General features: G+C 45.3%; 1 protein-coding gene across 1 annotated transcript; it reads left to right on the top strand.

Moving 5' to 3' along the window:
- Positions 1-2,169: 2,169 nt before the first annotated feature.
- On the top strand, positions 2,170-48,080 carry LOC308312269 (genetic suppressor element 1-like; the record flags this gene model as incomplete). Its single annotated transcript, XM_080794644.1, is given in 18 exon segments — positions 2,170-2,250; positions 2,252-2,282; positions 2,285-2,365; positions 16,461-16,678; positions 23,282-23,451; positions 24,593-24,793; positions 26,336-26,515; positions 27,599-27,969; positions 29,312-29,672; positions 32,900-33,455; positions 33,892-34,078; positions 34,559-34,671; positions 36,447-36,726; positions 37,930-38,043; positions 39,241-39,621; positions 41,746-42,066; positions 42,392-42,495; positions 43,361-48,080. Coding segments are annotated over 18 exon segments (3,894 nt in total). The 3' UTR covers positions 43,505-48,080.
- Between the last annotated feature and the right edge of the window lie 14,515 nt (positions 48,081-62,595).

Raw genomic sequence — 62,595 nt, 5'->3', positions numbered from 1 at the left:
GCTTACTCATGATAGACTAGAGCTTCCGTTGCTCCAGACTGTATGACGGAAGCATTTGAACATTGCGAGAGGCAACAGTCTGGCAACACGAATACGCACACGAGTATACACACACACACACACACACACACACACACACACACACACACACACACACACACACACACACACACACACACACACCACACAAAGCAAACAGATGCAACTCATGCACCAACAGGAATCAAACACACGCAACTAAGTAGCACCGACACAAATTAAATAAACATGTGCAAGACATGACGCAAGCACAATTGCACGCGGCAGGCAGCGACACGAATTAAATCAAAACACACACACACACACGCATGCTTACATACTGTCTATTTCTCTCTCGGTTCCATGAACTTCCACCGGTGGCCGTCAAAAGTTGTACCTCGTTGTCATTATCCATCATTTTGCCGTTTTTAAAGTGCTACCGTCTTAAATATGTGCAAAGGAAGACTGACCGTAGCTTCAGAGCCACGTTGTTTGTCCTTTTTTATTTTTTATTTTTTTATCCCAAGATTTTGCAGCCCATTTTTTCACCCAGTGTCAATTATCTAGTGTACACTTCCTCTGTCAACCTTGGGAGGGCAGCGGACTGACCTCATGCTTCCTTCTATGCATGAGGAGTCCAAGCTGCTTCTTTTCACCTGACAGTTGGGAGTTTCTCCGGCTGACGTAGCCCGTGGAAGGAACACGTTATTAACCGGCCAGTTCTTTCCCTCCATCAGGGTGGCCAGGGGGAGGTAGTTAGAGACCAGGATTACTGCATGTTTTTTGTGAGGGTACCTAACCTAGAGGACACGGGGAAAACATGTGATTGTACCTACCCTAGGGGACACGGGGAGAACATGTGATTGTACCTACCCTAGGGGACACGGGTGAGAACATGTGATTGTATACCTACCCTAGGGGACACGGGGAGAACATGCAAACTCCACACAGAAAGGCCCTTTCGCCAACCCCCGCCTCGGGTATGGGCACTGATGATGATGATGTTCTCTAAGGTCCTGGTCTACTGGCCAGACACAGCGGGTCTCTAACGTCCTGGTCTACTGGCCAGACACAGCGGGTCTCGCTGTGAACGGCTACAGGCATAGCCTACGCCCTACGACGTGGTCCAAAACGTGCAGTGCAGACTTAGTTTGGCACCTCCATGTCTTTGGGATAACCGTTGAATGTGCGCCGTCTTTTGCAAGCGAGATTCTCATTAAAAGCATAGTTTTTACAGTGGCCTGTATACAGCCGCCTAGAGCGTCCGTCCAACCGCTGGGAGACTCACTCGTCGCTGATCCACACATTGACCAATGGCCTTCCGTGTTGTTGCGACGTTACCTCTGCTTTCATTCTCGTGGATCAAAGTCCTCAGTCGCCACGACTGATTTTTGGATTTGGATTCCATGATGGAAGCCATCCGCGTGTCTTCTGTGAAATCATTGTTCCACACCGGGAACAGTGGATCTGCCGCTGCGACGTGTTGTGAGCTTGTAGATCGGCTATTTTCTGTCGTTATGTTAAGAGGAAAGAGTGTTTGAACTAAGTGATCAAAACTAGCAATAGAATCCACGTTATAGAAGAGTCTTCCAGAAACATGAATGGTCTCAGAAGTGTCATAAAGCAAAGAGGTTAATGCCTCAAATCTGTGATGCGTTTCAACCGGTCGGCTGTAACATAGGTTTAGATTAATGATCATAGCCTAAACATCATCAGTACATTTTCAGTCACGAGATTTTTATTTAGCTTTATTCCATCATGCATTCAAATGCGGTGTTGGATGGATGTCTTGACTCTTAAGCCTTTCTCTGTTCACAATGTGTTGTATATATATATGGAACATGGCCTCGAATTGCGCCTTTCTAAACAGTTTTTCTTGCTTTATATAATATGGAACATAAGCTTTACTTAACTTTGCTACTACAGTTTTTTGTACTCTTTTTTTTTTTTGCTCTTTCTTGCACTCTTTATTGTTTGGTGTGATTGATGTCTGATGAGATTTATTGATTGTCTGAAGGAAGCCAGAAAAAACAAGTATTAATCTTTTATACCTGTACACAAGATGTAACAATATAGTACTACAACCTTGAATGAGCCAAAGTCACCATGCATCTTCAACCCTTTCTTTCCTGGTCTTCTGTCTTCGCAGGCATGAGCCATGAGCCAAAGTCACCATCTTTAGGAATGATCTCCACAGCAACCCGCACCACGGCCACGGTCAGCCCCCTCACCCCCGTCTCCTCACAACGGCTCCATCGTGGCCAATGGGAGCCGGCCAACCAGTCCGCTCACTCCGGATTCGCCGCAGCCCTCCGCAAGCTGGCGAAACAGGCCGAGGAACCCAGAGGTGAAGGCACGCATGCACGCACGCATGCACGCACGCACTCACACACGCACACACACACACGCACAGTCGCACACGCACACACACACACACACACACACACACACACACACACACACACACACACACACACACACACACACACACACACACACACACACACACACACACACACGCGCAGTTCTTTCTGAGGCAAAGCCCTTTGACAGTGCAGCTAGCAGCCACAATGACCCTGACCCTGACACCTGACCCACAGATTCTGTGATTAGATTATGGCTCTGTAAAGGAAGGATGGACTGTGTGTGTGTGTGTGTGTGTGTGCGCGTGTGTGTGTGTGTGTGTGTGTGTGCACATGCACGCCTAGTGTGTGTGACTGTGTTGTGTTGTATGTGGGGGGGCCAGTGGAAGACTGCTAATAGCGCTAGAGTGATATTCACACAGCATTGAATTAGCCATCATCCCTGGAGATACGGCGACACAGAGGAGCCATGCTAGCCGACCCACTTAATCGTGTGTGTGTGTGTGTGTGTGTGCATGCGCACGCATGTGTCAGCGTGTTTGGTATTATATACAAGTGCTTTGTGTGTGCGCGTTTGTGTACGGCCGCTGCTGCTGCACGCACACACGTGTGCATGTTTAGAAATGTTGCCTCCCTCTTCGGCCATGTGTTAACAGCAACAAATGTCTCAGACGTCCCCCCCCCCCCCCCCTCTCTCTCTCTCTCTCTCTCTCTCTCTCTCTCTATGATGCATGCGTCATGTGGCACGGGTGAGGAGTTTAACACATTCTGGACGGGAACCCCTCTTGGTGTTTTAAGCATTACGTTATACTTTAGCTATTGAAAAATAGCAGATCTACCTGCTATTTTTATAAAATCATGAAAATGTGCCACAAATCTTTGAATTTCTGTCAGAGCGAATGTTCCCTGCATGGAACAACATACTTTCAGATGGACCAGCACCACTGGTATAGAAACATAGGGTTTTTCAGAATACTTTCAGGATTTTGAAGACTTTCTTTTTAAATCGGCCTCAGGCCAAAATGGCTTAATGAGGGCAGCATGTACGCACAGAGCCGCAACGCAAACGCAGCACCACACACACACACACACACACACACACACACACACACACACACACACACACAAATAACATCGGAGAATACACCGGGCAGCATCAGCGTCTGCCTGCCACCATGATGATTCGGATTTTCTTCTCTGTGTGCGTGAGCGTGAGACAGTGTGAGTGTGTGTTGTGAGTGGCCTGGTGTCCTCCCTGGCTCCAGGGGGGGGGGGGGCTGGAGCTACCCCCAGCTGTCCACCCCAGCTCCGGGCGCTCTTAATCAGCCTGTCTGTGTGCTCTGTCCTCCCAGTCCCTCCATCTCCTCTCCCAGCCAGCCTGTCTGTGTGCTCTGTCCTCCCAGTCCCTCCATCTCCTCTCCTCTCCCAGCCAGCCTGTCTGTGTGCTCTGTCCTCCCAGTCCCTCCATCTCCCTATCCTCTCCCAGCCAGCCTGTCTGTGTGCTCTGTCCTCCCAGTCCCTCCATCTCCTCTCCTCTCCCAGCCAGCCTGTCTGTGTGCTCTGTCCTCCCAGTCCCTCCATCTCCTATCCTCTCCCAGCCCAGCCTGTCTGTGTGCTCTGTCCTCCCAGTCCCTCCATCTCCTCTCCTCTCCCAGCCAGCCTGTCTGTGTGCTCTGTCCTCCCAGTCCCTCCATCTCCTCTCCTCTCCCAGCCAGCCTGTCTGTGTGCTCTGTCCTCCCAGTCCCTCCATCTCCTATCCTCTCCCAGCCAGCCTGTCTGTGTGCTCTGTCCTCCCAGTCCCTCCATCTCCTCTCCTCTCCCAGCCAGCCTGTCTGTGTGCTCTGTCCTCCCAGTCCCTCCATCTCCTCTCCCAGCCAGCCTGTCTGTGTGCTCTGTCCTCCCAGTCCCTCCATCTCCTCTCCTCTCCCAGCCAGCCTGTCTGTGTGCTCTGTCCTCCCAGTCCCTCCATCTCCTCTCCTCTCCCAGCCAGCCTGTCTGTGTGCTCTGTCCTCCCAGTCCCTCCATCTCCTCTCCCAGCCAGCCTGTCTGTGTGCTCTGTCCTCCCAGTCCCTCCATCTCCTCTCCCAGCCAGCCTGTCTGTGTGCTCTGTCCTCCCAGTCCCTCCATCTCCTATCCTCTCCCAGCCAGCCCACCGGAGCCTGCATGGACCAGCACAGCACCCGACCAATGATTTATTACCCAGATAGATAGAGAGAGCACACAGACAGCCACAATCTCTGTTTCTCCCCCCTATGCCTTTTCACTCACTCTGCCTTTCATGCCAGCTCTTTCTCTCTCTCTCTCTCTCTCTCTCTCTCTCTCGCTCTCTCTCTTTTTCTCTCTCTCTCCCTCTCTCTTTCTCTCTCTCTCTCTCTCTATCTCTCTCTCTCTCTCTCTCTCTCTCTCTCTCTCTCTCTTCTCTCTCTCTCTCTCTCTCTCTCATCTCTCCTCTCTCTCTCTCTCTCTCTCTCTCTCTCTCTCTCTCTCCATCTTGATCGAAAGAAAAATATCTATCACTCTTCTATCTTGAGCTTCATGGTACCCTGCCTTTCCTATGTCTCTCTCTCTCTCTGCTATCTTGAGCGTTATGTTACTGCCTTCCTATGTCTCCTCTCTCTCTCTCTCTCTCTCTCTCTCTCTATCTTGAGCGTTATGTTACTGCCTTTCCTACGTGTGTGTCGAACCCTTTCTTTCCCCTCCCGGGATAATTCAATCTCATCTTTCTCCACTTTCCTTTTCTCCTTTCTTCTACGCTACGGTCTGTCAGCCGAAGACGCCGCCGCCGCCCGTGTTCACTGTCAGCGCTGTTATGTCTTTCCTTTGTTGCTTTTGCGTGTGCGTGTATATGAGAACGTGTGTGTGTGTGTGCTGTGACCATGTGGTGGTGTTCATTCGATGTGTGATCACGGTAGCAGGAGGTCTGTCTGTCTGTCTGTCTGTCGTGCACACAACAGACCATATCCTGTCTGATTCACTTCTACCATTCTTTTATTAACAAATTGGGTGCCTGGGAATCTTTTCAGAATAAAGGCGTTCGAGTGCCAAGCAGATGAGGGAGATTTTACTGAGTGACGTGTGAGTCAGCTAGCTGTAGCCTGACCGGGCCAGATACGTACAGTGGTGGTTGGGGGGGGGGGATGACTCTGCTTATGTTGAGAACAGTGTTGTTTTAGTCATATTTTAGTCACCTGAAATGTTTTAGTCTTAGTCGCCTGACTAGCATGAGATTTTAGGCGGCTAAATCTACAGGTGATTTTGTCGACTAACGTGTGTTTGTCGGCCTTGATGCCGTCGTAACTGCTGATTTGACACATTCTTGTAGATCTGCTATTTTCAGGGTTCCCTGCAGGAACAACATGTTTTCAGATGGGGGTCGGCGCCGGCGGCCAATTACATATCATTGTTGGGTCCTTGACATGAAATAAATAGTTTTGAGAACCACGGACATACAGTAGGTTTTTGCCATGATTTTGTAAACCTCCTTGTAGAATCTGGTATCAGTCCTAAATGGTTAACTCATGAGTGTGTAGAAAATGATCCCAAATGGTCCTGGCCAGGAGGGTCCGTTTGGTTCCATTTTGTAAACACACCCAAACACGCACCACACCCAAACACCCTCACCACACACACCCAAACACCCCCACCACACACACACACACACACACACACACACACACACACACACACACACACACACACACAATTCAATTCAATGGGCTTTATTGGCATGAGAAAACATACGTTTACATTGCCAAAGCAGAAAGAACAATACAGCAACACACACACAGCGCTAGCAGCAGTTGTCTTCACAAACCTGTGTCGAGCCTTGTGATTCCTGGCATGCTGCGGTCGGCCCCTGCTGGCCTGCTGGCCTTTAATTAGCTGGTTCGACTCGCCTCACCCTTCAGAGTTCACCTCCACCGCTGTTGTCTCTCTCTGCCCCCCCCCCCCTCTCTCTCTCTCTCTCTCTCAGTCCAGGACGTGTCCTGACTGTACACTTAATGCACTGAGGTGAATGGTGCAGCTGTCAGACGCAACACTCTTGGTTAATGTTACTTTGTCAGTGAAATGGAGGAAATAGAACCCGTGACCCAGTGTAGTATAGTAGTTATTATTTAGCTTGGTAATATGTATGTATTATACAGTAAGAGAGAGAGAGAGAGAACTTTTTCACCTCGAGGCAAACCCTTCCGGCTCACACTGTCTCTGAATCACTCACAAACGATCTCTCTCAATTCCATTAATTAATTAACTCCATACAGCGCTCTCTCTCTCTCTCTCTCTCTCTCTCTCTCTCTCTCTCTCTCTCTCTCTCTCTCTCTCTCTCTCTCTCTCTCTCTCCTACACGTCACACAGATGTACCGTATCAGAGTATAATGTTCACCTATGCTTCATACAGTATAGCATCTTACTTCTCTCCGCCATTTTGTGTAGCATCTTCCTTCCCATTGCTGGCACAACACACACACACACACACACACACACACACACACAGTGAGTGAACGTCTCCTCCCGGTACCCATCCAGCCATGCAGATTACAGTCTTTTTGTGGTGTTGTCAGTGCCTGGCAAAGACTGTAGTGGCATGCGCGTGTGTGGGTATGTGTGTGTGTGTGTGTGTGTGTGTGTGTGTGTGTGTGTGTGTGTGTGTGTGTGTGTGTGTGTGTGTGTGTGTGTGTGTGTGTGTGTGTGTGTGTGTGTGTGTGTGTGTGTGCTGTGTGTGTGTGTGTGTGTGTGTGTGTGTGTGTGTGTGCAAGTGGGCATATTTGCGTGTAAGTGTATCAGTATTTTGTGTGTGTGTGTGTGTGTGTGTGTGTGTGTGTGTGTGTGTGTGTGTGCCGACGCTGGTGCTAGCACGTGTGGTGGCGGTGGCATATGGAGGGTTGGCTGGGCACTGCTATGCACACCAGGTGTGAAATGGACTGTTTAATTAAGTGCTGATGTTGTTCTAATGCATGGAGAGAGGAGAGGGAGAGGGGAGAGGGAGAGAGAGAGAGGTGCCTGACAGCAAGTGGTGGAAAGTAACATTAAGTTCATTTACTTAAGTACTGTACTTAAAGGCTCACTTCACCACTTTTCAACGTATGTTTTTTTTCCTACTCAGTCTGTGTCTCATATATAGGAGGGCTATGGGCAGTTCAGAAACCTGTCCACCAGTGACATCATCATTTAGATGATGTCACTGGATTACATCATCTGGATTACATCATCTGTTGATGATGATTACATCATCATCAGCATATTATTCTTAAACAAGATTATTTTCAAAACAATATTTAGATTTGTATTATCGTGAGAACGATGGCTTCCCTTTTCGTATTGCAACTTTTTCAGGAATAGAAAGTCTTCAGTTTCCATCGATGATGTCATTGGTGGTGGATGGGTTTCTGAACTGCCCACAGCCCTCCTATGAGACACAGACTGGTTTCTGAACTGCCCACAGCCCTCCTATGAGACACAGACTGGTTTCTGAACTGCCCACAGCCCTCCTATGAGATACAGACTGTTTTCTGAACTGCCCACAGCCCTCCTATGAGACACGGACTGGTTTCTGAACTGCCCACAGCCCTCCTATGAGACACGGACTGGTTTCTGAACTGCCCACAGCCCTCCTATGAGACACAAACTGGTTTCTGAACTGCCCACAGCCCTCCTATGAGACACAGACTGGTTTCTGAACTGCCCACACACAGCCCTCCCATGAGACACAGACTGGTTTCTGAATTGCCCACAGCCCTCCCATGAGACACAGACTGGTTTCTGAACTGCCCACAGTGCTCCTATGAGACACAGACTGGTTTCTGAACTGCCCACAGCCCTCCCATGAGACACAGACTGGTTTCTGAACTGCCCACAGCGCTCCCATGAGACACAGACTGGTTTCTGAACTGCCCACAGCGCTCCCATGAGACACAGACTGGTTTCTGAACTGCCCACAGCCCTCCTATGAGACACAGACTGGTTTCTGAACTGCCCACAGCCCTCCCATGAGACACAGACTGGTTTCTGAACTGCCCACAGCGCTCCCATGAGACACAGACTGGTTTCTGAACTGCCCACAGCGCTCCCATGAGACACAGACTGGTTTCTGAACTGCCCACAGCCCTCCCATGAGACACAGACTGGTTTCTGAACTGCCCACAGCCCTCCCATGAGACACAGACTGGTTTCTGAACTGCCCACAGCCCTCCCATGAGACACAGACTGGTTTCTGAACTGCCCACAGCCCTCCCATGAGACACAGACTGGTTTCTGAACTGCCCACAGCCCTCCTATGAGACACAGACTGGTTTCTGAACTGCCCACAGCCCTCCCATGAGACACAGACTGGTTTCTGAACTGCCCACAGCGCTCCTATGAGACACAGACTGGTTTCTGAACTGCCCACAGCCCTCCTATGAGACACAGACTGGTTTCTGAACTGCCCACAGCCCTCCTATGAGACACAGACTGGTTTCTGAACTGCCCACAGCCCTCCTATGAGACACAGACTGGTTTCTGAACTGCCCACAGCCCTCCTATGAGACACAGACTGGTTTCTGAACTGCCCACAGCCCTCCCATGAGACACAGACTGGTTTCTGAACTGCCCACAGCGCTCCTATGAGACACAGACTGGTTTCTGAACTGCCCACAGCCCTCCTATGAGACACAGACTGGTTTCTGAACTGCCCACAGCCCTCCTATGAGACACAGACTGGTTTCTGAACTGCCCACAGCCCTCCCATGAGACACAGACTGGTTTCTGAACTGCCCACAGCCCTCCTATGAGACACAGACTGGTTTCTGAACTGCCCACAGCTCTCCTATGAGACACGGACTTGTTTCTGAACTGCCCACAGCCCTCCCATGAGACACAGACTGGTTTCTGAACTGCCCACAGCCCTCCTATGAGACACAGACTGGTTTCTGAACTGCCCACAGCTCTCCTATGAGACACGGACTTGTTTCTGAACTGCCCACAGCCCTCCCATGAGACACAGACTGGTTTCTGAACTGCCCACAGCCCTCCCATGAGACACAGACTGGTTTCTGAACTGCCCACAGCCCTCCCATGAGACACAGACTGAGTAGATTTTTTTTGCTATTTTATCATGAACTAATTAGTGAGGACCAGCGGTGAAGTGGTCCTTTAAGTACAATTTTGAGGTGCACTTTACTTGCATATTTCCAATTTCCAGTACTTTTACTTCTACTTCACTATCTCAGAGGTAAATATTGTGCTTTTACTCCACTACATTTACTTGAAACCTTTCGTTACTTTGGAGATTTGGATTATTATTATTACAAACCATGCATTAATTAACCACTTCAGCCCTATGTATACATTTCGGTCACAAACGTATTGGCATAAAAATGTACTTAAAGTTACAAAAGTAAAAGTACTCATTATACAGAATGTCTCATTTCAAGTTTTCAAAAGTTTTAGAAATCTTGATGAGTTAAATGTATGTAGGGCTGCAGTGGTTAATGTGTGTTTTGTAATAATAATCAAAAATCTAACTAAAGGGATCAAATACATGAGTAGTAAAAGTATTGGAAATTGGAAAAACTCAAGTAAAGTACAAATACCTCAAAAGTGTACAGTACAGTACTTAAGTAAATGTACTTGTGCACAGTAACATCCTCTTATCTATGTTATACTTTGTCGCGTGACAGCGTCACACTAACGTAATAACATCTTCAAGCTCACATGAGCCGTTTTAAAAACCTTTTCAAAAACATTACAGTTGTCCCGATACCATTTTTTTCAGACCGAGTACGAGTAGTTAAGTACTTAATTTCTAGTACTCTCCAAGTACCGATACGAGTACTTTTTAATTTCTGTTGAGTAAGCACTTATTCCCCTTTTAATCGCTCTGGGTTAAGAGTGTCTGCTAAATGCCTGAATTGTAAATTGGTGGTACCAATACCAGTATCGGTATCGGAACAACTCTAAGAACAATGATGGCCCAAAAAAGGGACGCCAGGAGGTTGAAAAGTGGTTAATGAAGGCGTAATGATCATGCAAGCTTCCACCACCACCACTACAGTTCAGTGTCTTCTTCCTCCTTTTGAATGAAAGGGATCAGAAAGAACAAACGAGGTCAGGAGTGGCTGCACTGGGACGCCAGGCTGTTAACCACGTTGCTTGTTTGTTTGTTGGTGGCTGTGTGTGTGTGTGTGTGTGTGTGTGTGTGTGTGTGTGTGTGTGTGTGTGGGTGTGGGTGTGGGTGTGGGTGTGGGGGGGGGGGGGGGGACTGGTGTTAATAGAGGAGAGAGCAGCTTCACATTAATCACCCACAGCCCGGGACTGAGACAGCACTCTGCCTCTTATTTTTTTTCCTCTCCTTCCTGCGTTCTTTCGCTCCCTTTGTCCTGCTCTCCCTATATAGTCTCTCTCTCTCTCTCTCTCTCTCTCTCTCTCTCTCTCTCTCTCTCTCTCCTTCTCTGTCTCTCCTCCTTTGAGTCGCCGTGCCTCCCTCTCTTCCACACGAGCACACTCACACACATGCACACACACCACACACAGTCACGCACCTACGTGCACAGTGACAGTCGGTAGAGCTAATGATGTGCAGGTAGAGAGCAGATGAGCCTGGTTCACTGTGACTCTAGGGACCAGGGCTGTGCTTTGGTTCCCAGTGCGCCAAGCCTGCAAGTCAGCCCACCTGTCAGCCAGCCAGCCAGCTAACCAGCTAGCCACCCAGCCACCCAGCCAGCCAGCCAGCCAGCAAGTCAGCCCACCTGTCAGCCAGCCAGCCAGCTAACCAGCTAGCCACCCAGCCACCCAGCCAGCCAGCCAGCAAGTCAGCCCACCTGTCAGCCAGCCAGCAAGTCAGCCCACCTGTCAGCCAGCCAGCTAGTCTGTTAGCTAACCTGCTAGTCACCGAGCCAGCCAGCCAGCCAGCCTGTCAGCTAACCAGGTAGCCACCCAACCAGCCAGCCAGCCTGTCAGCTAACCAGCTAGTCACCAAGCCAGCCAGCCTGTCAGCTAGCTAGCCACCCACCCAGTCAGCTAACGAGCTAGCCACCCAAGCAGCCAGCTTAATCTCGGCTGTGGGGGGGGGGGGGGGGGGGGGGGTGCTTATGTCAGAACAAATTGCATCATACTGTTGCCAATCGCTCGCATTGCTTATGATTTCCTTTTCCTCCCGTTGGCCTGGTGATCAGGGCACCAATCCAATTTAGAGAGAGAGAGAGAGAGACAGACAGACAGACAATTGGAGTAGAGAGGGGAGACGAGAAGTGAAAAAAAGACTTGCCTGTGACTATCCGCAGTTCAAGCAAGCATATAAAGGGATCATACACACGTACGTGCATACACACACACACAGTACATCGTGCACACACATACTGTACATACACTCTTACATACATGACACACATCAGACATCAGTCCCCTTGCCCTAACTGGCCGTAACCGTTGTAAATGTGTTTATGAAAAATGCATTGCAAACAGAGGCTGACATCTCTGCTGCCTGCCTGGCTGGGAGGCAGGCGAGGCGAGGCAGCCTGTTTGACAAACAGAAGGGGAACAAAAAAGGGAGTAGGCTGTGTAAAACGTTCCGTGTGTGCGTGTGCGCGAGTCTGCATATAAGTGGAAGTGGGATGGAGAATAATAGCAGAATAATAGCTCTGTGCGTGCGTGCATGCGCTTGCACGGTATAAGGTAGCTTGTGAAGTGTACACGGATTCAGTACGCTGTGAGAGAAGGCCCTCTCTACGTCCTCCCTCTCAATTATTCAGTGTGTCCTCCCCTCCCTCCCTCCTATGGTCTTCCTCTGCCCCCTCCCCCCCTCCACCGAGAGCACCACGGTGGAGAGAGAGGGAGGGAGGGAGGAGGAGGGGAGAGAACAGGTTTATTACTAGAAGGAGCTTCAGCAGCCCAGGATTTCTTGTGATCTCTCTCTCTCTCTCTCTCTCTCTCTCTCTCTCTCTCTCTCTCTCTCTCTCTCTCTCTCTCTCTCTCTTTCTCTCTCTCTACCTCCTCACTCCCTCAAGTCTGCTTTGTCCCACCCCATGTGTGCGTGTCCATGTGCGTGTGCGTGCGTGTCCGTGCCTTCGTGCGTTGGGCTGTGTGACTGAATAGGCTGTGACATTAGAGCTGTATTAAGTGTAGCTGTAGTCCCCCAGGCTGAGTGGGCTGCTATTGATTGGCCTAGTAGAGTCTTGTAGGGGGAGAGTAATGGCTCTCTGAGGTGATGGGGAGCGGGGGGATGTGGAGGGGGGGCACTAATTGCTGCTGTTGTGCAGACAAGCTATGGCCCGTGCACAGTGCACACCCACGCAACACACACCTACGCACCCACTCCACATCTCTCAGCTCTGCCCCCCCACCCCCACCTCTTACCTCATACCTGTTTTTGCAGTGAACTCTCATTGTGTGTCATTTTTTTGTCATTTTGTTTTCAATCAGCCTCTGTCCCCATTTTTCATTCTTATCTCACCCTTCGCCGAGTGCGCCTTTTGTCGCCTATTTTCACATGTACCTCGGCACCGATGGCGCCTTATCACACCTATTTTTAATAACAATTGATTATGGTGATCAGCAAATGGAAAATCCGCTGGCTTAACGAAAATATCTCTGGATTATAGTATGTCGCTTACAAAAAGTATGTTTTGGGTGAATTAAATGACGAAATCGCGAAACATTTTGACTTCCTGTTTCCGGCCAAAACGGCTTTCAAATTAATAGCTTCGCTCATTGACAATGAACTTGTGGCAGCGAGAGCCCTCCACCAGATGGTGCTGTGGCGCTGAATGAGTTATCATGTATTCTCTCTCGTTCTCTTTCTTCTTCTTGACCCCCCCCCTGGCCTAATCTTCACCCAGCCCATAGATTCTCTTTCACCTCCTGCCATTATTGATTCCCGTCCATTATTCAGTGATGATATAAGTCCGGACGAGGCGTTTAATACGGATCGATATACCTCGCCGGCCGCGCAGACAGACACTCCTGTTGGCTTCGGTTGCCACGGAAACTGAAGCCGGTCGACGGGGATGGCGGTCGGGCAGGAAATCTGTGGTGTTTGGTTGTGGTGGTGGTTGTCTGTTGGCTGTTGTCTACAGTCTATCGGGACACTTTTTTGGGGGGCATCTTAACTACTTCCACATACTTCGTGCTAGAAATCTAGTTAAAACTATTTTTGGATTTGACTCTGTAGGTCAGTGGTTCTCAAAGTGTGGTCCGGGGACCCCTAAGCGGTCCTTGAGAGAGTTCCTGTAACTAAGTGATGATTTGGAACCAAACGGACCGTTATGGGTCTGTAAAGCCCACCACACAGGACACGGCCGCCTCCATTATTTTCAATGAACCTATCGCACACCGGCTCCGTCCGCCGCGCCGCCCGGCGCGCCGATAGAACACAGTTCTATTTTCCAGGCGCAGACGGTGTGCGATGGGCTTAACTCAGAGTGTACAAATGGAACCCTAACGGGTCCATTTGTTTCCATTTGTACACTCTGAGTTACTGCCTCTGTGTACGATTGATTTTAGAATATACATTGGTATATTGGTCTAAAACATTCTGTCCAATTCTAAGCCAAGATTCCTGTACGTTTTAGACGGGCCATCGTGGTCCCGTCGCTAGTTTCGTTAGAATGAATCATACCTCCCATTGTTGTCGGTCGTCTCGGGGGTGTTTTGGCTACATCAAGCTACTTCAGAGCTGGGATGGCGCCTGGTGCGTCGCTAAATGTGCTCCGTTGCTGCAAATCGCTGGGCGCTCTGATTTAATGGTCCTAAATACCCCCGGGCGTTCAGGGTTAAATGGGGGGACCGTAGCCTAATTCAGGTCAAACCTGGGGGGACCTTGAAATGAAAAAGGTTCAGAATCATTGCTAGAGCCGTAAAGATCTTCTCTTATGGGGGTCTCCCTCCCTATACTTTCTAATGGGGACCAGCAGAACGGGGGCCAACAGAACGCATGAAAAAGGCAGCGAAGAAGACCCTGTGAACCCAGAAGTAGTAATCTGCCATTTTCGAGCCACCGGTGCATGGGTCACCTTCTCGTGACCTCATCATAAGCGCTGATATGACCGCAAGGTCGCTCAGATTCTATTTACTGAGCTCCTAACATCGTCCCTCACCTCATATCACCTAAATCTGAGCCTCAATTCAGAGGAAAAACGGCAGTAAAGATCACGCTTGCATTCTATGTGGACGGAGTTTGGGGATTTCGACGAAATCCTAAAAAAATATGATTTAGGCTCAAGACTGTATAGTGTGTGTGTTTGTGTGTGTGTGTGTGTGTGTGCAGTGCACGTGAATGTGTGCGTGTATGCGAACATCTTATACGAGAGCTTTGTGTGCCCGCAAAGAGCCATGTGACCAAACTGTCCTATCGTATGCAAGCCATGTGACCAGAGACTGTCCTATCGTATGCAAGCCATGTGACCAGAGACTGTCCTATCGTATGCAAGCCATGTGACCAGAGACTGTCCTATCGTATGCGAGCCATGTGACCAGACTGACCCTGTGCTCTCCCTGGCCCTGCAGGGCTGGGCTGTGTTAATGTGGCACAGCGACAGCAGAGAACACACTGTGTGTGTGTGTGTGTGTGTGTGTGTGTGTGTGTGTGTGTGTGTGTGTGTGTGTGTGTGTGTGTGTGTGTGTGTGTGTGTGTGTGTGTGTGTGTGTGTGTGTGTGTGTGTGTGTGTGTGTGTGCGTGTGCGTGTGGGAGGCAGCGTGTCTATTTATACCTGTGTCTTGCCTGCCTGCACGACACACCGTACGGTTCATTTCAGCGAGGATGCTTCTTTGATGTGAGAGGGCTGTTGATGTGGTGCTGATTTTGACAGCAAAGTTTAGATTTAGTCCCAGTCTTTTGAATAAAATTCCATTTAGTTTTAATCATACTTTAGTCATCTGACATGTTTTAGTCTAGTTTCAGTTGGCTAGTGGGCACGGTGGCACAGTCGGTATAGTGCTGCGCCTCACAGCTAGAAGGTTCTGGGTTAAATTCCCGTTGGGGATGCTGTGAGCGATGGAGGCGTGTTCTCTCCTCCGTGTCATCAGTGCCCATACCTGAACATGCAGTAATGGTCTCTATACTGCCTCCCCCTGGCCAGCCGGGGCGCCTGATGGAGGGGAAAGGAACTGGTCGGAATAACGTGTTCCACACACGTCGCCCGGCCGGGGAAACTCCCCTGTCGGGTGAAAAGAAGAAGCTTGGACTCCTCATGCATAGAAGGAAGCATGAGGCCAGTCTGCTGCCCCCCCAGGTTGGCAGAGAAAGTGTAGCTTAGTGTAACATTAGATAATTGACACTGGGTGAATTCTTTTTTAATTTTTTTGTTTGCAAAATCGTGGCACAAAAAATATAGAGTTGTTTTTTGTCGACAAAGTGTATTTTGGCTTTCCTTGATGGAGTCGTAATGGCCAATTTTACACTTGGTTTGCATGCTGAAAATAGCCGATCTACAAGCTCACATTGTTGTGAGCCTGTAGATCTGCTATTTTCAGAGCGCAACACCCGAGTGCAACCACACATAAAATTATTTATATAAGTCTTTTAGTTCTACCAGATCTCTTCTCCAATAGTCCCTCCCCTCAAACGTTAGTGTAGATTTAGTTTTGACGGAATTGTCACGTGTATTTAGTCTTAGTTTGAAAAAAGTTAGTCGCAGAAAATTTTTCGTCATAGTTTTAGTCAGTCGACGGAATAGAAGCTGACGACAGGGCGTGTGTGTGTGTGTGTGTGTGTGCGCGTGTGTGTCCCGCAGTGTGTGTCAATGTCAATGCTGTGTGACTCTCATCCTGATCTCTGTCACTTTGTAATGACAGCCCCGGGCCATCCATCCATCTGGCGGTGTGTGTGTGTGTGTGTGTGTGTATGTGTGCGTGTGTGCGGAATTGCCTTCCGTCTGTTAGAAAAGTACTGTATTTGAAGGCCCTAATAAAAGATACTGGTTCTGTTCAGAATAATTGTCTCCTGTCTTTCCTCAAAACAATAAACAATATAAAATGCTGGATAGTGGGCTCGATAAGAACCCAGCTGGATAAGCCTGATCTATAAGGTGATCGTTATCAATAAGAATTAACGTCCCTAATGACACCTTTACCGTGTGCTCACTTTCTCTCTCTGTCTCTCTCTAGCTGGCTCGTCCATCAGCAGTGAGTCTTCTCCAGTGTCATCCCCGGCCACCAACCACAGCTCTCCGGTCAGCACGCCCAAGAGGGGGGGTCCCCTGGTGGGCCCCGGAGGGCCCGTCCTGGTCCCCAGCGGGGGCCACAGTGTGCCAAACACCCCGCCCGTAGTCACCATCGCTCCCACCAAGACCAGCAACGGCCTGTGGAGGAATGAGGGACGCCAGGTGAGACCGCAGACAGACGCACGCACGCACGCATGCACGCACGCACGCGCGCACGCACGCACGCACACAGCTCACGATGTCACTATATTACTGTTTATTTCATTGGCCCGTTTGACTGTCAAGGGTTCAACCTCCAGGAAGAAACCCTAAATACAAAGTTAATACACCATTGCACATAAAAACGACTCCAGGGTGTCTAATGAAGTACTGTCACCTCATAGACGCATGAAAAACTGGAAAAATACAAAAATTGTGGCACTCCTTCTTTAATTTACAAGAAGTCTACACAGTTAGTGAATGTAAAATAATTGTTATTTTGATCAACGTTTGCCTGTTATCTGTCCTATGGTATACCAATGGTATCAATACAGCATGGAATTGTGGACAAAATCCTATCCGACAACATATTCAGAGTTTTGGGTCTGATAGGCTAAATGTCATCAAATGGTGGCTCAAATGCAGAATGAGTATGTGAAAAGGGTAGAAAACCTCTGATGCTCTGTGGATGTGATGTGTGTGGGGCAGTCGGAGCTCTGTGTCTTGTTTTTTTGACCGTCGATGCAACATTTTAATCTCGCATGTCAACACACGCCTTTCTCAGACACCGTATACACACCCCCACATAACACTGACACGCACATACACAGACATGCACGCACATACACAGACATGCACGCACATACACAGCCACACACAGAGGCTCTCGTGGTGGGGATTAGTGCATTTTCCAGCTTGGCCTGTCACCTCTAGCCGTGGCAGAATGCTTCTGGCATATGTACATCTGACATAGCTGGTGGCACTATGAATGGCTAACTCCCCCCTGACACACGCACGCACACACACACACACACACACACACACACACACACACACACACACACACACACACACACACACGCACCCCCACACACACTCTGTCTCTGCTCCCTCTCTCATGGTGCTGGCTGTGTGTTAAACAACGCCAGCTGCCACCGGGCCGACGAGGTGACAGTCTCAACGGCAGCTAACATCTGTGGCCCACCCCCCCCCCCCCCCCTCCCCAGCTATCCTCCCTGCCGCCCCTCCCTCTCCCAACCCTGCAGCCTTTCCTCCCCTCCCCTCCCTCACCACCACCACCACCACCCACCCATCATCACCATCACCCACCACCCACACACCCAACATCATCCTCTTCACCCACAGTCAAGTGCACCCTGTGCCTCGTTGCCCCTACAGGCCCCCTCGCCCTTAACACACACACACACACACACACACACAGAGAGAGAGAGAGAGAGAGAGAGAGAACTGCCTACTTTGATAAGGAGTGGATTATGGATTATGGTCTTGCTTTAAGCCCTTCTTATCTCAGCTCAGGGCTAATGGTCGAGGACGAGCACCGCGCAGTTATGGACAGCAGTCCGACCAACGCCGCCACGGATCACTTTGGCGGTTTTCCCCCCGAGATTGGGGAGAGGGGGTGCGTGTTTGTGTGCGCGTGCATGTGTGTGACTGTGTGTGTGGGAGCGTCCAGGGCCCATTGTTCTCTCTCTCTCTTGCCTGCGGGCCCCAGCTGACCTCCTCTCACCCTCCATGGCCTGTCGCGCATTAGCGGTGATCTCCCAGAGATCAAGGGTCAGCTGGGGCCAGGATGGACCGAGAGAGAGAGGGAGGGAGGGAGAGAGAGAGAGAGAGAGCTCTGTGGTATTGGAAGAGAGCTGTGAAGTGAGGCAGGTGGTGTTAGCTTAATTTAACCCTGTAAGTCGCCGGTTCATATCTGACAGTATATTAAAAAAAAATTAGACCAAATCAATGACGGAGTTCTTGTTGCTATAGCGCCTCCCTATGTACAGCTTTGAGGGTTCGTGTAAACATAAACATTGTTTTGCTACCATCACCTATGACTAGTTTTGAGTGTAAAGTGTAAATGCAAATATCGAAGACACAAGTGAGGATTCTGGCAAATTGTGATTGGCCAGAATGAGATGATGTATTCTGATGATCATACATCCACCTGTGGTTCCTTGAGAGGGTTCCAGGTGGTCCCTAGCTACTTGAGAGGGTTCCAGGTGGTCCCTAGCTACTTGAGAGGGTTCCAGGTGGTCCCTAGCTACTTGACCGTACCGTACCGTACCGTACCGTACAGGGGTCAGGTGGTCTGGTCGGGAGGGGACTGAGCACGTTGCTGGGTGCATTGTTGGGTTTGTGGCGCCTCCGATAGCTCAGGGTGACCCACCCTGTGATATGAGGCGGACAGGAGGGTGAGGACGAGGGGTGGGTGGGCTATGGGGGGTGGGTGGGTGAGAGCATCTCCTCTGTGTTTACACTGTGTCGCTCTGGTGAACGCATGTGGTCACACAAGAGACACAGGGGCCATGAAGGGGACATGCGCACGCACACAGACAGACAGACAGACCGAACGTCCCCTCTCAAACAAAGACAGTTCTGTCTGGCCCTCTGCTTGCTCTTCTAATCACCAGTGAGGAAGGGCCTTTCCCCGGGACAGGAGAGTAACTGACCCATGCTGACATTAGAGTAAGATTTCACTGCCCTGTCACTCATTCATTCTCTCTCTCTCTCTCTCTCTCTCTCTCTCTCTCTCTCTCTCTCTCTCTCTCTCTCTCTCCGTCCCTTGTCCCAACCCCACTTCTGTCTGTCCTCTGTCCTCGCTGTTCGGTTCAGTTAGTTTTTTGCCCTGTGTGTTCGTTGTGGCGCTGCCCTGTGGTCCCCGTTCAGCAGCCCGTGGACTGGTGACCACTGGTTTTTACGATTTTTAAATAGCAGATCAACAAGTGCTATGGCCTTGTAGATCTGCTATTTTTCAATAGCTAAAGTATAACAATGCGTTCCCGTCCAGAATGGGTTTTAACTCAGTCAGAAGGTACAAATGTAAAAGTGTCTCTCTCTCTCTCTCTCTCTCTCTAATGGGTGGAGATGAGGGGAACAAGGCTGAATCAGAGAGGGAGGGACGATGGCTGCATTGGCATTCTGCTTTAATGACTGCAGGAGTCTGCTCCTGCCGATGCCTCTAATTGCTTTTTAATTGGCAATTTGGATTCATGGCTACACCTGAGAGGCGTAAACGAGCAGTGTGCAAAAGCCTCCCCGAGTGGGGCACGGTCGCACAGAGAGCCTCGCTCAGCTGTCTGTTAAAACGCATACAGGAGGTTTTTGGCTTAGTCAAAAGACATAAAGCACAATAACAACAACAACACACGTTAAATTAGCCCTTCGCTAAACCCTACCCCAAAAAAGCGATTGTCCTAGTAGTTTAGCAACCTTTACTATGCAGGTCAAGCTTTCGTCACATCATAGCTGTCAGTGTTATTTTGCATGGACTGTGTTGTTGAACACACCTACAGCTTAACGTCGGGAAGGTTACATGACTGACCCGCCCAGGTGATTGCAATAATACTAATGACCGCAGTCTCACCGTGCAACATGAAAACTCCCATTGGACCTCATTAAAGTTGATTCTTATACTGTTTCTCCCTCTGTCATTTCCTCATATTTCTAGTTTATTGAAATCATGTCATGCACATTTGTCCAGTGCATAGCCTACTGCAGGCCTGGTTGACTAGATTTAGAAGACACTTTGATGCTCTTGGTACTGAAATGACCGATTATTTATGGAGGAATCCCATTATTTAACAAGTCAATTGGAGAGAAGGACAGCTTGCCCTAGCTGTCTCCTCCTCGCTGCTAACGTGCCTATTGGATAAGGACGGGTTGGGGAGGGACTTGGCGAAGGGCTAATTTGATATGCACACAGGTTGTTGCCTCATTCATTCATTTATTGAATGGATGCAGTGGATTCCTGTGACAGTGAGGTGTGTTAGTAAACACCGGCCTCCCTCTAAAAAGATCTTATCAGAGGGATTTAACCTGTATAAATAAAGGTCAAATAAATAAATAAAGAACCTGAGGGAGTCACCAGACGGTGGCTATAAACTATTGCACCGCGCCATCAGTGCCCATACCCGTGGTGGGAAAGGGCCTTTCTGTGTGTTGTCCCCTAGCCTAGGGTAGGTAGGTACCCTAGGGTAGGTAGGTAGTGGTACCCTCACAGAAATCACGCAGTAACCCATGTCTCTAAACGGCCTCCCCCTGGTCAAAAAATGGATTGCAAAATGATGGGATAAAAATTATAAGAAAAAAATAAGAAATTGACCACTTTTACGGCTGCGTCCTTACAGCATCCAAATGTGCTTTTCATCGAGACAGATTATGTCACTCCCTTGGATCCACTTTTTGGATCAGAAAGACCCCGCAGACCCCCATTTGAAAACACATGCCAGGGACCCCCACAAGAGAAGATCTTTACGTCTCTAACCGTGATTATCAAGCTGTTTCATTTCAAGGACCCCCAGTTTGACATGCAGTAGTCTACAGACCCCCATTGAATGGCATTTATATCTCTGAGACCCCAATTTGTATTGTAAAAGCACTGTTAATTTAACTCTTGAGAGTGTACAAATGGAACCAAATGGACCCGATTTACAGTCATATTACTGGCTACAGTGGCTAGGCATCGTTATAGCCTTGTAGACGCTCTGCTAATACATCTTCATGGTGTTTGGGAGAGACGTGAGAAAAAAGGACCCGTGTGTGTGTGTGTGTGTGTGTGTGTGTGTGTGTGTGTGTGTGTGTGTGTGCGCGTACGTACGTACGTGCGTGCATGCGTTAAACAATTCCCGAGATGTATGGATGGGACTAAATGTCTGGTTGTTTCACCACAAATTACAGTGGTAATGTCTGACTCTGGTCTGTGTTAATAGTCAGGTTATGCGACTCCCAGACAGCCACCAGTCAGTCAGTCAGTTTGAGTAGAGAGACAGGCGGGTGTGTGTGTGTGTGTGTGTGTGTGTGTGTGTGTGTGTGAGGAGGGGGCTGCGGCGTCTCCCCTTTTTTCCGGACGGGTCTCTGATTTTGACTTCTTTTGACATATCTGAACCACTTTTCCGGATGGCTGCACATCGAGAGGGAAAGGCCACCAACCCCCCGTCCCCCCGTGCTCATGGAGCCATTAGGAGGGGAGGGGCCTGGGTGGGAGCGAGCTGTATCACAGAGACGGAGGGAGGTGGTCTGAGGGAGGGAGGGAAGATTGCCAGTGTGCCTGGCTGCCCGGTGGAGCGTGACAAACAACAAGGAACAAGCGGTAACACTAGACATAGAGAGAGGGAGAGGGGAGGGGGGGGGGGGGGAGAAAGGGAGACGGTGTAAGCAGAGAGAGTAGAGAGAGAGAGAGGGAGCCCAAAACATTAGAGCCATTTAATATTAGATGTTGGCGCATCAGTGTCAGCCTGGGGTCAGTGGCTCCAGAACAGGAGCTTCTCTCTAAATGGGATTTTGTTTTATCATTCAGTAGAGTTGTCTCGATATCATTTTTTTCAAGAGTACAAGTACTACATTTTTAGTACTCGCCGATACCGAGTACCATACGAGTATACTTTACTTTTGTTGAGTAACCTTGTTACCTTGTTAGCTGTCATTTATGCTTCATTGCATTCGTTGCATTCGTTCAGCCTAGTGTCAATTGGATGTTTTGGTACTCGGGTCAAAGTATCGGGGGCCGGTTTCTGGGTACCGAGTACGGGTACTGGAGGGTGGTATAGGCCCGAGTAACCGATGCCAGTATCGGTATCGGAACAACTCGATCATTCAGCACCCGGTGGCAAGATGGCTGCCGCTTTCTCTCTCTCTAATAATCCCAGGGAACCGCAGAGAGGTTCAATTAGAGGGCCGTGACTCCCCCTCCTCCATCTCTCCACCTCTTCTCCCCCTCCTCCATCTCTCCACCTCTTCTCCCCCTCCGTTGCCCTACTTGACGTACACTCCCCCCCCCACCCCGATAAATAGTTACCTCGTACTCTTTTAGGTCTGTTAAGTTTCGCATTTTGTTTTCCGCGATTGTTGCTTGTTGTGGGCAGAGGGGAAAGCAAAGCTTCAGAGAATGCACTCCCACTGCCTCAGCAGGACGCCTTTGTAGCTCCATAGCAGCGTGCTACAGAGCCCGCTGGCTGTTTGTGTGTGCTGCTCGTGGGATTGGATAAGTGAGCTCAGGCTTGCTGCCAGAGAGGAGAGAGAGAGAGAGAGAGAGAGAGAGACTCACTCTTGTGGACTTTATTGTATGCAGTGGATGTTACTTTGTGGCACACCAGCACACAAACTGACACGCACGCACGCAGACACTGAGATCAAAGTCAACATCTCAGTAGACACACTGGGGTTGTAGATTGGCCAGCGACACATCACATCCTCATCCGTCACTAGAACAATAACGCCGTTCCTTGTTGGTATCTAAGGAGGCTTAGCTGTTCTCTCTATGCCCTGATATCTGTCTTTGTTGCTCTCCTCCATTTTATGTCCTCATCAGAGAGAGCTTCTTGATCGCTCTGTTTCACAGGGAGGTGTGTATGTGTGTGTGTGTGAGAGAGAGAAAGATAGAAAGAGAGGGGAGTATGGTGCCTGGAGGGGGGGGGGGGGGGGGAGATTCTCCACAAACAGGCCTATTCTATCGTCGTCCCCGCCCCCAGGATGGGCTCCATGAGTGTGGACAGCCGTATCGGTCACAGAGCCCTGCGGAACAATGACTAATAAAGCCTCTCTCTCTTGGTCTCTCTGCAGGCTGACTCAGGGCCACGTGGGGCCAGTAGAGAGCGTCTGGGGGCAGAGGGGGCCCTCTCTGGGCAGGATAAGGGCGGCCCCTCGGTCCCTGCACACCTCCTGGGAAACCCCTATGCCTTTGGCCTCACTCCCGGGGCCGTCATGCAGGACTCGCGCTTCCAGCCTCTCAAGTGAGTATGAACTGGATTAATACCCATCGTTAAAAACACTTTCACCCTGGCATCCCCGAAAGATTGCAAACAAATATTTTAAGAAATGTATCACATGGCGAAAATAGCAGATCTACAAGCTCACACACTGTTGCAACGGGAGGCGTTGTGAGCCGCTATTTACATTATTCATCGTAGGACAAAGTATATAGGGCTTAAGTGGTCGACACTTAAGTGGTCGACAAGTAATCACCCCGAAGTGGGGTGATTACTACCCGAATACGTACTTCCGTTTCCCCCGCTCTCCTCGCTCTAGTCTATGCATGCGTGAGCATGTTCCGTGCGTGCGGGGGAGAGCAAGGCGTTGCCTAGCAACCGGCTCAGGACAAAAAGTTACGTTTTTTTTGCGGTGCCGTTTCAGATCCATATAAAGCGATATAAAACGTATGTGTATATATATATTATATATATATATATACACGTCACTCACAGACAACAGATGGCTATTAAAACACGTATATACGTCAATAGCAGACAATGTGTTTTAAGTGTCACTAATTTGTCTTGATGGTGCTGTTGTGTCTGTCTGGTGAGAGAGGCATTGACGTAATACTCCTATCCTATACCCTCCATCCATGCTTTCCTTCCCACGTTTAATTCAGTGTTCATTGTGTTGACTAAGACTAAAAGGCTTAAGGTTTTTGATATTTAGACTAGACTAAGACGAAACAATTTAACGAGACTAAATAGGACTATAAGACTAAATGGTGTGATATTCAAAAGACTAAGACTAAATCCTTTCTGGCAAAATTAACATTGCATTAAGACAAAGGGCATCCATGCTAAATCTCATATCCCTGAACCATTTTTTTTATTACTATTTTGAATAGTTTTTGAATAGTAGCCGATCTAAAGCGACACGTTGTGAACTTGTAGTTTGGCTATTTTAACTATTCAAAAATCATGTCAAAATAGTAAAAAAAAAAGGCAAAGAAGTTTAGGCATAAGGGGTTTTAGCATGGACGAAAATAGAGACCTAAGACTAAAAGATTAAGGATTTAAATATTTAGTCGACTATATAGACTATCAATTTCAGAAGACTAAATGGCACTAATGCAAAATGAGTTTGTCAAAATAAATGTCCCCTGTGCTCTTCCCTCAGTCTGCCCAGGCAGTTGACCCACGGCGTGCCGCCCGGGGGCGTGCCCGAGGAGTACCTGCGTGGTTTCCGGCCCTACGCCACGGCCGAGGACGCCCTCCGGATGCCCTCGTTGCCCCTGGGCCTGGACCCCGCCACCGCAGCGGCCGCAGCAGCCTACTACCACCCCGGCTACCTGCCCCACCCCTCCTTCACGTCCTACAGGTGAGCTAAGCAAAGCAAAGCAAAGTTACTATATTTACCCAGGGTAACTGGACTAAGCTCAAGAACTTGTTTACAGCCAGGCCCTGCTCATAGAACATTTCATGGTAGGGGTTCAATGCCTTGTCCAAGGGCACTTCAGCGGTGGTAATTTTAACGTGCCGGTCTGGGGATACGAACTAGCGACCTTCCGATATCAAGACCGCTCCGCAAACCGTTTGGCCACCGCTGCCCTGCTACCTATACCTGCCCCAACCCTCCTTCACCCTTTTCCCCTTGCTGCATATGATGCTTTCCTGTTTTTTGTTATAGAAGTGTAAGTGTATTTGTACGTCTCTAAATGTTCTGATGAATTGAAAATGGTGGACCCTGTTGTAAACAAGTGTCATGCTTTTATCATGGTGTCGTCCACAGTTAACAGTCTTTGTATTGACTTGTGCTTTCGTCTGAAACGTACCCATTCTGCATACTGTTAATACATAATCAATCAATCAATCAAAACAGGTGAGCTGCTCTGCATGGGGATTCCTTTGTTACAGACCCCCAGCATCTTTATAGCACACTACTAGACACGCCTCCAAGCTGTCAATATAAGGCATGGCTTGCAGCGCCTCTTGCATCCTAGATGCGGACGTACCCTATAGTGTGTGTGTGTGTGTGTGTGTGTGTGTGTGTGTGTGCATGCATCAAGAGAGAGGGGTGGGTGGGTGGGGGTAGGGGGGTGATTGTTGCTTGCTTCGGGGCTGCGAGACAGCCTGCGTGCCCCCAGTCTGTCAAGCTAGCGGGATCTGAGGCCTGTAGTTGTATAGCACCCATCACACACTGTACTGTAATGGAGTTAATGAGAGGATGTTCCATTCTCTGTGAACCATGCATGGCGCACGCACACACACGCACACACACGCACGCACGCGCACACACACGCATAGATGGATGAGGTTTTATCTGACAGAGCACGTCTCGTCACAGAGAGATGGAGGAGCCTGTGTGATGCAGCCTCTGTCAGAGAGAGATGGAGATAACTCAGGTTAATGGAGGAATGAACACCACAGCGCTGTCACCGCAGGGCAAGGCATCACGCCGTGGCCTTTTCTCCTGACGTCTCCGTCAGTGAAGTTCTCATTCGCCACGACTGATTTCATGTCATTTTGGATTCTGGGGAGGCCAGCATTTCTTCTGTTTAAACATATAAGCGAATAAGCCAAAGCAGTCTGTTCTTATTTAAAAAATTGGAGCATTTCTAGTATGCAAACTATAGGATTATGTGCAGAAGTATCTTCCATAAAACCCTATGGTCTCGGATATTTAATATAAAAATCAGGCGTTAAAGCTGTGATTTCTTCACCTGATTGGCAGTATATGACTAAATATCACTAAAACATCATAATTGTATTTACATATTGTGTTAATTGTTTAGGGAACGGCAGCAGTAGTGTGTGGGGTCACACTGTTTCATGTCATAATATATTATTGTGATTTAATCCAATGCATCTTTCTCTCTCTCTCTTCTCTCTTTCCTCCCCCCCCCCCCCTGATCTCCCACAGGATGGACGACCCGTTCTGTCTCTCGGCGCTGAGGTCGCCCTTCTACCAGCTGCAGGGAGGGGGCGGCATGCCACCGATGCACCCCTCGGCCGTTCACATGCATCTGCCCGGGGTGCGCTACCCCGGAGACCTCACGCACCCCTCGCTGTCCGTCCTGCAGTCCGAGAGGATCTCTGAGAGGTAAGGTTCTCACACGCACACGCGCGCGCACACACACACACACACACACACACACACACACACACACACACACACACACACAGACACTCAGGTTTGTATATCATCGCAGTCAGTCCCGCCCCCTTTATGACGACGACAGACCCAGGAAATAATTCCCCATGCATTTTTCCCATAGGATCCCACTAGCAGCAGTTGTCCGTTTATCACTAACACAACCTCAAACGTCCAACACATTATACAATTAATTACTCACCTAATGCTGCACCTAATGCAGGTTCCATGTTTAATTCCAGCGTGTGTAACCTACATGTTTAAGTGACAGATAGTTTTCATATTATGGTCGCTAACGTGGTTTACAGCTGAGCTCACCATAACAGTTTTAAAAACTGTCATCGTAGCTTGTTTACAACTGAAGCTGTGTGCTTGTATATCAGGTATTTTTCAGTGCAAGACACAAGCGCACAACTATAATTCAGGCATTACGTTTCCTCTCTAATCCCTAAAGCTAACTTCTAAATGCCTAATCCTAACTCTAACGCCGAGTGGAATCTTTACCTTGTAATTGTAAACCTCTAAACATAAAACCACCATTTCTCTTGTGAGGACCAGGAAATGTGTCTTCATGATGGCTATTTCTCAAATTCTAGTATACTGTCTTGTGTGAGGACCAAGTATACTAATGCACAAACACGCACACACACACATATTATATGCACGGGAAAACGCATGCATTGCAACGATGCCGTGTCCCCGTTCCTGCCCATTTTGGGCGGGAACCCCTGTTAGCCTACATTATGTTATGCTTTAGCTATTGAAAAATAGCAGATCTACAAGCTCATAGCGCGCCACTGAGTGTCGCGCTACGAGCTTGTAGGTCTGCTATTTTTGAAGAATCGTGAAAAGTGACATGAAAGTGTTTGAGAACGACTGACATAAAAAAAACATATTTTTCAAGAAAACAGTCAGGATTTAGAAGACATTTGTAGAATCGTCGCCAGGTCAAAATGGATTCATGAAGCAACACATCGCTCTTTGTCTCTCTCTCTCTCCCCCCCACCCTGTTGTCGTTCGCCCCCTCCCCAGGCTGCAGATGGAGGACGAGCTGCGGCAGCGCGAGCGCGAACGAGAGCGCGAGCGAGAGAAGGAGAGGGAACGCGAGGCCGAGAGGGAGAAGGAGCGCGAGAGGGAGCGCGAGAGGGAGCGGGAACGCGAGCGGGAGAAGGAGCTCGAGCGCGAGAGGGAGCGCGAGCGCGAGAGGGAGCGCGAGAGGGAGAAGGAGAGGGAGAGAGAGCGGGAGCTGGAGAGGCAGAAGGAGCGGGCGCAGAGGGAGAAGGAGCTGCAGGTGTCCAAGGCCATGGAGAGCCACTACCTGGCCGAGTTCCACGCCATGAGGGCAGCAGGCCAGGAGGACCGGGCGGCCACCAAGCCCGAGAGACTCACCCCCAATCGGACCGGTATGATACAGTATAGAGTAATGGTGGAATTTGGGCATTTTGTTTTGAAGTTTCAGTTTGAGTTTCTGAACCGATCATAGCGTCGCATCCCTTCAGGCGATGCATGGGCCGGTAGCTCTGCTACGTGCACACAGCACGCACGACGCATGGACTTTGTTTGTTTACAAGCCAGACAGTCGACCAGCTCTACCAGTTTACTGCTGTGTGGCTTTATTCTAAACTAAACTATCTTCAGATACAATACTAAAGTAGTAGTTCTACTAATCAAAACCAGCTGCATTTGGACGGACGCGCAGCAATGGGAATCAAACAGGTGAATGAAATCAAGATACATAATTATGAAATATGATGACCACGGATATGGTCTAAAAGTGTGACAATGTAACCTGTCTGGTTAGATAACAAAGGGCTATTTCTTTGAGCGTTGGTGCCATTTCCCAGAGCAACGGCTACATACAGGGAGTTCACACCAGGCCATCACTGTTCATTTCTACTTTTCTGCAAGCTGAAACAATGTAGTAAAATATGGTGGAGGTGAATGAGTAGTAATCTCAGCAATTCCGGCTGGCACAAGTTAGCTACCATCTGTGGCCAGAAATTAACCCATTTAGGCCTGGCGTCGAAATTAAAAAACATTCTTCTGAATCCTAACAGTTTTATGAAATACCTATGTTTCTATATCAGTGGTGCTCAATATTTCATGTCAAGGACCCCAAACATTATATGTAACAGGCCACCGACCCCCATCTGAAAATATGTTGTCCCAGGGACACCCCCAGAAAAACGATTTGAGTTAAAAACGCTCTAAGAATATATTCAAAGATTTGCGCCACATCACGGTAAAAAAAAACAAGCTCGTAGAGCGGCACCGAGTGCCGTGCTACGAGCTTGTAGATCTGCTATTTGTTTCTCAAGTATACCATAATGCTTAAAACACCAAAAGGGGTTCCGTCTAGAATGGGTTAATATACTGACACACTGGCCTGTCTTTTGTCCCCACCACCACCAGACAGAATGGGTTAATATACTGACACACTGGCCTGTCTTTTGTCCCCACCACCACCAGACAGAATGGGTTAATATACTGACACACTGGCCTGTCTTTTGTCCCCACCACCACCAGACAGAATGGGTTAATATACTGACACACTGGCCTGTCTTTCGTCCCCACCACCACCAGACAGAATGGGTTAATATACTGACACACTGGCCTGTCTTTTGTCCCCACCACCACCAGACAGAATGGGTTAATATACTGACACACTGGCCTGTCTTTCGTCCCCACCACCACCAGACAGAATGGGTTAATATACTGACACACTTTCGTCCCCCCCACCACCAGACAAAACCAAAGAGCCCGGCTCCCTCGCGGCTCCCAAGCCAATCCCGCCGGGTCTTCACTCGTCCGCCATCGTCCAACCGCATCACGCCGCCGCCGTGGTCCCCGGCCTGGTCTCGGTCCCCGCCCACCACGTGGGCGGCCTCTACATGGGCGTGCCCGGGGGGGCGGGGCTCTCGTCGGCCCTGCTGCTCCAGAGGACCAATGAGGAGGAGCGCTGGCTGGCGCGGCAGCGCAAGCTGCGCCAGGAGAAGGAGGACCGTCAGTACCAGGTGTCGGAGTTCCGCCAGCAGGTGTTGGAGCAGCACCTGGACCTGGGCCGGACCGCCGACGGAGCACCGGAGCACCGCACGGAGGCTCACAGGTTAGAGCACGCACACACACACACACACACACACACACACACACACAAACGCACACGCACTCACATTTACATTGATTTACACTCACACCGACTCACACTGACTGACTTATCTTTTGAGGTCATTGCATTTACTGATTCCATATCCTCTTACCTTTAAGAGTTTTATACCACAGCCCCATATTATGAGGGAATTTTTTTGGCAGCACCTTCCCATAGTACCCATAGTTTGAGAAGCACCTTCCCATAGTACCCATAGTTTGAGAAGCACCTTCCCATAGTACCCATAGTTTGAGAAGCACCTTCCCATAGTACCCATAGTTTGAGAAGCACCTTCCCATAGTTTGAGAAGCACCTTCCCATAGTACCCATAGTTTGAGAAGCACCTTCCCATAGTACCCATAGTTTGAGAAGCACCTTCCCATAGTTTGAGAAGCACCTTCCCATAGTTTGAGAAGCACCTTCCCATAGTTTGAGAAGCACCTTCCCATAGTTTGAGAAGCACCTTCCCATAGTACCCATAGTTTGAGAAGCACCTTCCCATAGTTTGAGAAGCACCTTCCCATAGTTTGAGAAGCACCTTCCCATAGTTTGAGAAGCACCTTCCCATAGTACCCATAGTTTGAGAAGCACCTTCCCATAGTACCCATAGTTTGAGAAGCACCTTCCCATAGTTTGAGAAGCACCTTCCCATAGTTTGAGAAGCACCTTCCCATAGTTTGAGAAGCACCTTCCCATAGTTTGAGAAGCACCTTCCCATAGTTTGAGAAGCACCTTCCCATAGTAGCCATAGTTTGAGAAGCACCTTCCCATAGTACCCATAGTTTGAGAAGCACCTTCCCATAGTACCCATAGTTTGAGAAGCACCTTCCCATAGTACCCATAGTTTGAGAAGCGCTGCCCTAACAGATGCATGCACACCCAAGGCAAGGCAATTTGATTTGTTCAGAAACATCAAGCAAAGGAGACAACACAATAATAAAGGCTATAAAGCTTAACCCTACTCTAATCCTGACCGCTAACCGTAACCCAAACAAACCCCTAATGTTAAACTCAAACTGGGGAAACCATTTTTAATCAACCCATTGTCCAGAACTTGTCCGGAAATGTTACCTATATATATATCAGGGACACACCCGCCCGAAACGAGCAAGACGGTCGAGCAGCATTGCAGGCATTTTTGGTTATACATCCCAAGGGATGTATTTTACAGATGATTGTGTACAAAGACAGACTCTCTCTGATGGAAGCAGTGGTAGCTCTGTAGACCAGCCATACTCGTAAGCTTTGCAGGCTTCAGAAGTGTGTTTGTCAGCTCACTGAAAGAAAAGAACATACCCTCCCTGTCAGAATCCTCCCATCTGCTCTATTTCTGTCCCCGCTATACCTTCCAGCACAGACAAGCAGACAGACCACAGCGTTTAGCCGCAGAGTCAGGCTGTAAGGCAGGCTCCCGACGGCTCGTTCTCTGGGCCGTGTGGCGGATGAGGATTTTAAAAACAGGCAGCAGCAGCGAGCAGGACGGCTCAATAAGATACACAAAGGCTAATTCTCGGCTAATCCTCTCAACCTTGCACAGCATAAGCTTTCTGCTTACCCTGCTTTGTGCGAGAGAGAGGGGGGGGGGGGGGGGAGATATTGTGAAGTTAGGTTTAATGATTGGGGTTAATGCTGAACTGGTACTGCAGGGGACACGCAACACAACACAACACACACAACACAACACAACACAACAGCTATCAGTAACAGTCCAGTCTAATCACTGCCCACAGGCTACCGATTGCAGATAGAGCACAGCACACACACACATACACTGACTCCAATGTGCACACAAAACAGGAGGCAGTGGCAGTAATGCGATTGGTCAGGCCCGGCCTGTGCTCACTGCCAGGTTTGATTTGGAACGAGCGGCCTGGACAGAGTGTTTGTCTATTAGAGCGCTCAGTCCGTCTTTCTGCCTCGCGTGGTCGCTTTGAGCTACCGTCGTACGCCGGTGAAAAGCTCACGGCACGTCGCGTCCATGTTGTGATGTGAGCTTATAGATTATTGTTGCATTATTATTGTTGGGTCAGATCAACACATCCGCCTGGGTGACGGCAGACTGCTGGGCGAGCGATGGCGCTTTGTCATGGGTTGGTCAGATCAACATATGGAATGTATTCTGTACTGGCCATAGATGGAGCATGTCTTGAGTGTACAGGGTTTGCTGAGGTCAGATGAACATGTCAGAAAATGTCAGCTCCATAAAGATCTAAGGGTTTGAGGTTTGAGGTCTGAGTTGCTGGCCGACTCCATATATGCAGATCTAGGTGATGATCCAGACTTTTCCATGTATGATTATCAGGGGTTAGAAGCAGCTTGGACTCCTCATCCATAGAAGGAAGCATGAGGTCAGTCCGCTGCCCCCCCCAGGTTGGCAGAGGAATTGTAGCACCCAGGGTTACATTAGATAATTGACACTGGGTGAAAAAATGGGTTACAAAATTGTGGGATAAAACATTTAAAAAAAGGCATGATGTCACGATGCATGACCATATATGGAGGTGTGGTGTCATGATGCATGACCATAATATGGAGGTGTGATGTCACAAGGCGTGACCATATATGGAGGCGTGACTAAAACACAAGAGATGCAGGTCTCTGTTTCAGAGTGAGAGCCTCTCTCTTCCCTACCTTTCTAACCATGTGTATGTCAGTTCTGTTTCTATCTGTCCATCAAGACGATCTCCACCATTTCACCCTGCCCTTCCTTCTGTGGACCCTTCTCTGAACTCGCTCTCACTATAGTTGTGCGTGCGACCGTGCGTGCGTGCGTGCATGCATGCTAAAAGGGCCTGGCAGATCAAAGGCAGCCCCAGTGTGTTTGGAGGACAGCGTTAGCCTGCCTTCGCCACATACTCACTTTGCTCTGGGCTGCTCTGCCTGGGCCTGATAACACCACTTCACTCTCACACACACACACACACACACACACACACACACACACACACACACACACACACAGACACACACAGATGGACAGGAAGGAAGGAAGGGAAACACTGTTTGTTTATACAGTATGTGTGTGCCTCTGTATTGTGCGTGGCGGGGGGGAGGGAGGGAAGCCATATTTCTTGCCCATGAAAGACGTACAGGTGTGCTGTGCATTGTAACGGATGGCCAGAGCTTGACCTCTGCTTGTCCCCCCTCCCCCCCCCCCCCTCTCTCTCTCTCTCCTCGTCTTGGCACAGATCCATACCAAATCACCACGACTCGGCCGGCGGCCGCGACCTCCACCTCCACCTGGGCGCCCCGCCGCCGCTCATCTCCCCCAAACCGTCCCAGCCGCCACCCCACCACCACCACCGTGACCCCTCGCACCCCCCTCCTCCGCCCCCCACCACCCTGTGGAACCCGGCCTCCCTCATCGACAGCGCCTCGGACTCGTCGAGACGCGGCGGCCACGCCGAGCCTCTCTCGGGCTTGGGCCACTACGAGCTGGCTCCCTCGGGGCTCGGCCACTACGGCGGAGGCCCCCCGTCCTCCATGAAGCACGAGGACGGGGTGCTGCGGCGGCGGGACCCCCTGGAGAAGTACCCCCCGCTGAGGGGCCCCCCGCCGGCCTCGTCCCTCGACGGGCACAGCACCTTCCTGGCGGAGCTGGAGAAGTCCACGCAGTCGTTCCTGAGCCAGCAGCGTGCGTCTCTGTCCCTGCCCAGCCAGTACGGGGAGCTGGGGGGGGGCAGCGCCAAGGGGGGCAGCGCCACTGCTGCTGGGCTGAAGGGCTTCCAGGCATACCACCACCAGGTAGGCTTTTTGCCATTATGGTGATAAATATTGTGATAAAAAGGCCTCGACCGTATGCCTTTTCAGAGATATCGTATATATGTTGTGATACAGTAAATGCGCATTCTATGATTTGCAGTTCTATACCTTAATGTTATGCTGTTGTAGAATGATGGTTTCTTTAACCCATTTTGACCTGAGATCAGATTCTATAAATGACAGTTTTCTGAAAAAGCTATGTTTCTATGTCAGTCGTTCTTCGATTTAAAAAAAATAGCAGACCTACAAGCTCGTAGCGCGCCACTCTAGCCACTTTAGTCTGTGTTTCCTTGTAGGTGGTTGCACTGTTAAGTGTCTTGATCAATAACCCTAAAATATATATCGCAATAATATCGTGTATGGTGATACTGCTTGAACAAATGTCGTGACATTTTTTCCATATCGCTACCACCACCAGGGGCCCACCGGCAGACATTGTCAGGTGTTGTCGGGGGTGGGCGCGGCGGGACTCCCCTGTGCGTCGGGGCAGCAGCAGGTTTCGGCCGACGCGGCCCTGATCTACGACGACTTCCTCCAGCAGCACCGCAGGCCTGTCAGCAAGCTGGACCTGGAGGAGAGGAGGAGGAGGGAGGCCCGGGAGAAAGGTACGGCTACTGCCGGGAAAACCCGCTTAACGCACTGGGTTTCACATCAAGGCCCATTATTAATTTAGACATTCGATGACATTTAGCCTCTACCCAAAAATAAAGAATATTTTGTTATCGTTGGATAATATGTTGTCTGTCGACAATTCCATGCTGTATTGATGTTGGTACAATAGGATAGATCACAGGCAAATCAAAATAACAACTATTCTACATTATTTTACATTCTAATTGTGTATACTTCTTGTAAACTAAGTAATGCAGATTCTTAACAATAATAAGAAACCAAATGGACCCGCAAGGGAGTTAAAGATCTAAAAGGTCCCATTTGGTTACCAGACTCTCCATCATTTAGCCGGGGACCACCGCCTGGAACCCCCTCAAGGACCACTGGTGGAGTACTTTTTTTTCCCACCACTGGTAATAAAGTGGTGTGAAAGTGTCAGCGCTGACCCCTGCTGTGTGTGGTGTGCATTGCAGGTTACTACTACGAGCTGGACGACTCGTATGACGAGAGCGACGAGGAGGAGGTGCGAGCTCACCTCCGGAGGGTGGCGGAGCAGCCCGCACTCAAACTGGACGACTCCACCCAGGTAAACACCACCCTTAGAGTATATCATATCCTCTCCTCCCATTCACTTGCATCAAGTTGCTCACCTCAGCGCATGAGGCCATTTCACCCCTTCTTCCGGGAATGGAACAGAGTGCATTCTGGGTCGGAATTACTAACTATTTGATTGCTTTTTCTTGCTTATTCTTTTTTGCTGTGCTTGCTGTGTTTTTTGTTGTTTTGAATGTTACACTATCTATGCTGCTGCATTGTCTGTAAGGAGGCCAAACAAAAATAAGTTTTACTCTTATATACCTGTACACAGGATGTAACAATAAAGTACAACCTTGAACCTTGACCACCTAAATGAGACACATGCTGTCAGTGGTTCCTACTGAGGTAGTTGGTTCCACAGTTTGGGAACAATAACTTTGAGAGCCATATTGTTTGTATATTTTCAGAACTTACACTCAGAGTCTAAGTACGAAAGGTAGAGTGGAATGAATAGAAGAGCTTCTGGACAGCCCAGGGTCCCTTTTTATAAACAACCAATATATGTGGTTTAGTGGACAGAGTCAAACAAGGAACTACAGTATAAGAATAATTCATCTGACAGGCAACCAACAGGTGAGAGGCTGGCTTCCTATTCCTAAGAATATAGATGATTTGCGGCACATTTTCACAATTTTTCAAAAAATGGCAATCTACAAGTTCATAGTGCGGCACTCAGTGCCCCCTTATGAGCTTGTAGATCTGCTATTTTCCAACAGCTAAAGGATAACATAATGCTTAAAACTCCAAAAGGAGTTCTCGCCCAAAAAGGGTTTAGAAACGACGGCTATGGCAGTCTCCGGCAACCGGAAATGGATCAGTGCTCGATGCATAAACCTGCTTGCCGTTGCAGCCGTTCCTATCGGCAGAACCTACACTTACACGTAGTGTCTACAACGCCATGTCATAACCATGTTTATTGAAATTAGCTCTCATACATTTTCACCTCTCTTATGCTGTGTAATGTGTTGACAAGCGCATGTAAGAATTAAGCAATATCGGCAAGTTAGCTGATGCGCAACGGGATGTTAAAAAAAAAACAAGTGTTTATGTTTGACACATGCTGCATAGACGCGTCACCATGGGAACCAAAACTGGAGGGGAACCCGTCGCCGACTGTTTGTTTAATGATTTTGACTGCTACGGTGACAGCGTCATAGTCGCCGTACTTCTGCCTAGTGGAGACGTCCTGAAAACCGCCGCTGCTTAAAGTCCCTAATGACTCCTTGTGGTTCCCTATGAAGCTGGAAAACACGTGCACGCACACACACATACACACACACACACACACACACACACATCAATAAGCTTTGGGCTTATCAAGCCTGTTATCGAGCATAGCGATAAACAATCAAGACAAGAGGCGATAAAGAAATAAGTTTAATCACCTGGCACAAACATGTCAGTCTAAAAGTGTATTGATACCTGCCAACCAGCGCTGCCAGGGTAAACAACATTACGCTTTTAAAGTGACGGTACACATATTAACCAGTTAACAGTTTCTTCAATGTTTTTTTCCAAAAGTAAATAGGTTAATTGCCGTCTGTTAGAAAAGTACTGGTTCTGTTCGGAATTTATTGTCTTCTTCCGTCTTACCACAAAATAACAGGAAATGCTCGATTGTGGGCTCGATAAGAACCCGGCTCGTTAAGCGTGATTGATAAGGTGCTCGTCATCAATAAAACATGAACAAGCTATATCCCTAAGAAAGACTCCGTATAGTGACGTGACGCCTCCCTTTCCCCCTCCCTCGCTCTGTCCCCGTAGAAAGTGGACTTCCTGGGAGTGTTGGGCCTGACCACGGTGGGACGGCGCGACCAGCTCGTGCAGCAGAAGAGGCGCAAACGGAGGCGCATGCTCCGGGAGCGCAGCCCCTCCCCGCCCGCCCCGCCGCACGCCAAGCGCACCCCTCCTCCTCCGCCCCCCGCCCCGCTCAGCACGCGCTTCACCCCGGAGGAGATGGACCGGGACGGGCCCGAGCTGGAGGACAAGAAACGCTTCCTCACCATGTTCAGCCTGTCCCACGTCACTGTGCAGCAGAGGAGAGGTAAGAAGGGCAGATTCACGCAGAGTCCGTTTGATTCAAACTGTTGCCCGAATGCAATGATTTCACATTGGCCTTGATTCCTTCCGCAACCCGAATAAACTTAATTCAGTAGTATTCAGTGCTTTCACATTGCTTCCATCCTTATCTGAGTACACTTCAAACGGTCATGACAGTTTTCTGTGCTAATACGTTTAAAAGAGTCAAAGACATGAACTCTCTTAACAAGCAAACGAAAGGCTTGGAAATCCGATGAGGCTGTGTGTGTGTGTGTGTGTCCATTATCTATTTTATCCCCTTTATTCTGACCTTGTTTATGGTGAGAAAGCCTACTTGTTGTATTTCACACAAGTAGCCTACTCAATTGGGGTTAATGAATCCCATTTTGGCGAACTGAAAGAGCTCTCGCACTGTGCACTAAACACTCAAACACCAACTGTATACACTTGATGCAGATCTAATATGTAGGCCATCACATTCAAAATGGCGCCGGTAGGCGTGACGGCCTACCGTGACGCCAGACTTGCATTCCCTATTGCCATCAATTTCCCAAACGCCATGACTCCGTCCTCTCCAGCGTTTAGCTCCCTCCGAGGCCTACTAGGTAGTCGTATCCCAGTTCAGCTCACCGCCACCGCTGAACTCTCTGTCTTGTCTAACATGCTCCACTTTCTCATTAGCATGTGGATTCTGCCCTGAAGGAGTTTCATGTAGGGTCACACAACAGTCATGTGTGAACCTCCAGTCACACTTTATTATACATGACATACATTACAAAGCCAGCGAATGCATAATGCATTACCCCTTTTTCTAGTGTTCTACTTTGTTCATTGCGGTTCTGTACGCACACACACGCACGCAGTAGACACGCATACACACGACACTGGGAGTGGTGGTAGCGGTAGGCTTACAGTGATCCTAGTGTAGTCCCTTGATTCACTGGGCGATGCACAGTGAATCAGCCTACCCACACTGTTGGGAGGAGGACCTCAACGTCACACACACACACACACACACACACACACACACACACACACACACACACACGCACACACACCCATTGCACAAACACCTTCCGTGTCTAAGCAGAGGTAAGCACAGTCGGTGCTTATGAAATGGTGGATTAGCTACAGACGGATGGGGACAAGCAAAGGCTACAGAGATTTTGCAAGTGATGTTTGTTTTCCGTCTGTCTCGCTCTCACAGATAATGAAAGGGTGGTGGAGCTGCTTCAAGCTATCAAAGAAAAGAGTGTAACGTTGGATACCATCAGACACGCCCCCCATCCGCAGTGTAAGAGCCCTCTAGCACACAACTCTGGTAAGAGACCTAACCTGTGCTTCATCAGTGTTTAGTACGTTTCTGTCCAAACGTTAAGTCAATCTCCAAAAGCGGGGCTCTTTTTTCCAGCTACTAATGTGAATATATAATATTCTGACAAGGGCACAACAATATTACATCAACATATTTTTAAATGGCTGTTCCACTGCAACATTATCCAACGTACACTAACTAGTCAATTAGCCCTTCGCTAAACCCCACACCAAAAAGCTCAACCCAATGCCAATCCATATAGTTTAGCAACCGTTTCTATGCAGGACAAGCTTTCGTCACCTCATAGCTGTCAGTGTTATTTTGCATGGACTGTGTTGTTGAACACACACAGCTTAACGTCGGGAAAGTTACACGACTGACCCGCCCAGGTGATGGCAATAATACTAATGACCGCAGTCTTACCGTGCAACATGACAAATCCTGTCGGGCGGTCGTTAAAGTTGATGTTGCATTCTGTTTCTCCCTCTGTCATTTCCTCGTATTTCTAGTTTATTTAAATAATGTCATGCACATTTGTCCAGTGCATAGCCTACTGCAGGCCTGGTTGACTAGATTTAGAAGACATTTGTCCAGTGCATATAGCCTACTGCAGGCCTGGTTGACTAGATTTGGAAGACATTTGTCCAGTGCATAGCCTACTGCAAGCCTGGTTGACTAGATTTAGAAGACATTTTGATGCTCTTGGTTCTGAAATGACCGATTATTTATATGGAGAAATCCAGTTATTTAACATGCATCTCAATGGGGGAGAAGGACAGCTTGACCTGTCTCCTCGCTGCTAACGTGCCTATTGGACAAGGACAGGTTGGGGAGGGATTTAGCAAAGGGCTAATAGAGGGTATGCGCATGCTTAAAGTGAATGGCACATCGAGTGGCAAAGCAACATGCAAAGTGAGTTTAACATTGTTAAACGTTGTTTAATGCAATCAAATAGGACTTTTCTGTTTGGATGTATGGACTGTCAAGGCCAGAAAGTAGTTTTTTGCCACTCAGTAGGCGTTCCTGCATAACTTCCTGGTTTGATGATGATGTCACGTGCATACCCTCTATTCTGCTCCTGTTATACAGTAGCATTTGATACATTTTCCTTCACCACCAGCATGTCATCAACTCGCTTCGAAACGGGTGGATAAAACACGACTACAACTATGTCGTAATGTGCATCTCCATTTGTGTCCACAGACCCTGCCACCGAGCAGCCTGCCAGCGAATCGGAAGAACACCCCAGTGCCAGACCACACAGCCCCTCCTGGCATCGGCCGGCGTCCCCCAACGGCCACACGAAACCCCTCATGGACACACTGAGACCAAAGGAACCCCCTGCTCCGAGCGTCCACCCCGACAAGGCCCGGGGGCCGCCCGGCGAGGGGCCCACGTCAAAGAGGAGCTCCATCCTGCTGAACAGCCTGCGGCCCGCCCCGCATCCCCTGCAGCCCAAAGAGGGCCACGGCCTCCTGAACGGACGCACCAAGCCCTGGGACAGCTTCACGCCGGAGGAGTTCGCCCAGCAGTTCCACGAGTCTGTGCTTCAGTCCACTCAGAAGGCCCTGCAGAAACACAAAGGTAGAGCATATGACCTACACTTATTATTTCTTATTATTCCATCAATGCATTTGTTCAATTAATCGTTATTTATTATTATGTATTATTATGGATGGAAAACAGTCCACATTTCTATGCCATACCCGTATATAGCCGTTCTTAGTGCAGCACTCATTGTGTCTATGATGGCAGTACTATGATCGTATGGATTACATCAACGATCTCCATATATAGGCATAAAATAAACACAGACGCATTGACAGATACAGAGTTAGACACACAGACATAGTAGATGTGGTGAATGTATTTATTGGTAGATGGACTACATCTGATGAACCACTTTGGTACAGGTTTGGGTCGTATAGTTACTAGAGACCAGCGGGTGGCAGATTTAGCCACGGTTGTCAATTCAATAATATTATAAATTAATATTGGATAAACCGTGGGTGAAATAAATGAATGGCATCTATCTATATGCTTATAGCTTTTAAAACGCACAAAATCACGACGTGCTTGCATTAGTAGTATTTTAATATTACATAAATTTCCATGATCTGGCACAAATTAGTTACTATGAATTACTAATTCATAGTAACTAATTGTACTAATTAGTAATAGTACTAACTATGAAGTTGGGTCCTCCTTGCAAAACAACAACAACAACACAGTAGTCTCCTACAGGCAGCTACACTAAAGCTGCTAACAGGCAGCTAGTGAGTCTGAGAGAAACTTAAAACTAAGTAAAACAGAAGGGAGGAATATAAGTTTGGCGTGGGACTGGGAGTGATGACGGCTGGATATGCGGTGTGAAAATGCATTGCAATGTGAGAACGTGGACGGCTATTTACCATGGAAATGGATATATACAACCACTACATAACATTGGTGAACTGTCCAGAGCGGTGAGTGACATTGTTTGTACGTATAATTAGCCGATCCACAAGCTCACAGTGCGTCGCAGAGACGCCTTGTGAACTTGTAGATTGTATTATTACAAAACATACACTAAACAACTTCAGTCCTACATTTCTTTATTTTAACTCAAGTAAAACAACATGTACTTAAGTGTCCCACCTAAGTGACACCTAAGTGTCCACTCAACTGTCATTGACAGGTAACCTAGTGGGGGAGTGGTTAGTGGGTGGGGGAGTGATTATGCAAGACATTAGGGGTGTGGACAAGCATCTATTGTCACACCCATTCCAGAGGTGCTAAATTCTGATGAATCTTTGCAGGCCAAATTAACTACTTTGCATCTGTATCCGTTATCTGTTTCAACAAGTTTTAGATGGTCATATCTCCTTAAATTATTGTCCAATTTCATTGAATGATACATCATATGAAAGCTTACATTCTGTACTTTAATAATCTGTAATAATCTGTAATCTGTAAAAATCGAGTTGAGGACCAAAGTGCTGGCCTGTGTCACATATTGTATACGCTTCCCTGCGCAGCGTATTGCGGGTGGTGCAGATTAATACATTGGATTCATTAATAATTGCGGTCGGATAACGGACGGATTATAATTATGCACACGCGTATTCATCCCTGGTCTCTAATAGTTACCTTGCCATGATGTAACTCCAAACGTGGACTTCTTCTACAAGCTTTAGCTATTGAGAAATAGCAGATCTAGAAGCTTGAGTGCCGCGCTACGAGCTTGTAGATCTGCTGTTTTTGAAAAATGTGGCGTAAATCTTTGAATATATATATATTCTTTCAGAGTGAACGTTTTTAACTCAAATCTTTGCTTCTGGGAGGTCCCTGGAACTAATTTTTTTCAGATGGGGGTCCGCAGCCAAATACAGATAATTCCGGTGGTCCTTGACATGAACAAGGTTGAGCAACACTGACATAGAAACATAGGTTTTTCAGAAAACAGATTTTTAGAATCACCCATTCTGGACGGGAACCCGTTTGGTGTTTTTAACTAAGCATTATTTAGCTATTGAAAAATAGCAGATCTACAAGCTTGTAGGTCTGCTATTTGTTTTAAATCGTGAAAATGTGGCACAAATCTTTGAATATATATTCTTTCAGAAGACTTTTTATTTATTTTGACGTCAGGCCTAAATGGGTTAAGTAAAACAATAAGGTGAGCACCTTTTCCACCCATTTTCACCTCCTCGTCCTCGTCCTCTCCAGGGGGAGTATCGGAGCCGTCCCACCACCACCTCCAGGACTCCTCGTCGGTTCACTACAACATTCCAGAGCTGCTGCAGAGCGCCGCTCCTCCTCGGCCGTCCCTGTCCCACACCACCCACCCCATGCACCTCCACCCCCAGCACAACGGGCAGCACTTCCCCCCCGCCGCACCCCCGCCCCACCCGGGGATGAGGGACGACATGTCTGGGCCGGAGGAGGAGGACGAGGAGGAGGACGAGGAGGAGGAGGAGGAGGAGGCTCCTACGCCCAAATGGCAGGGGATTGAATCTATATTCGAAGCCTATCAGGAATACATCGAAGGTATGCTTATTGCTTGCTGCATCAACAATGTATACATAAATGACAACCTTTTTTTTTCTCCTTTTTTTCTGCCAATGTTCATCCTAATGAAGTGCTTAAAAATAACACTTGTTGTGAATGTAATGTAAGCTGATCGGTTGTAGCATTCTCCAAACACCAGAGGGTGCTGCTCGTCACAATGTATCCTTTCCTCTGCAAACCAACATCTGCCACCCTAGAGTAGTAGACTAGTATGCCTCTAGTGTGCGCCTGCTCGGAGTGTGTCAAGTGGAACTAATTGTCCGTCTCTTCTCTTTTCCGTAATTTCCTCCGTGGTGTTTCACAGAGCAAAGTGTGGAGCGTCACGTTTTGCAGAGCCAGTGTCGGCGGCTGGAGGCCCAGAACTACAGCCTCAGCCTGACGGCGGAGCAGCTGTCTCACAGCATGGGGGTAAGTCACCCTATCCTCTTCAACAGCTTTTGTTGCGTTCGTTTATGTGCTAAAAGAGTGATTTTGAGAGCTGTTTCCGCGTTACAATGGAAGTCAATGAGCCCCTATTTTTACTTCCTAATAAACAACACAACGGAGAGAAATAATTATATAATACGAGTGACTGGGAATCACCATAACGCGCTGTCGTTCTTCTGACTGGGAATCACCATAACGCGCTGTCATTCTTCAGTGACTGGGAATCACCATAACGCGCTGTCATTCTTCAGTGACTGGGAATCACCATAACGCGCTGTCATTCTTCAGTGACTGGGAATCACCATAACGCGCTGTCATTCTTCAGTGACTGGGAATCACCATAACGCGCTGTCATTCTTCAGTGACTGGGAATCACCATAACGCGCTGTCATTCTTCAGTGACTGGGAATCACCATAACGCGCTGTCATTCTTCAGTGACTGGGAATCACCATAACGCGCTGTCATTCTTCAGTGACTGGGAATCACCATAACGCGCTGTCATTCTTCAGTGACTGGGAATCACCATAACGCGCTGTCGTTCTTCTGACTGGGAATCACCATAACGCGCTGTCATTCTTCCACGACCACACAATACGGGATTAAGTGCGTTCCGTATCGGGACAGGTCTTTTAGTTGCCAAATGCAGTACGATCCCGTATTTTACGGGACGGTTGGGAACTCTACATCAGCATGTCTTCTATAGAAGTGTGTCCTGCACAGAAACTTCCAGACACCCTAATGATCAGCCTATTGAGCCTATATGTGGCATGCGCTTGGACCGCTTGGCCAGCGGGCGCCCCGCTCTAGTGTATTCTAAATGGCTCTGGTTCTCTGTCCCGCGTCTAGGAGCTGATGTCCCAGCGCCAGAAGCTGGCCGTGGAGAGGGAGAAGCAGCAGGCGGAGCTGGAGCACTTCAGGAAGTGCCTGACACTGCCACAGACACACTGGCCCAGAGCCGGGGGCCACTACAAGGGCTACCCTCCCAGGTGACCCCCCCGCTGACCCTCGTATCGGGCCCTGGCCAGCCCCACTTTCAGACTGCCAGAGTTTATTTTTTATGGCCTGGTCCAACGTGACTCCACGGACGGCTGGATGGGTGGATGAATGAATGAATATGAATGCATGCATGGACGTGTGGATGGATGCATGAGGAGCAGGACCACACATTGAAGGACAGACAGTTTTATTTTTTATTATTATTTTTTTGGCCAGCCAGGGATGGTGCCACGAGCCACTAGTGTCTGCCAACCCTACCAACCGTGGGATCAAGGAGAGTACTGGACAAGGGGTACCTGATGATCAATATTAATTATTCACCACACACGCACGCACGCACGCACGCACGCACGCACACACACACACACACACACACACACACACACACACACACACACACGTGTTCTCTACTCCAGTCCTTGCTTCTCTCAGGTTCAGTCCCTGCATCAGTCACGGCTCACGCAGACAATCCTGCCAACTGGGGAGCGACTTCCCCCTGGGGGGGACGGGATGGAAAAGCCCAACACGCGCCGCGTCACCAAACAAATGCCCACACCTCTCTCTGGCCAATGAGACTGATGTTACCATGGCAGCCACGCAAGGTCTTTGAACTGGAAATGCACTTAATGAAGAGAAGCTGAAGAACTACCTGGTGGTACTGTGTTACAACGAAGAACTGTTGGAATTAGGGAAGGACGGAGGAAAAATGCACATTTTGGAAAGAATAAAGGAAATGTTTTATTTCAAAATAAAATCAAAATTGAGAATAAGAATTTTAAAAAGGTGCTTCAGCCTTGTATTGTATATAATATGAAGACTAAAAAAGAATTTTGTATGTTTTTATTACTTTAATCATTGTTCTTTTAAAAGAGAGAAAGAAAAAAAAAGCCTGCCATTTTTTATATGTTAACGCTTTTCGGGGGTGGGAAAAGAAAGCCTTGCTTTTAGTGTTTGTAGCCTACTGCTGCTGGCCAGAACAGCTCTTCTCCAGGGTGTGTTACAGAGAGAGAGAGACTAAACTACATGATACTCTCTCTACACTTATCTAGGGATGGAGCTCGTTACTTTTTATTGATAACGATCACCTTATCGTCTCGAGGGTTCTTATTGAGCCCACTATCGAGACTGGAGGCGATACATTCTGAACAGAACCAGTATCTTTTACTAGGGCCTTCAAATACCTTTTTACTAATACAATAATATTCATTAAAGAAACTGTTAACTGGTTAGTATGTGTACCGTTACTTTAAAAACGTATTTTTGTTTACCCGGACAGCGCTGGTGGGCAGGTATCAATACACTTTTAGGCCGACATGTTTGTGCCAGCATGGATGATTCCATTTATTCCTTGATCGCCTCTTGTCTTTATTGTTTAAACATGACGTCATGGGCCGCTATGCTCAATAACAGGCTTGATAAGCCCAAAGCTTATTGATAACGGGTACTCGATAAGCTTGTTATCAGATTATTTTTCCGGGTATCGGTTATCGAGCTCCATCCCTACACTTCTCTCCCCTCCTCCAACACTCTGTTCAAATGAGGTCCAGCGACGGCTCCTTCTGGCCTCCGAGCTCAGCCAAGCTTTCCTCAGAGGTCCTGCCCCGCCCCCTGGCCCTCTCACGTCACCTTCTACTCCTCAGCACTGTGCTTTCTCTGTCCGGTTTGCTCCCCAAGTAAAGACGCGTCGGACCGCTTCTGGTTCAGTCATAGTTCCTGTGGTTTAGTCATCTCACGTTTCCAGACCGTTGCCCTTTGCAATTTTCAAATGCTGTTCCATCATACAGTCTGGAGCAACGGAAGCTCTGATCATGAGTAAAATATAAAGCGGAAGTGAAGCCTCCTCCCCACTTCCGTTTTGTCTTTACAGTCACGCAAATGTATCCTAATATGAATCAAAATCATCTAAGCATATAGCTTGCTGCTCAGCAGAAATGGAAATAAGAAAAATAGAATGTAAACATAATTTTAAGATATATTTTCTTGAATGGAAATGGCAGCTTCCCTACTCTGATTTTGGGAGGTGTAGTTCCAGACTATCATTCAGAGATTGTGGAATAGTTGTCTGGCTAAGAGAGACTAGTGGTTTACTAGTGAGGCCATGTATCACACTTGCACCCGGTCGCACTAGTGTTATGTCTGATGTATACTTTGTTGAACATTGTGTCTCTCACACACATACACACACACACACACACATCGGAAAAAGCACATCTTACCAGCTCTGATCTTGTACATCTCCCTTTTCAAGCGAGTATAAATCAGTCCTTAGCCTATGACGTTCCTCAACATAGATTCATTGAGACGGAGTTCAGGAACAATATACGGTTGAATCCCCACTTACATTGTAAAATCCTGAGTGTTTTGAATTCTGAGTGTACAAATGTAACCAAATGGATTTGATTACATTTATATGCTCGCAGAGTTAATTAAATACTGAAGGTTTGACTGTGTAATGCATAGGAAGAGTGTAAAACAGTAGCCAGCTAAATATGGCTGAAACTTGACCTCGCACTCTTCAACATTACATTGCAGCAGACCCAGAAATCACCAATATTATTTGCTAATTAATATGCCTTATACACACAAGATACTAGCCCTCTGCAGCAGCCATAAAATATAGTGCCAAACGATATGTCATATAAGAACATTTCTAATGATTTGTTTTAAATCTAGCCACAACCTCTGAACCATAATGGCCAACTCATCCGGTTGTATGATTTTTGACCCGGTTTCCTTTGGTGTCAAATTTGTGGAAACCTGTATTATTTGTCCTCTACACTACAGGACCCTCCTATCCAAAGGCATCGAGAGGGTTCTAGTTTGCCAATACTAAATGATATGAGCTAAATGAGATGCTCACAATAGTCCCAAGGTGTGTGTCTACGATATGTAAAAGCTCAATCAATCTTCACATTGCTGACTACCAAGCCACTGTATTGGCCCCTCGCTAGTCTTTCAGTTGTCCTTTTTTTGTCTATCCCCCTCAGCCACCAAAGGCTCATTTCTAATTTGCTGTATACGACTGTGTCAAAAACCTGATCTGCAAAGCTCACAATGTGTTGCGTGTGGATCTATTTATGGCGAGCAAGTAACACCACAGAGTATTTAAACTAGAAAAGTCTCAATTTTGAAAGATTGCAAAGTGTGGTTGCCGCAGTCGCTTACATATTGACACTGTGATTGGGAATATACGCTCTTTTCACTAATTTGACTCGACAGTGTTTTCTCCAGTATTTGGTCTTATGAATGTTGGACTGGGGTATGAAAAAAGGATGACATGTGAGGGAAATGCATTTAAGAATGTATTTGGGTTTAATTTTTTAACTTGAAGCTTTTATTTCATTGTGTATGTGTGTGCCCCTAATTCCTTAAACAAATGACACAATGCTGCAACTGCACCTTCCATCCATTGTATACACAAGTGTCTGCAAATTTGAATGGAATACATCAACAAGAAGTAGCTTCTCCATCTGAACATCTTCACGAACCACCACTTTTCCTGTAACACAGCATTGTGCTGCGTGTATTCCTTTATCACAATTGATGGTCATGGGCTCTTTCATACAACGTGCACATATCAAGTCAGAAGCAGGCGTGTAAAACTAGGAGCTATTACATGCAGAGTGGATGAAAACTGAGACATGCTTTTAATTGCACAGGTTTCAGAACTTCAGCCTAATCATATAACATAAGTTAACTAAAATTATATTCTATAAATGAGGACCGGCCCTAAAGTGTACTACGATGCCATGCATTTGAGCCATTTCAGACTATCAGGCGGATACCAAGTATCCATTCATAAACATTGCTAAGAGGGTATCAGTTAGCTAAGGTTGTGGCTCTCAAAGTGGGGTCCGAGCGTTCCAGGGAGTCCCCCAGGTAAGAATTACTGGCAAGTCTTGAGAGTGCACAAATGGAGCCACCTGTAAACTCAGAGTTATGGGGGTCTGTGGCCTATAATGCATAGTAAACGGGGTCCTTGAAATGAAAAAAAAAAAAAAAGTTGAGAATCACTGAGCCTTTAAGGAGCATTTACGTTAGGAGGTTTGCTGCCAATGGGCGAGGGAGGGAAGTTCAGTACAGTAAGACACACAGGGCTCTGTTTTTGTCCATGCTAAACTAAACGCCTAAACTATTTTGCCTTTTTTGTTGTTGCTATAGTTAGGGTATTTTTGAATAGTTCAATTTAACTATTCAATAGTTTGAATAGTTAAAACAGCCAATCTACAAGCTCACAACAGGTTGATGTAGATTGGCTATTTTAACTATTCAAAAATGTTTTTCAAAATGGCAAAAAAATGTCGAAGTAGTTTAGGGATAAGGGGTTTAGCATGGACAGAAATAGATCCCCCAGTCGCCCAGACACCCTACCCTTTGTCTCCAACCCACGCACGCCTACGCAATAGCCTCCCCCCCCCCCCCCCCCTACTCAGTGGAGGATGTCTAGATGCTGTGAAATACTGTTTTTAAAATGTACTTGTTTGAATTCATTGTAATGTAATATATTCTTTGTTGAATGTAGTAATTAGGTATTTATGAATATATGGCTGTGATTTCAGACAAAAAAGAATAAAATATTTGAAAAATGTAAAATGTCTACTTTTTATATCACTATAGCACTATATTTCTAAAACTATGAAACATTTCAAAGATTCCTTTTCAGGCAAACATGTCCACCGTAAGATGAACCTAAGTAGGCTAGAATGGGGTTGGTAGGTTTAAGTATGTAGGACTAGTAGCATGCCAAAGTTTGTGCTATTGCCATAGAGAATGCATTGGGCGATTAAGTTAAAAATTTCCGCAATTTCCGCAATTCCGCAATTTGAGGATTTGAAAAAAATGGGGAAAAAAATCCGCAATTTCCACAATTTCCGCAATTACCATTTCTGCAATTTCCGCAATTTCCCATTTTTTGAAATTTTGAAAAAAAAAGTTATCCTCGTTTCTCATCATTTTGGACCATGGGCTATAGCCCATATCATACGGCATACTATAGCGCGCCGTTTTTCATCATTTTTGAGGATTTGAAAAAAATGACGAAATTACAAAAACGATGGGTTATAGCCCATGTTTTTTGAAATTTTGAAAAAAAAAGTTAGCCTCGTTTCTCATCATTTTGGACCGTGGGCTATAGCCCATATCGTACGGCATACTATGGCACGCCGTTTTTCATCATTTTTGAGGATTTGAAAAAAATGAAAAATGAAAAAAACAGTGGGTTATAGCCCATGTTTTTTGAAATTTTGGAAAAAAAAGTTAGCCTCGTTTCTCATCATTTTGGACCGTGGGCTATAGCCCATATCGTACGGCATACTATGGCACGCCGTTTTTCATCATTTTTGAGGATTTGAAAAAAATGAAAAATGAAAAAAACGGTGGGTTATAGCCCATGTTTTTTGAAATTTTGAAAAAAAAAGTTAGCCTCGTTTCTCATCATTTTGGACCGTGGGCTATAGCCCATATCGTACGGCATACTATGGCACGCCGTTTTTCATAATTTTTGAGGATTTGAAAAAAATGAAAAATGAAAAAAACGGTGGGTTATAGCCCATGTTTTTTGAAATTTTGAAAAAAAAAGTTAGCCTCGTTTCTCATCATTTTGGACCGTGGGCTATAGCCCATATCGTACGGCATACTATGGCACGCCGTTTTTCATCATTTTTGAGGATTTGAAAAAAATGAAAAATGAAAAAAACGGTGGGTTATAGCCCATGTTTTTTGAAATTTTGAAAAAAAAAGTTAGCCTCGTTTGTCATCATTTTGGACCGTGGGCTATAGCCCATATCGTACGGCATACTATGGCACGCCGTTCTTCATCATTTTTGAGGATTTGAAAAAAATGAAAAAAGAAAAAAACGGTGGGTTATAGCCCATGTTTTTTGAAATTTTGAAAAAAAAAGTTAGCCTCGTTTCTCATCATTTTGGACCGTGGGCTATAGCCCATATCGTACGGCATACTATGGCACGCCGTTTTTCATCATTTTTGAGGATTTGAAAAAAATGAAAAATGAAAAAAACGGTGGGTTATAGCCCATGTTTTTTGAAATTTTGAAAAAAAAAGTTAGCCTCGTTTCTCATCATTTTGGACCGTGGGCTATAGCCCATATCGTACGGCATACTATGGCACGCCGTTTTTCATCATTTTTGAGGATTTGAAAAAAATGCAAAATGAAAAAAACGGTGGGTTATAGCCCATGTTTTTTGAAATTTTGAAAAAAAAAGTTAGCCTCGTTTCTCATCATTTTGGACCGTGGGCTATAGCCCATATCGTACGGCATACTATGGCACGCCGTTTTTCATCATTTTTGAGGATTTGAAAAAAATGCAAAATGAAAAAAACGGTGGGTTATAGCCCATGTTTTTTGAAATTTTGAAAAAGAAAGTTAGCCTCGTTTCTCATTCTTTTGGACCGTGGGCTATAGCCCATATCGTACGGCATACTATGGCACGCCGTTTTTCATCATTTTTGAGGATTTGAAAAAAATGAAAAATGAAAAAAACGGTGGGTTATAGCCCATGTTTTTTGAAATTTTGAAAAAAAAAGTTAGCCTCGTTTCTCATCATTTTGGACCGTGGGCTATAGCCCATATCGTACGGCATACTATGGCACGCCGTTTTTCATCATTTTTGAGGATTTGAAAAAAATGAAAAATGAAAAAAAACGGTGGGTTATAGCCCATGTTTTTTGAAATTTTGAAAAAAAAAGTTAGCCTCGTTTCTCATCATTTTGGACCGTGGGCTATAGCCCATATCGTACGGCATACTATGGCACGCCGTTTTTCATCATTTTTGAGGATTTGAAAAAAATGAAAAATGAAAAAAAACGGTGGGTTATAGCCCATGTTTTTTGAAATTTTGAAAAAAAACAGTTAGCCTCGTTTCTCATCATTTTGGACCGTGGGCTATAGCCCATATCGTACGGCATACTATGGCACGCCGTTTTTCATCATTTTTGAGGATTTGAAAAAAATGAAAAATGAAAAAAACGGTGGGTTATAGCCCATGTTTTTTGAAATTTTGAAAAAAAAAGTTAGCCTCGTTTCTCATCATTTTGGACCGTGGGCTATAGCCCATATCGTACGGCATACTATGGCACGCCGTTTTTCATCATTTTTGAGGATTTGAAAAAAATGAAAAATGAAAAAAACGGTGGGTTATAGCCCATGTTTTTTGAAATTTTGAAAAAAAAAGTTAGCCTCGTTTCTCATCATTTTGGACCGTGGGCTATAGCCCATATCGTACGGCATACTATGGCACGCCGTTTTTCATCATTTTTGAGGATTTGAAAAAAATGAAAAATGAAAAAAACGGTGGGTTATAGCCCATGTTTTTTGAAATTTTGAAAAAAAAAGTTAGCCTCGTTTCTCATCATTTTGGACCGTGGGCTATAGCCCATATCGTACGGCATACTATGGCACGCCGTTTTTCATCATTTTTGAGGATTTGAAAAAAATGCAAAATGAAAAAAACGGTGGGTTATAGCCCATGTTTTTTGAAATTTTGAAAAAAAAAGTTAGCCTCGTTTCTCATTATTTTGGACCGTGGGCTATAGCCCATATCGTACGGCATACTATGGCACGCCGTTTTTCATCATTTTTGAGGATTTGAAAAAAATGAAAAATGAAAAAAACGGTGGGTTATAGCCCATGTTTTTTGAAATTTTGAAAAAAAAAGTTAGCCTCGTTTCTCATCATTTTGGACCGTGGGCTATAGCCCATATCGTACGGCATACTATGGCACGCCGTTTTTCATCATTTTTGAGGATTTAAAAAAAATGAAAAATGAAAAAAAACGGTGGGTTATAGCCCATGTTTTTTGAAATTTTGAAAAAAAACAGTTAGCCTCGTTTCTCATCATTTTGGACCGTGGGCTATAGCCCATATCGTACGGCATACTATGGCACGCCGTTTTTCATCATTTTTGAGGATTTGAAAAAAATGAAAAATGAAAAAAACGGTGGGTTATAGCCCATGTTTTTTGAAATTTTGGAAAAAAAAGTTAGCCTCGTTTCTCATCATTTTGGACCGTGGGCTATAGCCCATATCGTACGGCATACTATGGCACGCCGTTTTTCATCATTTTTGAGGATTTGAAAAAAATGAAAAATGAAAAAAACGGTGGGTTATAGCCCATGTTTTTTGAAATTTTGAAAAAAAAAGTTTGCCTCGTTTCTCATCATTTTGGACCGTGGGCTATAGCCCATATCGTACGGCATACTATGGCACGCCGTTTTTCATCATTTTTGAGGATTTGAAAAAAATGAAAAATGAAAAAAACGGTGGGTTATAGCCCATGTTTTTTGAAATTTTGAAAAAAAAAGTTAGCCTCGTTTCTCATCATTTTGGACCGTGGGCTATAGCCCATATCGTACGGCATACTATGGCACGCCGTTTTTCATCATTTTTGAGGATTTGAAAAAAATGAAAAATGAAAAAAACGGTGGGTTATAGCCCATGTTTTTTGAAATTTTGAAAAAAAAAGTTAGCCTCGTTTCTCATCATTTTGGACCGTGGGCTATAGCCCATATCGTACGGCATACTATGGCACGCCGTTTTTCATCATTTTTGAGGATTTGAAAAAAATGAAAAATGAAAAAAACGGTGGGTTATAGCCCATGTTTTTTGAAATTTTGAAAAAAAAAGTTAGCCTCGTTTCTCATCATTTTGGACCGTGGGCTATAGCCCATATCGTACGGCATACTATGGCACGCCGTTTTTCATCATTTTTGAGGATTTGAAAAAAATGAAAAATGAAAAAAACGGTGGGTTATAGCCCATGTTTTTTGAAATTTTGAAAAAAAAAGTTAGCCTCGTTTCTCATCATTTTGGACCGTGGGCTATAGCCCATATCGTACGGCATACTATGGCACGCCGTTTTTCATCATTTTTGAGGATTTGAAAAAAATGAAAAATGAAAAAAACGGTGGGTTATAGCCCATGTTTTTTGAAATTTTGAAAAAAAAAGTTAGCCTCGTTTCTCATCATTTTGGACCGTGGGCTATAGCCCATATCGTACGGCATACTATGGCACGCCGTTTTTCATCATTTTTGAGGATTTAAAAAAAATGAAAAATGAAAAAAACGGTGGGTTATAGCCCATGTTTTTTGAAATTTTGAAAAAAAAAGTTAGCCTCGTTTCTCATCATTTTGGACCGTGGGCTATAGCCCATATCGTACGGCATACTATGGCACGCCGTTTTTCATCATTTTTGAGGATTTGAAAAAAATGAAAAATGAAAAAAACGGTGGGTTATAGCCCATGTTTTTTGAAATTTTGAAAAAAAAAGTTAGCCTCGTTTCTCATCATTTTGGACCGTGGGCTATAGCCCATATCGTACGGCATACTATGGCACGCCGTTTTTCATCATTTTTGAGGATTTGAAAAAAATGAAAAATGAAAAAAACGGTGGGTTATAGCCCATGTTTTTTGAAATTTTGAAAAAAAAAGTTAGCCTCGTTTCTCATCATTTTGGACCGTGGGCTATAGCCCATATCGTACGGCATACTATGGCACGCCGTTTTTTTTTGAGGATTTGAAAAAAATGCAAAATGAAAAAAACGGTGGGTTATAGCCCATGTTTTTTGAAATTTTGAAAAAAAAAGTTAGCCTCGTTTCTCATCATTTTGGACCGTGGGCTATAGCCCATATCGTACGGCATACTATGGCACGCCGTTTTTCATCATTTTTGAGGATTTGAAAAAAATGAAAAATGAAAAAAACGGTGGGTTATAGCCCATGTTTTTTGAAATTTTGAAAAAAAAAGTTAGCCTCGTTTCTCATCATTTTGGACCGTGGGCTATAGCCCATATCGTACGGCATACTATGGCACGCCGTTTTTCATCATTTTTGAGGATTTGAAAAAAATGAAAAATGAAAAAAACGGTGGGTTATAGCCCATGTTTTTTGAAATTTTGAAAAAAAAAGTTAGCCTCGTTTCTCATCATTTTGGACCGTGGGCTATAGCCCATATCGTACGGCATACTATGGCACGCCGTTTTTCATCATTTTTGAGGATTTGAAAAAAATGAAAAATGAAAAAAACGGTGGGTTATAGCCCATGTTTTTTGAAATTTTGAAAAAAAAAGTTAGCCTCGTTTCTCATCATTTTGGACCGTGGGCTATAGCCCATATCGTACGGCATACTATGGCACGCCGTTTTTCATCATTTTTGAAGATTTGAAAAAAATGAAAAATAAAAAAAACGGTGGGTTATAGCCCATGTTTTTTGAAATTTTGAAAAAAAAAGTTAGCCTCGTTTCTCATCATTTTGGACCGTGGGCTATAGCCCATATCGTACGGCATACTATGGCACGCCGTTTTTCATCATTTTTGAGGATTTGAAAAAAATGAAAAATGAAAAAAACGGTGGGTTATAGCCCATGTTTTTTGAAATTTTGAAAAAAAAAGTTAGCCTCGTTTCTCATCATTTTGGACCGTGGGCTATAGCCCATATCGTACGGCATACTATGGCACGCCGTTTTTCATCATTTTTGAGGATTTGAAAAAAATGAAAAATGAAAAAAACGGTGGGTTATAGCCCATGTTTTTTGAAATTTTGAAAAAAAAAGTTAGCCTCGTTTCTCATCATTTTGGACCGTGGGCTATAGCCCATATCGTACGGCATACTATGGCACGCCGTTTTTCATCATTTTTGAGGATTTGAAAAAAATGAAAAATGAAAAAAACGGTGGGTTATAGCCCATGTTTTTTGAAATTTTGAAAAAAAAAGTTAGCCTCGTTTCTCATCATTTTGGACCGTGGGCTATAGCCCATATCGTACGGCATACTATGGCACGCCGTTTTTCATCATTTTTGAGGATTTGAAAAAAATGAAAAATGAAAAAAACGGTGGGTTATAGCCCATGTTTTTTGAAATTTTGAAAAAAAAAGTTAGCCTCGTTTCTCATCATTTTGGACCGTGGGCTATAGCCCATATCGTACGGCATACTATGGCACGCCGTTTTTCATCATTTTTGAGGATTTGAAAAAAATGAAAAATGAAAAAAACGGTGGGTTATAGCCCATGTTTTTTGAAATTTTGAAAAAAAAAGTTAGCCTCGTTTCTCATCATTTTGGACCGTGGGCTATAGCCCATATCGTACGGCATACTATGGCACGCCGTTTTTCATCATTTTTGAGGATTTAAAAAAAATGAAAAATGAAAAAAACGGTGGGTTATAGCCCATGTTTTTTGAAATTTTGAAAAAAAAAAGTTAGCCTCGTTTCTCATCATTTTGGACCGTGGGCTATAGCCCATATCGTACGGCATACTATGGCACGCCGTTTTTCATCATTTTTGAGGATTTGAAAAAAATGAAAAATGAAAAAAACGGTGGGTTATAGCCCATGTTTTTTGAAATTTTGAAAAAAAAAGTTAGCCTCGTTTCTCATCATTTTGGACCGTGGGCTATAGCCCATATCGTACGGCATACTATGGCACGCCGTTTTTCATCATTTTTGAGGATTTGAAAAAAATGAAAAATGAAAAAAACGGTGGGTTATAGCCCATGTTTTTTGAAATTTTGAAAAAAAAAGTTAGCCTCGTTTCTCATCATTTTGGACCGTGGGCTATAGCCCATATCGTACGGCATACTATGGCACGCCGTTTTCATCATTTTGAGGATTTGAAAAAAATGAAAAATGAAAAAAACGGTGGGTTATAGCCCATGTTTTTTGAAATTTTGAAAAAAAAAGTTAGCCTCGTTTCTCATCATTTTGGACCGTGGGCTATAGCCCATATCGTACGGCATACTATGGCACGCCGTTTTTCATCATTTTTGAGGATTTGAAAAAAATGAAAAATGAAAAAAACGGTGGGTTATAGCCCATGTTTTTTGAAATTTTGAAAAAAAAAGTTAGCCTCGTTTCTCATCATTTTGGACCGTGGGCTATAGCCCATATCGTACGGCATACTATGGCACGCCGTTTTTCATCATTTTTGAGGATTTGAAAAAAAATGAAAAATGAAAAAAACGGTGGGTTATAGCCCATGTTTTTTGAAATTTTGAAAAAAAAAGTTAGCCTCGTTTCTCATCATTTTGGACCGTGGGCTATAGCCCATATCGTACGGCATACTATGGCACGCCGTTTTTCATCATTTTTGAGGATTTGAAAAAAATGAAAAATGAAAAAAACGGTGGGTTATAGCCCATGTTTTTTGAAATTTTGAAAAAAAAAGTTAGCCTCGTTTCTCATCATTTTGGACCGTGGGCTATAGCCCATATCGTACGGCATACTATGGCACGCCGTTTTTCATCATTTTTGAGGATTTGAAAAAATGAAAAATGAAAAAAACGGTGGGTTATAGCCCATGTTTTTTGAAATTTTGAAAAAAAAGTTAGCCTCGTTTCTCATCATTTTGGACCGTGGGCTATAGCCCATATCGTACGGCATACTATGGCACGCCGTTTTTCATCATTTTTGAGGATTTGAAAAAAATGAAAAATGAAAAAAACGGTGGGTTATAGCCCATGTTTTTTGAAATTTTGAAAAAAAAAGTTAGCCTCGTTTCTCATCATTTTGGACCGTGGGCTATAGCCCATATCGTACGGCATACTATGGCACGCCGTTTTTCATCATTTTTGAGGATTTGAAAAAAATGAAAAATGAAAAAAACGGTGGGTTATAGCCCATGTTTTTTGAAATTTTGAAAAAAAAAGTTAGCCTCGTTTCTCATCATTTTGGACCGTGGGCTATAGCCCATATCGTACGGCATACTATGGCACGCCGTTTTTCATCATTTTTGAGGATTTGAAAAAAATGAAAAATGAAAAAAACGGTGGGTTATAGCCCATGTTTTTTGAAATTTTGAAAAAAAAGTTAGCCTCGTTTCTCATCATTTTGGACCGTGGGCTATAGCCCATATCGTACGGCATACTATGGCACGCCGTTTTTCATCATTTTTGAGGATTTGAAAAAAATGAAAAATGAAAAAAACGGTGGGTTATAGCCCATGTTTTTTGAAATTTTGAAAAAAAAAGTTAGCCTCGTTTCTCATCATTTTGGACCGTGGGCTATAGCCCATATCGTACGGCATACTATGGCACGCCGTTTTTCATCATTTTTGAGGATTTGAAAAAAATGAAAAATGAAAAAAACGGTGGGTTATAGCCCATGTTTTTTGAAATTTTGAAAAAAAGAAGTTAGCCTCGTTTCTCATCATTTTGGACCGTGGGCTATAGCCCATATCGTACGGCATACTATGGCACGCCGTTTTTCATCATTTTGAGGATTTGAAAAAAATGAAAAATGAAAAAAACGGTGGGTTATAGCCCATGTTTTTTGAAATTTTGAAAAAAAGAAGTTAGCCTCGTTTCTCATCATTTTGGACCGTGGGCTATAGCCCATATCGTACGGCATACTATGGCACGCCGTTTTTCATCATTTTTGAGGATTTGAAAAAAATGAAAAATGAAAAAAACGGTGGGTTATAGCCCATGTTTTTTGAAATTTTGAAAAAAAAAGTTAGCCTCGTTTCTCATCATTTTGGACCGTGGGCTATAGCCCATATCGTACGGCAATACTCATACGGACGCCGTTTTTCATCATTTTGAGGATTTGAAAAAAATGAAAAATGAAAAAAACGGTGGGTTATAGCCCATGTTTTTTGAAATTTTGAAAAAAAAAAGTTAGCCTCGTTTCTCATCATTTTGGACCGTGGGGCTATAGCCCACTATCGTACGGCAGCCGTTTTTCATCATTTTTGAGGATTTGAAAAAAATGAAAAATGAAAAAAACGGTGGGTTATAGCCCATGTTTTTTGAAATTTTGAAAAAAAAAGTTAGCCTCGTTTCTCATCATTTTGGACCGTGGGCTATAGCCCATATCGTACGGCATACTATGGCACGCCGTTTTTCATCATTTTTGAGGATTTGAAAAAAATGAAAAATGAAAAAAACGGTGGGTTATAGCCCATGTTTTTTGAAATTTTGAAAAAAAAGTTAGCCTCGTTTCTCATCATTTTGGACCGTGGGCTATAGCCCATATCGTACGGCATACTATGGCACGCCGTTTTTCATCATTTTTGAGGATTTGAAAAAAATGAAAAATGAAAAAAACGGTGGGTTATAGCCCATGTTTTTGAAATTTTGAAAAAAAAAGTTAGCCTCGTTTCTCATCATTTTGGACCGTGGGCTATAGCCCATATCGTACGGCATACTATGGCACGCCGTTTTTCATCATTTTTGAGGATTTGAAAAAAATGAAAAATGAAAAAAACGGTGGGTTATAGCCCATGTTTTTTGAAATTTTGAAAAAAAAAGTTAGCCTCGTTTCTCATCATTTTGGACCGTGGGCTATAGCCCATATCGTACGGCATACTATGGCACGCCGTTTTTCATCATTTTTGAGGATTTGAAAAAAATGAAAAATGAAAAAAACGGTGGGTTATAGCCCATGTTTTTTGAAATTTTGAAAAAAAAAGTTAGCCTCGTTTCTCATCATTTTGGACCGTGGGCTATAGCCCATATCGTACGGCATACTATGGCACGCCGTTTTTCATCATTTTTGAGGATTTGAAAAAAATGAAAAATGAAAAAAACGGTGGGTTATAGCCCATGTTTTTTGAAATTTTGAAAAAAAAAGTTAGCCTCGTTTCTCATCATTTTGGACCGTGGGCTATAGCCCATATCGTACGGCATACTATGGCACGCCGTTTTTCATCATTTTTGAGGATTTGAAAAAAATGAAAAATGAAAAAAACGGTGGGTTATAGCCCATGTTTTTTGAAATTTTGGAAAAAAAAAGTTAGCCTCGTTTCTCATCATTTTGGACCGTGGGCTATAGCCCATATCGTACGGCATACTATGGCACCCGTTTTTCATCATTTTTGAGGATTTGAAAAAAATGAAAAATGAAAAAAACGGTGGGTTATAGCCCATGTTTTTTGAAATTTTGAAAAAAAAAGTTAGCCTCGTTTCTCATCATTTTGGACCGTGGGCTATAGCCCATATCGTACGGCATACTATGGCACGCCGTTTTTCATCATTTTTGAGGATTTGAAAAAAATGAAAAATGAAAAAAACGGTGGGTTATAGCCCATGTTTTTTGAAATTTTGAAAAAAAAAGTTAGCCTCGTTTCTCATCATTTTGGACCGTGGGCTATAGCCCATATCGCATATCGTACGGCATACTATGGCACGCCGTTTTTCATCATTTTTGAGGATTTGAAAAAAATGAAAAATGAAAAAAACGGTGGGTTATAGCCCATGTTTTTTGAAATTTTGAAAAAAAAAGTTAGCCTCGTTTCTCATCATTTTGGACCGTGGGCTATAGCCCATATCGTACGGCATACTATGGCACGCCGTTTTTCATCATTTTTGAGGATTTGAAAAAAATGAAAAATGAAAAAAACGGTGGGTTATAGCCCATGTTTTTTGAAATTTTGAAAAAAAAAGTTAGCCTCGTTTCTCATCATTTTGGACTGTGGGCTATAGCCCATATCGTACGGCATACTATGGCACGCCGTTTTTCATCATTTTTGAGGATTTGAAAAAAATGAAAAATGAAAAAAACGGTGGGTTATAGCCCATGTTTTTTGAAATTTTGAAAAAAAAGTTAGCCTCGTTTCTCATCATTTTGGACCGTGGGCTATAGCCCATATCGTACGGCATACTATGGCACGCCGTTTTTCATCATTTTTGAGGATTTGAAAAAAATGAAAAATGAAAAAAACGGTGGGTTATAGCCCATGTTTTTTGAAATTTTGAAAAAAAAGTTAGCCTCGTTTCTCATCATTTTGGACCGTGGGCTATAGCCCATATCGTACGGCATACTATGGCACGCCGTTTTTCATCATTTTTGAGGATTTGAAAAAAATGAAAAATGAAAAAAACGGTGGGTTATAGCCCATGTTTTTTGAAATTTTGAAAAAAAAAGTTAGCCTCGTTTCTCATCATTTTGGACCGTGGGCTATAGCCCATATCGTACGGCATACTATGGCACGCCGTTTTTCATCATTTTTGAGGATTTGAAAAAAATGAAAAATGAAAAAAACGGTGGGTTATAGCCCATGTTTTTTGAAATTTTGAAAAAAAAGTTAGCCTCGTTTCTCATCATTTTGGACCGTGGGCTATAGCCCATATCGTACGGCATACTATGGCACGCCGTTTTTCATCATTTTTGAGGATTTGAAAAAAATGAAAAATGAAAAAAACGGTGGGTTATAGCCCATGTTTTTTGAAATTTTGAAAAAAAAAGTTAGCCTCGTTTCTCATCATTTTGGACCGTGGGCTATAGCCCATATCGTACGGCATACTATGGCACGCCGTTTTTCATCATTTTTGAGGATTTGAAAAAAATGAAAAATGAAAAAAACGGTGGGTTATAGCCCATGTTTTTTGAAATTTTGAAAAAAAAAGTTAGCCTCGTTTCTCATCATTTTGGACCGTGGGCTATAGCCCATATCGTACGGCATACTATGGCACGCCGTTTTTCATCATTTTTGAGGATTTGAAAAAAATGAAAAATGAAAAAAACGGTGGGTTATAGCCCATGTTTTTTGAAATTTTGAAAAAAAAGTTAGCCTCGTTTCTCATCATTTTGGACCGTGGGCTATAGCCCATATCGTACGGCATACTATGGCACGCCGTTTTTCATCATTTTTGAGGATTTGAAAAAAATGAAAAATGAAAAAAACGGTGGGTTATAGCCCATGTTTTTTGAAATTTTGAAAAAAAAGTTAGCCTCGTTTCTCATCATTTTGGACCGTGGGCTATAGCCCATATCGTACGGCATACTATGGCACGCCGTTTTTCATCATTTTTGAGGATTTGAAAAAAATGAAAAATGAAAAAAACGGTGGGTTATAGCCCATGTTTTTTGAAATTTTGAAAAAAAAAGTTAGCCTCGTTTCTCATCATTTTGGACCGTGGGCTATAGCCCATATCGTACGGCATACTATGGCACGCCGTTTTTCATCATTTTTGAGGATTTGAAAAAAATGAAAAATGAAAAAAACGGTGGGTTATAGCCCATGTTTTTTGAAATTTTGAAAAAAAAAGTTAGCCTCGTTTCTCATCATTTTGGACCGTGGGCTATAGCCCATATCGTACGGCATACTATGGCACGCCGTTTTTCATCATTTTTGAGGATTTGAAAAAAATGAAAAATGAAAAAAACGGTGGGTTATAGCCCATGTTTTTTGAAATTTGAAAAAAAAAGTTAGCCTCGTTTCTCATCATTTTGGACCGTGGGCTATAGCCCATATCGTACGGCATACTATGGCACGCCGTTTTTCATCATTTTTGAGGATTTGAAAAAAATGAAAAATGAAAAAAACGGTGGGTTATAGCCCATGTTTTTTGAAATTTTGAAAAAAAAAGTTAGCCTCGTTTCTCATCATTTTGGACCGTGGGCTATAGCCCATATCGTACGGCATACTATGGCACGCCGTTTTTCATCATTTTTGAGGATTTGAAAAAAATGAAAAATGAAAAAAACGGTGGGTTATAGCCCATGTTTTTTGAAATTTTGAAAAAAAAAGTTAGCCTCGTTTCTCATCATTTTGGACCGTGGGCTATAGCCCATATCGTACGGCATACTATGGCACGCCGTTTTTCATCATTTTTGAGGATTTGAAAAAAATGAAAAATGAAAAAAACGGTGGGTTATAGCCCATGTTTTTTGAAATTTTGAAAAAAAAGTTAGCCTCGTTTCTCATCATTTTGGACCGTGGGCTATAGCCCATATCGTACGGCATACTATGGCACGCCGTTTTTCATCATTTTTGAGGATTTGAAAAAAATGAAAAATGAAAAAAACGGTGGGTTATAGCCCATGTTTTTTGAAATTTTGAAAAAAAAGTTAGCCTCGTTTCTCATCATTTTGGACCGTGGGCTATAGCCCATATCGTACGGCATACTATGGCACGCCGTTTTTCATCATTTTTGAGGATTTGAAAAAAATGAAAAATGAAAAAAACGGTGGGTTATAGCCCATGTTTTTTGAAATTTTGAAAAAAAAAGTTAGCCTCGTTTCTCATCATTTTGGACCGTGGGCTATAGCCCATATCGTACGGCATACTATGGCACGCCGTTTTTCATCATTTTTGAGGATTTGAAAAAAATGAAAAATGAAAAAAACGGTGGGTTATAGCCCATGTTTTTTGAAATTTTGAAAAAAAAGTTAGCCTCGTTTCTCATCATTTTGGACCGTGGGCTATAGCCCATATCGTACGGCATACTATGGCACGCCGTTTTTCATCATTTTTGAGGATTTGAAAAAAATGAAAAATGAAAAAAACGGTGGGTTATAGCCCATGTTTTTTGAAATTTTGAAAAAAAAAGTTAGCCTCGTTTCTCATCATTTTGGACCGTGGGCTATAGCCCATATCGTACGGCATACTATGGCACGCCGTTTTTCATCATTTTTGAGGATTTGAAAAAAATGAAAAATGAAAAAAACGGTGGGTTATAGCCCATGTTTTTTGAAATTTTGAAAAAAAAAGTTAGCCTCGTTTCTCATCATTTTGGACCGTGGGCTATAGCCCATATCGTACGGCATACTATGGCACGCCGTTTTTCATCATTTTTGAGGATTTGAAAAAAATGAAAAATGAAAAAAACGGTGGGTTATAGCCCATGTTTTTTGAAATTTTGAAAAAAAAAGTTAGCCTCTGTTTCTCATCATTTTGGACCGTGGGCTATAGCCCATATCGTACGGCATACTATGGCACGCCGTTTTTCATCATTTTTGAGGATTTGAAAAAAATGAAAAATGAAAAAAACGGTGGGTTATAGCCCATGTTTTTTGAAATTTTGAAAAAAAAAGTTAGCCTCGTTTCTCATCATTTTGGACCGTGGGCTATAGCCCATATCGTACGGCATACTATGGCACGCCGTTTTTCATCATTTTTGAGGATTTGAAAAAAATGAAAAATGAAAAAAACGGTGGGTTATAGCCCATGTTTTTTGAAATTTTGAAAAAAAAAGTTAGCCTCGTTTCTCATCATTTTGGACCGTGGGCTATAGCCCATATCGTACGGCATACTATGGCACGCCGTTTTTCATCATTTTTGAGGATTTGAAAAAAATGAAAAATGAAAAAAACGGTGGGTTATAGCCCATGTTTTTTGAAATTTTGAAAAA

The sequence above is a fragment of the Protomyctophum bolini genome (genome assembly GCF_963924005.1).
Source record: "Protomyctophum bolini genome assembly, contig: SCAFFOLD_379, whole genome shotgun sequence".
NCBI lineage: Eukaryota > Metazoa > Chordata > Actinopteri > Myctophiformes > Myctophidae > Protomyctophum > Protomyctophum bolini.
The sequence above is the reverse complement of the archived record's forward strand: the minus strand, read 5'-3'. Positions and strand labels throughout refer to the sequence as shown.